At 36.8% G+C, this 72,089-nt stretch overlaps 1 protein-coding gene and 2 pseudogenes across 1 annotated transcript; 1 reads left to right on the top strand and 2 right to left on the bottom strand.

Moving 5' to 3' along the window:
* Positions 1-36,500: 36,500 nt before the first annotated feature.
* LOC124992831 (non-histone chromosomal protein HMG-14-like) lies at positions 36,501-37,040 on the bottom strand. Its single transcript, XM_047564152.1, has one exon. The coding sequence runs from the start codon at positions 37,038-37,040 to the stop codon at positions 36,501-36,503; it is 540 nt and encodes a 179-aa protein (XP_047420108.1).
* Positions 37,041-38,018: 978 nt separating this feature from the next.
* Positions 38,019-52,701, top strand: LOC124992898 (adenylosuccinate synthetase isozyme 2-like; annotated as a pseudogene).
* A 9,124-nt stretch (positions 52,702-61,825) lies between these two features.
* On the bottom strand, positions 61,826-62,234 carry LOC124992955 (FH1/FH2 domain-containing protein 3-like; annotated as a pseudogene).
* Positions 62,235-72,089: the final 9,855 nt, after the last annotated feature.

Raw genomic sequence — 72,089 nt, forward strand, 5'->3', positions numbered from 1 at the left:
GAATACAACCACCTGCATTTGAAAAGTTGCAGAGAATTTGTGCCTTCTAGGGTCTTCCTATCAATAGTTGACCTCATATGATATGTTGTTGTTGTTGTGTAGATGATATTTTTGTTATGGCAGAACAGGTCATGATCTTGGGATAACAGTCCAGAAACAAGTTATTCATATCATTTTCACTTCAGTGCTTACAAAGCAACAAGTGATTTTTTTAAAGGGCATGAAGTCCCCAAGACTCCTTAGATCCCCTTGGGCAGTTTCACTCTACAAGTACCATAAAGAAAATCAATTACCTGGTAAGAGGACTATGTCATCTTTGGTTATGTGAACAATATCATGGAAAACAGTCACTTTATACCTTTGATTATGGAATTCACAGCTCATTTTGATCTCATGATGTGTATTTTAAAACACTCAAGCCCCATTTGGGGGGCTTAAAAGCCCTGATCATTCATTGTTTCATGGAATCTAGTGACTCTTCATCTTCTTCATCCTTCTCATCCTATTCTGCAAAAAAATTGAGATATGTCCAAAGTCATTAAATAACTCTATTTTGCACATTTCCATACAGCAGCCTACCTGAGCCTGCTGGCATAAATTATGTGTTTATGAATTTAGGATGCACACACAGGATTGTACTGAATACTCTCATATGTTGAATTTAAAGAAATGCTCTGTGTTGATGTACTGATCCTTCATGTGCACTCACGAGGTGTCTGGATCATTATGGCAGGCTCTGAGTTCAATGGTAGAGTCTAAATGTACTTTTGTCTCATGGTCACTGGATGCTTGTCAAGGTTCTTCTGGATTCCTACAGTTACATCTCTATTCTTTATACAAAGCTCATTCCCAGGCTTAGGCGTTCTGCATGTCTCCACAGTCCTCAAAACAGAACCTATTCCCTGTTGTGCATTTGTTTCCATATTGAGAGTTTGGTGCTCATCTCCAAGGTGGCTTCCGCAGTGTACTACGGTCAATTTCTCTTCGGAATCTGTTCTAGTATGAACCAACATTTCTACCACCACATTTTTTTTTTGTAACTGAAGCAACCCTAAACACTACCCAGCACAATGTTTATTAAAATGAATCCATGGGAATTCCCTCATTCAACTGCTATAGCTAAATGCAACCCATTATTTGATTCACTTTACAGGAGAGAAAGCAAAAACACCAGAAGGCAGAAGTGAACCATGTGGCTACAGGTATAAAAGTCAGAACTCAGGAAGAGCTGGGGAAACTTTACTAGTCCAGTCTCTCTGCCCTCTAAGAATCTGCCTCCTGTCCTTGAGCACTGGTAGTTGCTACCTCTTGCCCCAGAGGCCACACACCATCGGGGAGGACAGAGAGAGTTGGAATACCATCACCTCCGATATAATGCAGCTGTACTTTTGTTCCCGCCCACACTGTACTCATCCTGCCATGGCCTTGACTGTGATGGAGAAACCAGAACATCTGCTGAAATGTTACTGGTGGAGGGGTGAACTGTCCCGTGAACCAGGGACTTCAGAGCACCTCGGTGTGATCAAGCCCACCCAACGTGCACTGAAACTAAGGACAAAGGCTTTCTGCCAGCCTGCAGCCCTCAGGCAGTTACTTCTGCATGTCCTGCCCCTGGTGACTATCAGAGTCTTCTTGTGTGAGGAATTTCTTTGAGATGCTGACTTACGTAGAAGGAAGAATCTCTCTCTTCTAACTTCTGGTTTAACTGAAGGGGTCCTTACACCTGAACTTGGATCAGGAAATAAGATTTCCTAAGGTGGGGCAGAGACATTTTCAGAATGGGAATGGCATGATGATAGGTGATAAGTACTTTGAGAGATTTCTCTTTCTCTCTCAAACACCTTCCAATTGTGATTATGGCTCATTTCTTGTGAACTGCAACTTTTTCTTCTCTTTCATTACATTTCACAAGATGTGGCCCAGTGAAAATATGCTCCTGAGTCATTTACAGAAGTCCAGAGGTCTTCTGACTCTTAATGGTAGAACAGCATGTGATATTTTTATTTTTGAGTTAGTTTGGTTTTTGCTATAAAGTGACCCATACAGAAAACACATGCCTCTTGCTTGGAGCCAAGAAAACATGGTACCATCTCCAAAAATGGATGTGATTTTGCCATCCTTCTTGGATAGCCATGAATGCTCAAAGAACAATGTTGAGAATTTACATTTAACAGGACAAGTAGAGGAAATATAAGAAGACCCACTGCAAAACAATCATTTGGACCAATGATGAGGCATCTGCATGTTGAAGAACTGAGTTTCCTTGGATACATTCACTCTCCTCACCCCTGCCTGCATCGCTCCATACCCTGCATTTGCCAGTGAGTGCCCAGGTGGGACAGGTGTGGCTGCAAGTAGGAAGAGTGCAAGCTACCTGACTCCTTCCAGTGCCTGTGCTTCAAACCTGGTCCTAGAGTTTTACTCATACCAATGCGTAACCACAGGACCTGCCTGCAAGGAGATCTCCCCACCCGCTCAGAGGGCTGAAATTAAAGAATAGCGAGGCTACCTGGGAAGCCTTCTCCTTCTAAGGGGTGTGTACTCACTTGCCACATCCAGAATAAACCACATGCTCCTCGTCCAGGAGGCTGGACTCTTGGGAGCCAGTGGAGTGAGACAAGCCAAGACAGCTGGAATGAGCTGAAAACACCCCATCTAGTGAGTCCACCAGCACTTCCATTTATGTCCTCCTCTTCTTGCAGTGCCATGCTGAGCCCTGGTATGTAAGGAGAGCAGAATGCTAAACATTCAATAATTGAACTTCACACCTCCTCACCTGGTCTTGACTGAAACATTTAAGGAAGAGCTTCAGAAAGCAGAGTGGCTATCCCTTCAAAGCAGAGGAACAAATCAATCCCCTCTGCTTAGAATGTGAGTTTCAAGGGAGTTTGAGGAGGGTGGAGTGTGAGAGAGGGCAGCAGGTGCTCAGTTCACTAGTTAAGTAACACAGCTGATCACGAAGGAGACTCCTCTTTCCCTGTGCGGTTCAGGCATGCCATGCCACACTGACAGTCATAACAGATGGGACAACCCCAGTGTCCTTTGCTCCACTTTCCTTGCAAGGTTCTGGCAAGTAAGGGTTCCCAAGGCATTACTCATTCCAAAAGATGTTGGGCATTCAGGTCTTGTTCTTTAATACTTTGATTTAATATGACTTTGGTTTGGTTTGGTCACATTTCTTGCTATGGAATCCCAGTCAACAAACTCAGGCCAAGCTCGCAGAAAATGATGTGCGACTCCTAACTACCATGCACAGGAGAATGCAGTGGTTCACTGTGAGTGAAGGAAACCTGACTTTGGTTTAACACCATTGGAAGGACTCTCTCTAAGTTACTATAGGTAAAACTAATGGAAGGTAGAAACCAGGAAAAGAATCACCAGGCGGGGAAAAATTGATCTCCTCCCTGGTTATCAGAATGGTGGAATAAGTACATTCAGCACTTTCTGTTCTTCCCCACACCTGCGATCTCAAGAAGTCACCATTACATCCACTATCCATGATTTTCACATTTACCTGGAGTCCACTGGCACTTTTCCCAAACCTGCAATCTCAAGGTGTCACCATTATATCCACTATCCATGATTTTCACATTTACCTGGAGTCCACTGGTTCTTTTGCTTCAGATTGCCTTGAGTATCTGCAAATATATATAGACAGAAACAGTCCCAAGAAAAACTTAACTTTATACCCCATTACCAAACCTGGGCCAACTTAAACACAGAGTGAGCGTATTCTTTATGTGATAAAAGGAAACTCTGAGGAGGACACTCAAGGAAGTCTTGGGTTGTATCTTCTGAGAAATGGAAAGGTGTTCTTTCCTCAGTCACTGGTCAGATAGCCCTTGTTTGGTCAATTAATAGCATCACATTTTGTTTTCTGAATCTAATGATCAGTTAAAACTATTCATTATCCAAGTGATCAAGAAAAGATTGAAGACTGGTTTCTGGAAAACTTTCTTCAAGACTCATACCTTACTCCAGAAGCTGCTGCTTCTTGGTAGATTTGGAATTATATACTGGGACTGAAATGATGTGTGGAATCTATAGACCTTCCATGAGGAAAGACCTTTTGTGCTAATGAGAAAACAGGATGATTTCTATTAAAGGGAGTGGAGTATGTCAGGATCCAGTTCAGGCATTCTGGAATAATTCTAAAACACTAATGAGAGACCATGCCAACACTATCTCCTGTGATGCAATCAAAGAGTACTAACCTATTTATACAGTCACTAATCTCAAAGACGACTTACTGTTCAGGATCAAAAATTAGCAAGGATATTATAGGAGAGATCAGCTGTTATAGCTTGGAGGAAAGAGAACATGCAGACCTCTGCTACACACATGCATCAGTGATACACACATGCATCAGTGGTGCCTGTGAGGCTATGGTAGTCTCCGCAACCACCCTACTCTGGTTATTCCTGTGTGCATCATTCTGAAGTTTCATTTCACCCTTGAGAAATATGACCGAGAGGAGTACAGTTCTCTTTTAATGGACTACTCCCAAGCTGCATCCAGAGAAGAGACTTCATGTTCACCCTACAGATCAACACCGGAGCACAGAGGTTGGTGGATGTCAGGCAATCCATAGCAACTGGAGGATGTCTTACGGCCCTCATCCAATGAGTCCTTCAGGGCTTCTTCCACTTCCTCCATTTCCTCCTGTCCCTCTTTGCTCAGCCTGGTGTGATAAAGTGTATGATTAAACCAAGAAGGATTAGATGCAAGAGTGTCAGGAGGTCCTGAAAGACACCTAAGGGAGTGGTCACAGAAGGTCAAGGGGTTCTACCTTCTAAGAAAAAGAAAATGATCCACCAAGGATAATGGCAGAGTGCTGCTGCTTTCATGGCAGAACATAGGAGAAGATGCACTGACTAGAAATGAGCTGAGGATAATGGATGAGAATCCCTACTTCATACAACAGTGACCCACAGCACATACACACAACATAACAGTGGCTCAACCTTTTCTATAAATTGTGTCCATTTTTACATACATCAGAAGTTTATGCTCTTGAGACACTGCAGAATCCAAGAGATTTTGTGCATTCTAGGATTCTTTCTCTACGAATTGTGAAGATAATCATTATTTTCTAATTTCTTGATATGAAATCCCTGCCAGTAAGCTACAGTCGACCACACATAAACCAGATATGGATCTCAACCTCAATTTATCCACACAAGAGTGCAGAGGTAGTTTCTGAATTCAAAAACTTTGGTGAAGCTTGATTATTCCTACCCTCATGAACCTAGCAGAGGACAGTTGCCTCAAAGAAATGCTTGTCAAAGAAACGGGTGAATTTAGTGTTTGGGTTACTTCAAAGCTGAGAATAACTTGGGCTGTAGCCATAAGAAAAGACTTGCTACAACCAAGAAGTGCCGGGAAAATATAGCAAATTGTTGGAAATTGGCTCTTATATTAGAAGTAATAATGTGGTATCTTTCCTACATCAACCAATCAATCAACCTGCCTACCTATCTACCTTTATACATATGTGAGAGTGTATATATGCACTCGCAAATATACTGGTATTATATTTTATATGACATTGTATAATCTGATTTTAAACATGAATTGAAGCCAAATTGTTTTATAAATTTTGTTATTAAACATGGAATTGTACTCTTTTGTTTCCCATTTGAAAGAACAAACAGAATTTAAATCATATTAGTTTACATATTATCTTTTAGTTACAATCTGCCAACACCAAGTGAACTGTTAGGACGTAATCAAAATAGCTCTATTATACTTTCTTTATTTTTCAACCATTATAAGAAAGACATTACACAGAACATAGCTACAAAAAGGAAGTTATATAAGTCTAATCTTGATCAATTACATTAAAAATGAGATTTGTCTGCGTATGCAGTTATTCAAAACAATTGTTTAATCATTTCTTCATTTTATATAAGGTTGTCCCTCAATCTGTAGAGATTGGTTTCTGGACTCTTCCTCAGTTACTGAAGTGCACTGATGCTCACATCCCTTAAATAACATAATAGAGTATCTGCATACACACACTTCCTGGTTCTATCAGTCATCTACAGAGTCTACATAATACCTAATACAATGTAAATAGTATCTAAATCCTTTTTATTGTACTATATTGTTTTCAGAATGACAAATCAGCCTGTACATGTTTAGTACAGCTGCAGCCACGGAGAGGCCCGACTACATACATTATGAATGATCTGCAGTTGACTGAATCCACAGATGTGGAAACCACAGATATGAAGGAACAACTGTACTCAAGTTGCTTTAAGACCATTCTATGTATTTACATTTGCTTTTATAACAAAGAAAAGCTTTAGTATAAGATTTCTGTTGTGTTAATATTTAATTGTTTTATATCCAATGAATATGTGAACCTAGTTGCTTGTAAAATATGATTGTTTTCATAATCCTCATTTTAAAATGAAAAGAAACCAATGATTATACCCTAAGATTGCTTAATTATTTTTTTTTATATTTATTTATTTTTTTTAATTGTATACAAATGGGATACATGTTGTTTCTCTATTTGTACATGGAGTCAAGGCATACCATTTGTGTAATCATACGTTTACATAGGGCAATGATGTTTATTTTTTTTTCCCTTCCCCCCCACCCCTCCCACCCCTCTTTTCCCTCTATACAGTCCTTCTTTCCTTCATTCTTACCGCTCTCCTTATCCCTAACCCTAAACCTAACCCTAAACCTAATGCTAACCCCTCCCACCCCCCATTATATGTCCTCATCCGCTTATCAGCGAGATCATTCGTCTTTTAGTTTTTTGAGATTGGCTTATCTCACTTAGCATGATATTCTCCAATTTCGTCCATTTGCCTACAAATGCCATAATTTTATCATTCTTCATTGTGGAGTAATATTCCATTGTATAAATATGCCACAGTTTCTTTATCCATTCATCAACTGAAGGACATCTAGGTTGGTTCCACAATCTGGCTATGGTGAATTGAGCAGCAATGAACATTGATGTGGCTTTGTCTCTGTAGTATGCTGATTTTAAGTCCTTTGGGTATAGGCCAAGGAGTGGGATAGCTGGGTCAAATGGTGTTTCCATTCCAAGCTTTCTGAGGAATCTCCACACTGCTTTCCAGAGTGGCTGCACTAATTTGCAACCCCACCAGCAATGTATGAGTGTTCCTTTTTCACTACATCCTCGCCAACACCTATTGTTGCTTGTATTCTTGAATAATCGCCATTCTAATTGGGGTGAGATGAAATCTTAGGGTAGTTTTGATTTGCATTTCCCTTATTACTAGGGATGTTGAACATTACTTCATATATCTGTTGATTACTTGTACATCTTCTTCTGTGAAGTGTCTGTTCATTTCCTTAGCCCATTTGTTGATTGGATTATTTGTATTCTTCGTGTAGAGTTTTTTGAGTTCTTTATAGATTCTGGAAATTAATGCTCTATCTGAGGTATGGTTGGCAAAGATATTCTCCCACTCCGTAGGCTCTCTCTTCACATTTCTGATAGTTTCCTTTGCTGAGAGAAAGCTTTTTAGTTTGAATCTATCCCAGTTGTTGATTCTTGCTTTTATTTCTTGTGCTATGGGAGTCCTGTTAAGGAAGTCTGATCCTAAGCCAACAAGTTGAAGATTTGGACCTACTTTTTCTTCTATAAGATGCAGGGTCTTTGGTCTGATTCCAAGGTCCTTGATCCATTTTGAGTTGAGTTTTGTGTAGGGTGAGAGATAGGGGTTTAATTTCATTCTATTGCATATGGTTTTCCAGTTTTCCCAGCACCATTTGTTGAAGAGGCTATCTTTCCTACATTGCATATTTTTGGAACCTTTGTCTAGTATGAGAAAATTGTATTTATTTGGGTTTGTGTCCATGTCCTCTATTCTGTACCATTGATCTACCTGTCTATTTTGGTACCAATACCATGCCGTTTTTGTTACTATAGCTTTGTAGTAGAGTTGAAGATCTGGTATTGCAATACCCCCTGCTTCGCTCTTGCTACTGAGGATTGCTTTAGCTATTCTAGGTTTTTTATTCTTCCAGATGAATTTCATAATTGCTTGCTCTATTTCTGCAAGGTACATCATTGGGATTTTAATTGGAATTTCATTGAATCTGTATAGCACTTTAGGTAGTATAGCCATTTTGACAATATTAATTCTGCCTATCCAGGAACATGGGATATCTTTCCATTTTCTAAGGTTTTCTTGAATTTCTTTCTTTAGTGTTCTGTAGTTCTCATTGTAGAGGTCTTTCACCTCTTTTGTGAGATTGATTCCCAAGTATTTCATTTTTTTTGAGGCTATTGTGAATGGGGTAGTTTTCCTAATTTCTCTTTCTGAAGATTCATCACTTATGTATAAAAATGCATTGGATTTATGAGCACTGACTTGTAACCTGCTACTTTACTGAATTCACTTATGAGTTCTAAAAGTTTTCTGGTGGAATTTCCAGGTTCCTCTAAATATATAATCATGTCATCAGCGAACAGGGATAGTTTGAGTTCTTCTTTTCCTATTCGTATCCCTTTAATTTCTTTGGTTTGTCTGATTGCTCTGGCTAGAGTCTCAAGGACGATGTTGAATAGAAGCGGTGAAAGAGGGCATCCCTGCCTTGTTCCAGTTTTTAGGGGGAACGCTTTCAGTTTTTCATCATTTAGAATGATATTAGCCATGGGCTTAGCAGAGATTGCCTTTATAATGTTAAGGAATGTTCCCACTACCCCAATTTTTTCTAGTGTTTTGAGCATGAAGGGATGCTGTATTTTATCAAATGCTTTTTCTGCATCTATCGAAATAATCATGTGATTCTTGACTTTAAGTCTGTTGATATGGTGAATGACATTTATTGATTTCCGAATGTTGAACCAACCTTGCATCCCTGGGATAAAACCCACTTGATCGTGGTGTACTATCTTTTTAATATATATTTGTATGCGATTTGCTAAAATTTTGTTGAGAATTTTTGCGTCGATGTTCATTAAGGATATTGGTCTGAAATTTTCTTTTCTCGATGTGTCTCTGTCTGGTTTAGGTATCAGGGTGATATTGGCTTCATAGAACGAGTTTGGGAGGGTTCCCTCCTCTTCTATTTCATGGAATAGTTTGAGGAGTATTGGAATGAGCTCTTCTTTAAAGGTTTTGTAGAACTCGGCTGAGAACCCATCTGGTCCTGGACTTTTCTTTGTTGGTAGGCTTTTGATGACCTCTTCTATTTCATTGCTTGAAATTGGTTTATTTAAGTTGTGTATGTCCTCCTCGTTCAGTTTAGGTAATTCATATGTCTCTAGAAATTTGTTGATGTCTTCGAGGTTTTCTGTTTTGTTGGAGTATAGATTTTCGAAATAGCTTCTAATCATGTTTTGTATTTCACTCGTGTCTGTTGTGATGTTTCCTTGTTCATTCCGAATTTTAGTAATTTGAGTTTTCTCCCTCTTTCTCTTTGTTAGTGTGGCTAAGGGTTTATCAATTTTATTTATTTTTTCAAAGAACCAACTATTTATTTTGTTAATTTTTCCAATTGTTTCTTTTGTTTCGATTTCGTTGATTCCGGCTCTGATTTTAACTATTTCCTGTCTTCTACTACTTTTGGTATTGGTCTGCTCTTCTTTTTCTAGCGCTTTGAGCTGTAGTGTTAAGTCATTTATTTGTTGATTTCTACTTCTTTTTTTGAATGCACCCCATGAAATAAATCTTCCTCTAAGTACTGCTTTCATAGTGTCCCAGAGATTTTGATATGATGTGTCTTTGTTCTCGTTTACTTCTAAGAATTTTTTTATTTCCCTCCTGATGTCTTCTGTTATCCATTCATCATATAATAGTGTATTATTTAATCTCCAGGTATTGGAGAAGTTTCTGTTTTTTATTCTATCATTTATTTCTAATTTCAATCCATTATGATCTGATAAGAGTACAAGGTAGTATCTCTATGTTCTTGTATTTGCTAACAGTAGCTTTGTGGCATAAAATATGGTCTATTTTAGAGAAGGATCCATGTGCTGCTGAGAAGAAAGTGTATTCGTTCCATTGTTGGATGGTATATTCTATATATGTCCGTTAAGTCTAAATTGTTGATTGTGTTGTTGAGATCTATAGTTTCTTTATTCAATTTTTGTTTGGACGATCTATCCAGTGGTGAGAGAGGTGTGTTAAAATCACCTAGTATTATTGTGTTGTGGTCTATTTGATTTCTGGAATTGAGAAGGATTTGTTTGACGTACGTGGATGAGCCAATGTTCGGGGCATAGATATTTATGATTGTTATGTCTTGCTGATTTATGCTTCCCTTAAGCAGCATGTAATGTCCTTCTTTATCCCTTCTGACTAGTTTTGGTTTGAAGTCCACATTATCTGAGATGAGGATGGATACTCCAGCTTTTTTGCTGTGTCCGTGTGCATGGTATGTTTTTCCCCATCCTTTCACCTTTAGTCTATGGGTGTCTCTTTCTATGAGATGAGTCTCTTGCAGGCAGCATATTGTTGGATTTTTCTTTTTAATCCAATCTGCCAGTCTGTGTCTTTTGATTGATGAATTCAGGCCATTAACATTCAGGGTTATTATTGTGATATGATTTGTATTCCCAGTCAATTGACTCACATTTGTTTTCGACATGATTTGGTTTCTCCTTTATTTGGCTATTCCTTTAGGCTAGCGCCTCCTGTTGCTGATTTGCATCGTTGTTTTTCATCTCTTCCTCATGGAATATTTTGCTGAGAATGTTCTGTAATGCTGGCTTTCTTTTTGTAAATTCCTTTAGCTTTTGTTTATCATGGAAGGATCTTATTTCATCGTCAAATTTGAAGGTAAGTTTTGCTCGGTATAAGATTCTTGGTTGGCATCCGTTTTCTTTCAGGGCTTGGTATATGTTGTTCCAGGCCCTTCTAGCTTTTAGGGTCTGGATTGAAAAATCTGCTGATATCTGTATTGGTTTCCCTCTGAATGTAATTTGATTCTTTTCTCTCACGGCCTTTAAAATTCTGTCTTTATTTTGTATGTTAGGTATTTTCATAATAATGTGCCTTGGTGTGGGTCTGTTGTAATTTTGTATGTTTGGAGTTCTATAAGCCTCTTGTACTTGGTTTTCCATTTCATTCTTCAGATTTGGGAAATTTTCTGTTATTATTTCATTGAATAGATTATTCATTCCTTTGGTTTGTTTCTCTAAGCCTTCCTCAATCCCAATAATTCTTAAATTTGTCCTTTTCATGATATCCCATAATTCTTGTAGATTCTGTTCATGATTTCTTACCATCTTTTCTGTTTGGCCAACTTTGCTTTCAAGGTTAAATAATTTGTCTTCAATGTCTGAGGTTCTGTCTTCCAGGGTTCTATCCTATTGGTTATGCTTTCTATGGAGTTTTTAACTTGGTTTATTGTTTCCTTCATTTCAAGTATTTCAGTTTGTTTTTTTTTCAGTATCTCTAACTCTTTATTGAAATGATCTCTTGCTTCCCGTATTTGCTCTTTTAACTGTTGATTGGTGCGATCATTTAATGCCTGCATTTGCTCTTTCATCTCCTCCTTCAATGCCTGCATTTGCTCTTTCATCTCCTCATTAGCTTCCCTGATCGTTTTAATTACGTACATTCTGAACTCCCTTTCTGACATTTCTTCTGTTGTGCTGTCATTGGGTTTTATTGATGTAGTATCTAGGTTTGTTTGGGACATTTTCTTCCCTTGTTTTCTCATATTGGTCAGCTGTCAGTGGGACCCTGAGATATTGCAGTTTTCCGCTATTGGCTTATAGTGTCCCGGTAGATTTCCAGTGTATCACCTCCCAGCCTTCAGTAGCCTGATGTCTTGGAGGAATCTGATAAAGCAGCACATCCGAAGAAAACTGCCCCTAGCCCCCTACTGGTTCCACGGTTTGGAACTGGTTCTGTGCGGAAATGCTCTCACTGTGGGCCTGCACCGTGCAGCTGGCCGTGTGGGAGGAGCCCACTGCTGGAGTGTGGAAGGCTACCTTGGGAAGACTCTAGCTGCCCTGCCTGGCTCCGATAAGCCACCTCTATCTGGGCCTGCCACCCGGGCCGAGCTTTACCCAGTGGGCAGACTCACCTATGGCTCTATTTCAGTCCTTGTCTCTCAATGCCTCCCCTTCTTAACTCCTGGGTTCTGGAGCGACTGGGGGTGCAGTCACCCTCTAGGCCGCCATCTTGTATCGCCCTGTGAAGAGAGCCTGCAGCCGGAGTGGGCAGAGCCGCCTGAAGACGTCTCTGGCTGCCCTGCCCTGATCCCAGAGGCTGCTTGCAGATGGAAGCTCTCCGTTGGTTCGGGGACTTTTGGCTGGTCCTATGTAGAAAACCTCTCACTGGGCGGTCTGGTCTGAGAAGCTAGACTTGAAAGGCACCTCCCACCGCAGGGGTCCAGGCTACTTGGGGAGGTCTCTGGCTGCCCTATCCTGGTCCCTGAAGCTGCTTGTGTGCTGGAGTACGTTGCGCTGCAGTGGCTCCGGGACTCGGAGCTTGTTCTGGTCAGAAAGGCTCTCACTAGCGGGCCAGTTCCGTTCCGAGAACCTGGAGAAGCTGGCTGTGTGGGTGGGGCCCACCGCTGGAGTGCGCAGGGCTGCCTGTGGATGACTCTAGCTGCCCTGCCCGGCTCCGATAAGCCACCTCTATCTGGGCCTGCCACCCGGGCCGAGCTTTACCCAGTGGGCAGACTCACCTGTGGCTCTATTTCAGCCCGAGTCTCTCAATGCCTCCCCTTCTTAACTCCTGGGTTCTGGAGCGACTGGGGGTGCAGTCTCCCTCTAGGCCGCCATCTTGGATCGCCCTGTCTGCTTAATGTTATTAACTGTGTAAGCTATCCCTATATGCATCCATGAAAAAAAAATGTAAAATATGTTTATGTAGGCTGTTATTTATCAGCTAGATTAAGTCATTCATTATTTCTAATGTTTACAAGGAATAGGAATCTGTATGATTTAGTATAAGTTTTCTATATTTGGTTTCTGGCAGTTTTATAATCTCTCACATTTTTAAATTGAAGGATTCACAGACATATGCTACACAATATTCACACTGAAATACAAGGCACTGAATGCAAAGATTATGGGAGTTTTTAGAGGTGAAAATTAAATTTGTCAACAACACATTGTTCAATGTGTGAACATATTATCTACTTAATATAATTTAATAACACTTAATTTAATAAGTTAATAAATATTTAATATCAAAACATGCCTCAAACTAATTAACCTATTTCAGTACTTCCCTCCAATCTTGCCAAAGTCCTTGTTTAAGCCTATCCTTTTTCCTTGGAAAACTGACTAGACTGATCGGATTCAGCATTCAAAACAATTAACTAATATTATGACAAATCAAATTTTCACAGCAATAGAAAAAGAAATAAATGTGAACTGTATCCATGCCTGGTTGTTCTTTTTGGCTTATTTTTTGTTTTTGGCCTGGACAATGGTGTCTTTGTCTATTATTTAATGACCTTAGTAATCACATTATATCTAGCAAGAAACAGTCTGGGCTTAAGCCACTTCATGAAAGATAAAGATGACATTTCTGACATAGCCTGCTTGAATAAAATGGGTACTGAGATAACTAAAAAATTGTATTAATCCAGGCAGATCTTACACAGAACAATTTTAGAATATTCATAAACTATATGCAAATGAAGTACACATAACCAATGTAACTGGCACAAGATTCAGGCCATGATAAACAGTAAGTAGCAGGATTGCACAGCAAGGGGAAAAAAAGAATGAAGTTTTGCTTCATAATTAGTAACTGACTGCAACATAAAATATTTTTAGAGCTCATAATACTAGTCCCATTATGAAAACAGCATTGAAATATTCTACTGAGGGAGATTAATTAAACATTGTGAAATATACACAGCACCTATACTTAGAGTGTAATTAAGTATTATTGATTTGATGTTTATCTGGGAAACTTCCAAGTAAAAACTCCAGGAAAATGAGGGATTTGCCAATAAAATCTTAAACAACTTAAGGTATACAACGTGGGGGAAATGATGAAACATAGTTGAATGGGCAAATCGAGAATTGTGGTTATAATGTCCATAAAATACATAGGAATTTTTTGGCTCAAAATAATTTGGCAAGTACCAGAGCAGAGGTCAAGACAAGTTGCTTTAGTCGTCCTCCATCAATGCTTGTGACTCTGAGCCAAAAATCAAGGGGATAAATTCTAAATAAATGTCAAAGACAGTAATTATAGGTCAAGTGTCTTGGACAATTTTCCTCAACACAGACAACTGACTAAATATTTTTAACAAACATTTTTCCATGAATGCTTTGGGTGGGGCATTATGCTTCGTAGTCAAAAGAGGAGAATTAATGATGGCAAATTATTTATACTTCAGATATGAAAACTGTCATTTATATTGTTGATAAAAGATAGCATCAAACTTTTAAATTATGAATTCAGAATAGTCATTAAGTTCCCGAAAATTAAGAGAAGTTTAGGTTTAACCTTTGCACATTTTAGGAAACTGCCAAAAATACTATTGCCCCCTCAGAAAAACCCCTCTGAAACACAAACCTTTTTGTAGATATTTCGTTCTGTGAAATTACAAATGTGTAAACTTGATGCTTGATCAAACAGAAAGTTAATCTCATTTAATTTTACTGCCTTTAAAAATCAAAATGAAAACAAACTGTCGATAAATCATAGGTCAGCTCCATTTTGTACAGAACTGTTGTAATATATGATAGGGGTGTGTGTGTGTGTCTCACTACATATATGTATATATATGTATGTACATATGCATATACACATATGTATCTATTTATCACACTAGTAACACATTCACTTATTATATCTGTGAAAGCTCTCTACTGGCTCTGGTCTATCTTCTCTCTTTCATCCACTGTGGTATTGAGATATACAGGAGGTCTGGGCAATTTAGTCCAATGGTTGTCAGGAAGAGAGTAAAAGAAAACTAACTCAAATACAAAGAATGCAATTATCTGACCTTGATGACTTCAGCTTAGTGCTGGATCAGATAAGAACCTTTACAAAAATTTATCAAATACATGATATTTTGCCTTCAGTCCTTTATTGAATTATTTATATCTCCTCTAACAATTTTATCTTTTTTGAAACTACAAAACTCAGAATATCAATTACTCTTCAGTAAAAATTCTGGGAAATCTCAATTAAACTTAGAACAGAAAAAAATGTGCTTACTTGGAAATCCTTACAGAATCTCTAACATTACTCTAATAGCTTTTTTCAACTCTTACATTCTGAGCTTTTAAAGAATCATATGAGGGCTGGGGATACAGCTTGGTTGGTAGAGTGTTTGCCTCACAAACACAAGGCCCTGGGTTCAAATCCCCAGCACCATGACAAAAAAAAAGTTAAAGAATCATATGATATAAAATGTAACACTTTCCAACAATAAGTAGCCTACCTAAGGCATAGAACATTACAAAAATGCATGCCACACACTCTAAACAAAATTTAAGGAATCTGATAAGGATTTTTACCTTTATTTTAAATATAAACTTCTAGATACTACGGAATATCGATAAGAGACTGTAAAGAGCTAGAGTCAATCAATATTAACACATTTGGAAAGTAGCCCTAAGGAAGTAAAGCTGTCAGAGATTCCACAATCAGAATCAAAGTATGATTTCATAAATAATGGTAAAACACTATAGTCACTAGAAAAAGGAAAATGAATCAAAAGGTTATGCCCAGCAAATTACCTTTCTAAACCAAGATGAATGTAACTTACAAGAATTGCTAAAATCACTGCAGTACTCTTCACTTTCCTAAGTCCCAGAAACCTTTCACTGTTTTGGAGGAAAAAAAAAAAAAAAGCATACATGAGGCAAAAACATACATTTATGCATATTTTCTTTGCGTACAAGTATATAAAATTTTGACCAGGATATTTATTTCTGTTTTTATAGGATTCAAAAAATAGGGATATTCATCAACCATCACATTTTGACTTTTAAAGCTCATTTCTTATTTTTCATAGAGACATTTAAATTTGTTTTCCAGCCTAGTCAATATTCACATATTAGTTTAATTTGGAGTGTTTGATTTCTAGAGATCAGATCTCAAAATTAAAAATTGCAGTCACAAATTGCCATGAAATGAAGTCTCACAGATTATTGAATTATTATGTTTGCTTATTGTTGTTATACATATCAGTCATATATAACAAAATCCTTAAACTAGTACATGACATACAATAAGAATTTGATATACGTCATGTTACTTGTGTCATTTATTACTACTAATTCATTTACTATTATCCTATTGTCCATTTGGATTAAAATGATGTTCAAATGATCAAGTTATGTAACATTAGAATTTAAATTTTTATAATAAATATTTTAGATTCAGTGGTGGGTAGACAGCTTCTGGAAAAGTTCCGCTGACCTTCAAATCTTAGGTACAAGGCTCACAGAAGAAATTTAATTCATCTATGTTGACAAGACTTTCCATTTCTTTGTAGGAGACTTAACTTTGTATAATCTAAAGAACAACAACAATAGTCCCTATTTAATTATACATTTTTTATACATCAAGAGGCCATCCTCAAGTTAATTACAAATGCCTTTGACTTTTAATGCTAACCCGTTCTGAACTGATGAGTTTGTGTACATCTGTCCCTCCTTTTCTTGTCTACTGATATTTAGGTAATCATATGAAATCATCATGTTTTTGACTTACAAAAATGGCAATTTCATATGCATCCATCAAATCGATAAGACTTTCCCCAAAACACAATTACGCCACATCATGTTTTTTCAGAAAGTTGCTTTCTGACCTTCCAAAGACAGACACAATAGACCATGAAAAAAGTACCTCCTAACCCAATTTCTATCGATGCTCATGAATGATTACCTTTTCTTATAATCATATCAAAGTACTTAAGTTTATGACAGGATTTCATTTTATTTTTATCTGTTTTACTTTTTAAATGACAAATAAAATTGTCTGTCTTGATAGTGCATACCATGATGCACTGGTATTTGTACACGTTTTGTAATGGCTAACTCAAGCTAATTGAGGTATTTGTTTTCTCACATGTTCATCATGGTTTTGTGGTGAGAATATTTAAAACTGACTCTCAGACAAACCCAAATAATACAGTTTTCTCATACTAGACAAAGGTGCCAAAAACATACAATGGAGAAAAGACAGCCTGTTCAACAAATGGTGCTGGGAAAACTGGAAATCCTAAACCTCTATCTCTCACCCTGCACAAAACTCAACTCAAAATGGATCAAGGACCTCGGAATCAGACCAGAGACCCTGCACCTTATAGAAGAAAAAGTTGGTCCAGATCTTCATCATGTCAGCTTAGGATCAGACTTCCTTAATATGAATCCCATAGCACAAAAAATAAAAGCAGGAATCAACAATTGTTTAGACTCAAACTAAAAAGCTTTCTCTCAGCAAAAGAAAGTATCAGCAATGTGAAGAAAGAGCCTACAGAGTGGGAGAAAATATTTGCCACACATACTTCAGATAGAGCACTAATCTCCAGGATCCATAAAGAACTCAAAAAACTTTACACCAAGAATACAAATAACCCAATCGACAAATGGGCTAAGGAAATGAACAGACACTTCACAGAAGAAGATCTACAAGCAATCAACAGATATATGAAAAAATGTTCAACAGCTAATAAGAAAACGCAAATCAAAACTACCCTAAGATTCCATCTCACCCCAATTAGAATGGCGATTATCAAGAATACAGGTGACAACAGGTGTTGGCAAGGATGTGGGGAGAAAGGTACACTCATACATTGCTGTTGGGGTTGCAAATTAGTGCAGCCACTCTGGAAAGCAGTGTGGAGATTCCTTAGAAAACTTGGAATGGAACCACCATTTGACCCAGCTATCCCACTCCTTGGCCTATATCCAAAGGACTTAAAATCAGCACACTACAGTGATGCAGCCACATCAATGTTCATAGCTGCTCAATTCACAATAGCCAGATTGTGGAACCAACCTACATGCCCCTCAATAGATGAATGGATAAAGAAACTGTGGTATATATACACAATGGAATATTACTCAGCCATAAAGAAGAATAAAATTATGGCATTTGCAGGCAAATGGATGAAGCTGGAGAACATCATGATAAGTGAGATAAGCCATTCCCCCAAAAAAACAAAGGACAAATGATCTCTCTGATAAGCAGATGGTGATACATAGTGGGGGGTGGGAGAGAGGCAAGAATGAAAGAAGGATGGATTATATAGAGGTAAAAGAGGGGTGGGAGGGGTGAGAGCAGTGAGAGTGGTGGGAAGGGTGGGAGGTGTGGGAGGGGTGGTGAGAAGGAAAAATAACAGAATGAGACAAACACCATTACCCTATATAAATGTATGATTACAAAAATGGTATGCCTCTACTTCATGTACAACCAGAGAAACAAGTTGTACCCCATTTGTTTACAATGAATCAAAATAAATGAATAAATAAATAAAAGAATAAAAAATAAAATTGACTCTCAGCAATTTTCAAGCACTCAGCACACTCTTATAGTCACCATGTTCCACAGCAGATACCTGAATTTATTCTTCCTATCTACCAGAAATTTTATATCCCTGACAACATCTTCTCACACCCCCACAGTTTCTGACAGCCACTATTCTACTCTCTGTTTCTGTGAGTTCCACTTTTTGAGATCCCACAAATGACATCATGCAATATTTATCCTTCTGTGCATGATTCTTAGAATAACAGTCTCCAGGTTCATCCACGGAGTCACAAGGACAGCATTTCCTTCTTTATTAATACCGCACAGTACTCCATCATGTACATACACCACATTTTCTTTCTCCATTCATGTGCTGATAGACATTCAGGCTGATTCCATCTTAACTACTGTGAATAACTCTGCAAAGAACAGGGGAGTGCAGAGAACTTTTGGGGAAAGCTCATTTTATTTGCTTTGAGTATATAACCAGAAGGTGAATTGCTGGATCATTTGGCAGTTCTTTTTTATTGTTTCAAGAATCTCCATAGTGGTTTCCACAATGGCTACACCAATTTACAATCCTACAAATAATGTAAAAAGGTAGGTACCCTTTTCTCTATTATCCTTGCCACAATGTGTCACTTTTTGCCTTATTGGTAATTCTCATTTTAACAGATGTAAGGTAGTACCTCAATTTGCATTTCTATGATGATTAGTGATATGTGACATTTTTTATATACCTGTTTGTTACTTTCATGTCTTCTTTTTAGAAATGACTTTTCAGGCCCTTTGTCCATTTTTCAGTTAGATTATTTGTTTTCTTGCTATTGAGCTCTTTGGGTTCTTCATACATTTTGGATTTTAACTGTTATTAAATAGATGGTTCAAAAAACAGACATATATACCAATGGAACAGAGTAGAGAACCCTGAAGTAAATCCACATGTCTATCCAACTGATGTTTGGAAAGGTACCAAGAACACACAATGGGGAAGATAGTCTCTTCAATAAATAGTGTTGAGAAAACTGATGGGCACATGCAGAAGAATGAAATTTAGACCTTTATCTCTCACCACATAAAAAATCAACTCAAATGGACTAAGGATTAAATGTAGATCTGTAATGATTAAAAACACCAGAACAAGGAACAGATTCTCAACAATGGTCTTGGCTAACATTTTTTGAAAATGACCCCAAAAATACAGGTAACAGAAGCAAAATTAGATGGCATTGCACTGAGTTTAAAAAGCTTATACATGGTAAAAGACAAAAAAATCAATAGAAGAGAGAGGCATGGAATGAGAGAAAACATTTCTGAATATGACAGTGTATTAGAAAAAAGACTGAATTCTGCTTTTAACAGTCTTATTTTGCTAAGTGCCTGGTTGTTTCACATGCCTAGTTTGTTTTTCATGAATATAAATGCACTTTTTTTTTTTCCAGTGTTAGGGATTGGACCCAGGGCCTTGACGCTTGTGAGGCAAGCACTCTACCAAATGAGCTACCTCCCCAGCCCTAGATCCACTTAAGTTTTTAGAGGTAATATTCATTGAATAGAAAAATAACATTTGGCAGAGACCATTTACTTGAATACCTGGGGCAGAAGTAATTTTTTTTTTGTTTTTTAATGCAAGTCTGGAGATAAATGTAGCACAGATTCTTGTAAGATAGACTCTAAAGAAGCAAGTGATGCATGACAGTCAAGATGTTTGGGAAAACAGAGATGAGAAAATATACACAAGCTTGCCCTTTATAAAAGGGGACTTTGTGCAGAGCACTGTTAAGGAGAAGAATATAAAGCCTAGATCATCACACAGAGAGACAGAGAGACAGAGAGAGAGAGAGAAAATATGGAATGGGTATTCCTGCAGGCAGAATGAGCTATTGGCTACAGTCTGTAAAAAACTGTGATTAAAGATGTGAAGCAGACTAATAAGTATTTCCACTTAAGGTCAAGCTGTACCAGGGGTGTTATCAATCAGCCTTTGTACATCTCGGCTCCAAAATGACATCTATGGTCACATTGGACATGCTCAATCAGACCATCCTGATGTTATCCATGCAGACATAATTCAATGGAGAAATGTACAGCTAACATTTCTCAATCCAAATCACTCAAAGAATTCATCACATAAACCCAAAGGACTTAAAATCACCATACTATAGTGACACAGCCATCAGTGTTCATAGCAACTCAATTCACAACAGCTAAGCTATGGAACCAACCAAGGTGCCCTTCAATAAACAAATGGATAAAGAAAATGTGGTACATATACACAATGGAATATTACTCAGTCACAAAGAATGATATTATGCATGTATTTGCCAGTAAATGGATGGAACTGAAGCCTATCGTAAGTGAATTAAGCCAATCCCAGGAAACCAAAAGCCCAATGTTCTCTCTGATATGCAGATGCTGACTCACAACAGGTGGGAGGGAGGAAGGAGTGGGGTTTCACTGGATTGGACAGGGAAGAATAGGGGGAAGGGAGAGGGATGGGAATGGGAAAGATGGTAGAATGAATTGGACATAACTTTCCTATGTTCATATATGAATACACAATTAGTGTAATTCCATAGCATGTACAACCACAAGAATGGGAAGTTATAGTCCATGTATGTGTCATATGTCAAAATACATTCTACTGTCATGTATAACAAAAAAGAACAAAAGAAGTTTCATATTAGAATTTTAGAGAAAAAAGACTGAAGGAATTTCAGGTGTCGTATCAGAATTCCCAACAAGCATCAAGAACAAAGAAATCAAGGACTGAATTTAAGAGTGTCCTCTGGAGAGAGCCTTTGTCAACCATGCCTGAAATCAACTTGTTAGTTTAACATTTTTTTTAAAAGTTATTTAAAATCCAGACGACTTTCTAACAGGGTCTATAACAGAAACTAGCAACAATTGAGAAATGAAATGATTTGGAAATTAATAGTTAATGACTTACTTTGCTTCAACAGAGATCACAATATCAATATGAAGATTTGTCTTCATTTGTAGCCGATTTCTATCTTGCTACTTAATTTGAAAGAAACAATTTCAGTAAAAACTTGTCTAAAACACCGGTGCAATATGTTAAAGTTAAAACAACTCATTTTCTAATAATTATAGACCACTAAATCTATTATCCATGCTGACCAATAAGGCAGTAATTCTACTTCAATTGAGACTGGCAACAGCTTTGTCAATGCCAGTGCCTTAAGAAGCCTTATAACAATTCTATCTAACTTCTAATCTATTTCCTCTAATAGATGTTTAAAGACAAATAGATGGTATATCAATAATGCAAGCATTTTATATGAAGATATTTTAGAAAACACTCCTGATTGAATAATATAATTCTGACCCTTGGCACATGCCTGTAATCCCAGTGGCTCTGGAGGCTGAGATAATTCAAGTTCAAAGCAAGCCTCAGTATCAGCAAGGTGCTAAGCAACTCAGTGTCTCTAAATAAAATATAAAAAAGGCTGGGGATGTGGCTCAGTGGTTGAGTGCCACTGATTTCCATCCCTGGTACCAACACACATACACACACACACACACACACACACACACATTTTTCATTTTTCTGACCTTTGGATGACTATAGTTTGATTCTTTTCCAATTGATGACTGGATGCCTTGCCTAGTATGGCTTACTAGTACATAGCTACATGAAGAATGAAATTAGATCTTCAGTGGTGAACAACAATTTAAAAGTCATTCTTTTAACCGTCATGTTAATAAAAATTACAGGAGTCACTTAACGTATGGACAGGAAATCTTAAAAGGCAATAGATTATGCCTGAATTCAGCTGCAAATGAAATGAACTGTTCAATTAAAGTCTATGGAATCTGTTATTCTATTTACCCAATGCTCCTGAGAATTTTTGACATCTTCTCTTTTCATTCAGTCTATCCCCTAAATTCCTTGGTCCTTCGTTTACCCTCATATCCCCAAAGACTTTACTTATGCTGATAATACTTGGAATCATACACAGAAAAAAAGAACTAGCTCCCTCACTCCTTTCAGGTATCTGATCAAATGTCACCTTAATAAGAATGGCTTTTCCTAACTAACCCACAGAAAAGAGAAATAACCCATCCCACCTTCCAAAACTCCTTTCCCCTTTACTTGCTTAATTTTTCTCCATAATACTTAGTATCACTAGCATACCGTGAATCTATTTGTGTGTCACCATCCCATCCCTAACAACATGTTGAGTTCATTGCTACAGCCCTAACATTTAGAGCAGTATCTGGAAAGTAATAGGTGATTAACACAACACATTCTCTCTCTCCCATACACACACTCGGTTGAAAGTATAAGCTTCATTAGACAGTATGGATGGCTTTGGGCCAAGCAATGCATTATGCACTCAGACTGCATCAAACAAGACTTAAAAATACCTCATCTGAAAGACAGTAGTAGGATTAAAAAATAATTTTTAATGTTCAAAAACTTATAAAAAATAAAAATTACAATACACTCTCTGAAAACAGAAAAGACAGCAATTTGGCTTGGATGCTCGGGAGACCTCTATGAAGGATGCAGCATTTGAGTAAAACCTGCAACAAAGAGGATTCCTACATGAAGATGCAGGTGAATGCCATCTATCAACAGGAAGAAGACCAACAGTCAAGGTGTGGAGAAAAGAGAGCGGAGACAATGTGGGGAACGATCCATTGCTTGATAAAGGTTAAAGCTAAGGTAACTTCAAAACAAATTTTACATAAAGAACCACACTAGATCTTTGAGATGTAATGTTAGGTCATTTATTCATTGACTTCATATTCTTTGAATGAATGAGCTCAATGCAATGAACTCTCCTCTTAGCACTGCCTACACAGTGTCCCAGAGATTCTGATATGTTGTATCAGTGTTCCCATTTACCTGAAGTTTTTATTTCATCCCTGATTTCTTCTGCTATCCATTCAACATTGAATAGTATATTATTTAGTCCAGGTGTTGGGGTAGTTTTTATTTTTTATTTTCAAGCAATGAAAGAGAAGAACCATCAAAGGTTACCAATCAAGAACAGCTCAGGACCAGACAGATTCTCAGCCCAGTTCTACAAGACCTTCAAAGAAGAATTAACACCAATATTCCGCAAATTATTCCATGAAACAGAAAAAGAGGGAACCCTTCCAAACTCATCCTATGAGGCTAGTATCACCCCGATACCAAAACCAGACAAAGACACATCAAGGAAAGAAAACTTCAGACCAATATCACTGACAAACACAGATGCAAAAATTGTCAATAAAATTCTGGCAAACCACATACAAAAACAGATTTAAAAGATAATGCACCACAATCAAGTGGGGTTCATCCCAAGGCTGCGAGGATGGTTCAACATATGGAAATCAATAAATGTTATTTACTTATCACATCAACAGACTTAAAGACAACAATGATATGATTGTCTCAATAGATGCAGAGAAAACACTGGACAAAATACAGCACCCCTTCATATTCAAAACACTAGAAAAACTAGGAATGATAAGAACACACCTTAACATTTTAAAAGCTATCTATGCTAAACCCAAGGCCAGCATAATTCTAAACAAAGAAGAATCAAAAGCATTCCCTCTAAAAACTGGAACAAGACAAGGATGCCCTCTTTCAACACTTTTATTCAACAATATCCTTGGAACTCTAGCCAGAACAATTAGAAGAAAGAAATTAAAGGTATACATATAGGTAAAGAAGAACTCAAGCTATCACTATTTGCCAATGATATGATTCGATATTTAGCACATCCAAAAAATTCCACCAGAAAACTTCTAGAATAAATGAATTCAGCAAAGTAGCAGGATATAAAATAACCACCCATAAATCAAACATGTTCCTTTGTATCAGTGAACTGAAAGAGAAATTAGGAAAACTACCTAATTTACAATAGCCTCAAAAAAAACAAAAAACCCAATTGGGAATCAATCTAACAAGAGGTTAAAGACTTCCATAATGAAAACTATAGAACAATAAACAAAGAAATTGAAGAAGACCTTAGAAGACGGAAAGACCTCCCATGTTCTTGGACAGGCAGAATTAATATTGTCAAAATGGCCATACTACCAAAAGCATTATACAGATTTAATGCAATTTCTATGACATTCATAAAGAAATAGAAAAAACAATCATAAAATTCATTTGGAAAAATAAAAGACACAGAATAGCCCAAGCAATCCTTAGTAAGGAAAGTGAAGCAGGCAGCATAACAATACCAGACCTTAAACTATACAAAGAGTCACACTAACAAATAGGCATGGTATTGGCACCAAAACAAAGACCAACGGTACAGAACAGAAGACACAGAGACAAACCCACATAAATACATTTATCTCATACTAGAAAAAGGCACCATAAACCTACATTGGACAAAAGACAGCCTCTTCAACAAATGGCTGGGAAAACTGGAAATCCATATGCAGCAAAATTAAAATAAACCCCTATCTCTCACCCTGCACAAAAACTCAACTCAAAATGGATCAAGGAACTAGAAATTAGACCAGAGACCCTGCACCAAATAGAAAAAGTAAGCCCCAATATTCACCATGTCGGCTTAGGACCAGACTTCCTTACAAGACTCCCAAAGTGCAAGAAATCAAAGCAAGAATCAATAAATGGGATGGATTCAAACTAAAGAGCTTTTTCCACAGCAAAGAAAACAATAACTTGAAGAGACAGCCTACAGAATGGGAGAAAATCTTAATACACCCACTTCAGATAAAGTAGAATTTATAAAGAACACAAAAAACTTAACACCAAAAATACAAATGACCCAATCAATAAATGGGCTAAAGAACTGACACTTCACAGAAGAAGACATACAAGCTATCAACAGACATATGAAAAAATATTCAACATCTCTTGTAATTAGAGAAATGCAAATAGAAGTCCTATGATTTCATCCCACTCCAATTACAATGGCTATTATCAAGAATACAAGGGGGTGGGAGGGGGGCAAGAATGGAGGAAGGAGGGACTATTCAGAAGGATAAGAGGGTTGGGAGGGGTGGGGGGAAGAAAAAAATAACAGAATGAATCAAAAACTATTACCCTAGGTAAATGTATGATTACACAAATGGTATGCCTCTACTTCATGTACAAACAGAGAAACAAGATGTATCCCATTTGTTTACAATAAAAATGAATTAAAAAAATACAAGCATCAATAGGTGTTGGTGAGGATGTGGGGGAAAAGGTACAATGATTCATTGCTGGTGGGATTACATATTGGTGCAATCACTCTGGAAAGCAGTATGGAGATTCCATAGAAAACATGAAATGGATCCATTTCACACAGCTATCCCTCTCCTTGGCCTAAACCCAAAGAATTTAAAATCAGCATCCTACAGTCACACAGTCACATCAATGTTTACAGCAGCTCAATTCACAATAGCAAGATTGTGGAACCAAACTACATGCCCTTTAATAGATGAATGGATAAAGAAACTGGTATATATACATAATAGAATATTACTCAGACATAAAGAAGAATAAAATTATAGCATCTGCAGGTAAATGGATGGAGGTGGAGAATATCATCCTAAATGCAATAAGCCAATCCCCAAAAACCAAAGGCCAAATGTGTTTCTCTGATAAGTGGATGTTAATACTTATGGGGGGGGGGGCTGTTAGAGAAGAATGGAGGAATGTAAAGAAAAATGAGGGTAGGGGGTGGGGAAGGAAAGATGATGGAATGAGACAAACATTATCCCATGTACATGTACATACATGATTACACAAATGGTATGACTCTACATCATGTAAAACCAGAGAAATGCAAAGTTGTACTCCATTTGTGTACAATGAATCAAAATTCACTCCACTATCAGGGGTAACTCAATAGAAATATAGGCAACTATCAAAGACTAATAGAGTTATGCAAAATGACCCAGAAACCATCATCAATATAGTACCAGAATATTTTGGCCATAATTGTGATAACTATAGGGGATTGAAATAAACTGCATTGAATCCTTGAGCTCACAAAATTACTAATATTTTTAAAACCTCAATTTTAGTTTAAAAAATAAGACAGAAGCACTTTACTATTTTGAACACAAGGATAAAGGGGAAGAATCAGTAGTAAGTTATCTTTTTGTTCCCCTAAAAAATCCTAACTCCACGTAACCAAATAGGTAATAAAAGAAGTTTCTCTTCTTAGAATAAATACTTCCAGCAAATATACAAAGAGAAAATGATAGGATTTGATTACCATATTCAGTTGTTGTAGGCATCACAAAGGAAAGGAAATCAGACCTACATCTTCTGAGGAAAGTCACCATGAAGAAATCTTTATAAAATCCCATCTAAACGTGGATAAGTCTGTAGGGATAACTAATGATTTCCAGAGGATACAAGGAACAGAGAAGTATCTCAAATGATGCCATATGCATGCAATCATCAAATTGCACACCTTATGAAACCACATAGGACAAATGCATAGGGCAGGATAAACTGCATCTTCAAGATAAAATGCAAGGGGAAGTTGGGAATATGTTTGGGAGCACTGGTAAATTGGGAGACTTAGGGACATATCAATGAATCTCAATCACTATCTTTTATGAATTCCACTTTAAAGAAATTAACAATAAAAATTATGAGAGGGAATTATGAAAAGAGAAGACACTGACATGATTAATATGTCATGTCTGAAATTTGTTTCAAAACAATCAAGGGACTAGAGAGGAAATGGATTAGGTATAGAAAAATAGGGCTGTCCCCTTATAACTGCTCATCAGGGACATGTGTAGACCTATTTAATTATGCAGTTCTCTTCCATTTTATGTATGCCTAAAAATCTCCAAAATAAAATGTCAAGAAATAAAAGGTCTTCAAAATTAAGTTCATGATAGCTTTAACACCAAAGTTGGGAGGAGGATGAATGAACTGAAGAAGGTTTTGTAAACCTAAGGTCATCTGGAAAGAAGTGTGAAATATAATTTACAACAGGCTAATAAATCAAGGTTACCTGCTATAATATTTAGAATAATAATATAAAAATAATTAAGGGGGTATAACTTACAGAGTGGAAACTGCGATATCATACGGAAAGTTAATCTTAAAAGGGAAAGAGAAAAGTGCAAAATTAGAACAAATAGAAAAATAGCAAACATGTCGATATAAATTCAAATATATCCTTAATTAAAGGTGAAGAGATTATCACGATTAAAGACAAAGACTTTCACAATGTAGTTTGAAAAGATTACATGTTGCACAAAGCATACTAAGTATTAACAAATGGAATCATCAAAATTAAAATTAAAAAAATACCACACAAACACTAATCAACAGGAACTTAGATCAGCAATATTAAGGACAGAAAAAGTTTTTAAGACAAAAATAGTTACTAGTTCTAAAGATATATCATATTCGTTAAAGGATGAATACACAGGAAAACTGCAATAATTCCAAGTTTGTATTTACTAAACACGATTGCTCAAATATGAAAAACAAAAATTTAAATAACTAAAAGGATAAGCAGATGAATCCATAATCATCATTCACCTATCTAAATAACTGTTGAAAATGATAAAAAAAAATGATGCAAAAGATTGGACAAATCAATTAGAAATTTTTGGCTGCTTGATACATAAAGAAAACCACTCTGAACAACAGAATACACCATTTGTCAACTGCCTATAGGAACACTTACAAAAATTGACCAATACAGGCTATTAAAATGTCTCACCACATTTTAATTCATTTAATTATTATAATTGTGTTTATTAAGCTAAAATCAATTTTTAAAACTTGGAAATTCACTAACAAACTTCAAAAAACCAATAGGTCAAAGAACTATCAAAATAAATTAGAAATGTTTATCTGCTACAACCCACACAGCACAAAACAGTTCTCCAAGCACAGGTGGTGAGTCAGATTAGGAAAATCAGAAAATATAATTAGGAAAATAAAAAATAAAGACAAAGAATCAATTAAAAGTGAAAGCAAGAAGTTTGGGGGAGAACTCTGGTCTGAGTCTGTGGAAAACTGAAAGACAGAAACCAATCAAGTCTAATATCACACCTGTTTGTAATGAAGAAAAGAAAGACGTTCCAGCAACTCAGGGGCGCTGAGGTAGGAGGATTACAAGTTCAAAGCCAGTCTCGGCAACTCAGCAAGACTCTCAAAACGTAAAATTTTAAATTTTAAGAGAAAATGGGCTGGGGATGTAAGTCAGTGGCAAAGTATCTCTGGTTTCAGTCCCCAGTGCTTTGGGGAAAAAAAAAAAAAAAAAAAAAGAATAGGACAAATCCTTAACCAAAAAACTTGAACAGTCCCTCCAGACAAATGGGCTGTCTTTAAAGAAGTCAGAGACTGACAAAGAGTCAGCCCCATCCGACCTGGCCGTCATCGGTCTCTCTCAGAGCCCAGTGCTTTGAAGGCTTCCTTTGGGTGGAAAAAAAATTAGAGTGGCCTTTGTTCAAGCCTCCTCACTCTCTTTTAGCTGACAAGTCTTAAAAAGAAAAAAAAAAAAAAGAAAAAATTAGAGGTTTGCCTGTTTTTCCTCAGTCAGAAGCTGTACGGCTTCTAGAATTCATCTTGAAGTCCCAATTTCAATCTCTTTCTCACAGCACAAACATATCAATGACTGTCCCATTATACACACACCTGAACTATATTTACAAAATGTGAGTATAAATTATCCTGCAAATTATATTAACACTGTGAATAAATTTAAAGATGTTTGTGTGAGACAGCAAACCAGCCTGTTTCTAAACACCAAGGCCAACATGATATCAATGCCAAGTTAGTTCAGCCGGGAGCCTGGCACTGTGCTAGGCACTGAGGAAAAGCCAGCCTGACTCTGTGCAACTGCTGCTGCTGCTTTTGGAGGCAGAAAAAGGGCAGATGCTAGCAATTTAATATGGCTCACCTCACACAAAAATGAATCACACAGACCCTGGGTTCAAGGAGTTTACCGTTCAGGAGAGAGGACTAATACGTTAACCAACCAAGGTGAAACAAGGACTTTAAAAGGTACCAGCCATGTGTTGAGGAGGCTAGGGTATTAGGGTCAGATGCTGTAAGGAAGTAGTTTCTGTCTTTTGTTAAAAAACAAAATAAACAATTACAAAAGCAAAAAAATAAAAAATTAAAAGTGAAAGCGAGACTCCATAGGTGACCCAGTTCTGATGGAGTCTGGTTCTAACAGTGAGTGAGGTTCTACATGTTCATTTTATAGATTTTAAACATCAAAGGGATTCACTGTGCAAAGACTTCTTGATGTAAACAGGAGGAAATTGTGAGCAAAACAGCTTAGCTGGGGACTTATCAGTCTATGCCCACCTCTTCTATCTCAGGGCAGTTGTGATTTGATTTCAAGGCTTTTGAACTAGTAGATTCCATGACAAGCATGGAATTCTCTGCCATCTGCCACTGGGCATCCCCTTGAAGCCCTTGCACTGAAGGCTTCTCAGGAGAGATATTCCACTGTCAAGCATTATAGAGTTAAAAGCAATGATTCATTTGCAGCTCCAACGAAATGATCTTAAAAATGTACTAGAACTTGAGGGATGAGGCTGAAGCTGAAGTCAAACAGAGCCACAGACTTAAATTGATTTTAGAAAATATGAATTCTAGAAACTCATTTTTAAAATGCCTCATTCATAAAGTTAGGAAAAGAGTGAAACAAAAAGTAGGGAAATAGTATACAGGTTTGGAGTGGGAAGAAGGTGGAGGTTGATGATAAAAGGATATAGAATCTGTTTTGTGTTCTTTAAAAGACAAAAAAAAAAAAACCTACAGCATAGCAAAGCACATACAGTTAATAACAGAATATTGTACACTGAAAAATTCCTGACAGTAAATTTCAAATATGTCTACCACAACATCACCAAAATTTTAAGTATTTGAGGGGATGGATATTTTAACTAGTTTGATTTGATTCTTCCATGCCACATTCATAAATCACAACATCATTCTGTACCTTATAAATCATATGATTATAAACTGTCAATATATAATGAAAAAAATTACACAGCAATTTTAGAAACAAGAACAAGCACACAAGAGAGAAAATACAGTGCCATAATTTGATTATCAAGTAGAAGGCAAATCTAACTAAAAATTGGGATAAGGAAGAAATATCAACATTTAGACTAAAAATTGGAAAGGCATCACTTAAAGAAAAGGATGACAATGCAATATAAGAAAATACTACAAATAGTTTCATGCCAATACATTTGAAAATGCATATCAAGTGAGCACAATTCTTGGAAAACTTATTTTTCCAAAACTGATGCAAGAAAACTTTTTAAAACCTCAATAGTGCTATGTCTAATGAAACTGAATATATATTGAAGATATTTTTACAATATACTCCAGATTCAAATGTCATCACTGATGAGTTCTCCAAATATCATGAAAGAAATAACACCAATCATATGCAAATTCTTCCTCAGAATAGGAAAAATAAAAAGGAATATTTCCCAGTTTGTTTTAGCAAGCTAGCACTTTCTCAATTCCAATACAGCAATGACATAATAAGAAAAAATTATAGGACAAAGACTTGTCAAGATCACAGATTTTTCTTTAAAGAAACTATTTTGTCAGTTTGATTTCAGGCATGTAAAACTGATTTAACATTCAAAATTCAATCATTGTAGGCCATCACCTTAATAGAATTAAGAGGAAAATAAAAATTACTTCCACATATATGGGGAAAGTATTGAATAAAAGTTAGTGTACTTTCAGGATAAAAAATGGTTTAGCAAAGTAGAATAGAATAAAACTTCCTTAACTAGCATTTCCGAAAAAAAAAAAAGTCCTATGGATAGCTGTTTTAGTAAAATACAGGCAGTTTTCTCATGTGATGAGAAAAAGATACCACTACGACTATGGCTTTTTGATATTACGCTAGAGGTTCTTGGCAAATGAAACAGGGCATGAAAGAATGTGTATGGGCTGGGGATGTGGCTCAAGTGGTAGAGCACTTGCCTGACTTGTGTGAGGCACTGGATTCCATCCTCAGCACCACATAAAAATAAAAAAATAAAGGTAGTGAGTTCATCAACAACTTAAAAAAATTCAAAAGAGAATGTGTATCTAGAAACACAAGAAATACAACAATATTTGCAAGACATACTGTTGTGCACACAGAATATTCAAAATATCTACAATATATTTCTGATATATATACACACACACACACACACACACACATACACACACACTTATTTGAAAATTGAGATATATGCATATATATGTATGTATATGTGTCCTTCTATTTCTCTAACTTGCTGGATCATGGCCAAACTGACATTTCTGGAAGGTGGAAAACAAAAGACAATTTCTTCACAAAAGCGTGTGGAAATAATTGATATTCATACGAAGATGAAGGAATCTTGTTCACTACATGTACCACACAAAAGTCAATTCAAAGAGTATTAAAAACTAAACCTAAGGGGTAAAACAAAGCAAAGCAAACAAGACAGAACAAAAATTCCTGAAGAGACAGAGGCTGTCTTCAAAGGCCACAGAGCAGGTGAAGATTTCTTGAGCAGACAGAAAAAGCACAAACCAAAATAACTGTGAGGTGTCTGGGAACTTAGAGATCACCCATCCCCATTCCCTCCTCATAAATGAGGAGATCAGACTACAAAGGATACTATTCTTATACAGAACGGACACCTCCAGGAAGCTAAACATATACTGCATTATCTCCACTTTGCAGACACTGAGACCTTTAGTAAGTCACCCAGAGTGTCAGGACTGGCACATGGAGAACTGGGACTCTAACAGAAGCCTAAGTCCAGAGCCTGCACTCTAAACCTCCATCATTCAAAAAACACTGGAAGCTAAAATTTCAAGTTCTACATTTTAGTTTAACTTCAAGTAACCGAAGAGTTACAACATCTAAGAATTTTCTCCAAAACCAACATGCAGATTTTTGGCCCTTGCTATTAAGGAATAAACATTTAAATTCAAATCTACACTTTCTAAATAAAGTTCCTCAAACAACTTTATAACATTGTCTCCCTTTTTAAAACCGGTAGCACTCGCTGTTGTGTATTACATGTACTTTATTTTACAATTCCTATTATACGTAGTTTCACAGGTAAACATTTTATTCCAAATTGAATTGCCCTGACAAGTCTTCCTTAAGTAAACTAACAATGCTTTATCATTTGGGGGATACTTGATGTGCATTACACATTTATTAAACAAATCTTATTCATCTTTTGTGACCTTTATCTGCATGTTATTTTCAGGATTTTACTCCAGAATTAGAACAGTCCTCATCATTTTGCTTTATATTTTGTATTGGTGGGGGCAGCGCGTTTCCGTGTCCCTTGTGGAGCTTCATGTGTGTTGGTGAGCAGCGAACACGACTCTACACGTGGTGTTTAAAGAACCAACGTTTGTAGTAGGACAGCGTTGTGATGAAATCAGTTCACAAGTGATTTTCAGACATTTTATCCCAGAATTAAAGGACAGCTTTGGATTTTGCATTTTACTTATTATTTTGCTCAGCTGTTAACAGAGATTAAATAACAAGTAATCAGAGCTACGTAAAAAGACCCTTCCAAATGAGGTTCAGGCGCTGAAGAGATCCGTCTGTGTCCACTGTTTTCACTAAATTACGTTACTGAGTGAAAAAACAAAAAACCTCCCAGGCCTCCTATCCTACGTGGGGCCATGCATTTCCCTAACTGACAGATGGTCAGTTCCACAATCCAGTCCACCCTACGAGTTTGCTACTTAGCACTTGTTTGCGGCACTTTAAGCCGCACTGTCTGATCCCTGAAAACTTGAAATGTGCGCTTTACAGCCCACGGGGTAGTGTTTTTAATGCGCATTAACTGGCGACAGTGGAGGACGAGGATAAAGACGCCTTAATTAATTGCCACATATTACAGGTGCACTCGGGAGAGTGCGACGAAGGGGCACGATTCTGAAACGAGGAGCGGGAATTTCTCAGGCTTGTCGTCATGAAACACGCTCTTTAACACAGTATTTTAGATATGCTCATTTGTAAAATGAGATTAATTAAATCGACCATCTGGCTTCCATGGAGACCGCCGGGAGGACCGTTTATAAAAACGCAGTGAGACCTACCTTAACCTGGGTGGTGCGCCATTCTGGGCGAAGCAAGGTGGGCGCCAGGACCCGAGCGTCTTCCTCGCTCCGGCCTCGACCGCCCCTGAACACGGACGCGGCTGGGGGTCGGTTCCGGAGCCGCCGTGCGGTTTCCACCGGCGCGGAGGAGGCGGTGGCCGTGGTGGCCTCCACGCTTTCCGCTCTCCGCTGCCCGGCCTGGGCCTGGGCCCATGTGACTCTAAGCCGCGGAACCCGCCGCCACCACAGCAGCCGCCCGCCAGAATCCGCAAGGTCGCAGCAGGACTAGTCCAAGCGCGAGGTTCCTCAGGCAGCCAGGCCCCGCTCGCGGAGAAGGCAGCGCCGCCAGCGTCCGGATCGGCCCCGCCCACCAGCTACGGCCACGAAGCCCCCCCCAGGCCCCGCCCCCCGGCGACCCTCCCTCCCCGGCCCCGCCCAGGACACCTCCTCCTGAGCCGCCGAGCCGCGGAGGCAGGATCACACCCCCAAAAGCCGCAAGCTGCTATAATACTTATCTGCAACTTCGCCGTCATGCTTAGATGCACATTAGGTTAGATGTTCCACTTTGAAAGCATGAGAGTGTCAAGGTTTTTGAATGGCATATGCCATTTCTGAAAAATGTATGTGGATGCTAAGTATTGCTTTGTACCAGCAACTGCCCCATTCTTTGAAAAAAAAATTCAAATCGAAGTAGTTGAGGATTTGTTTGGCTTTATAGGAAGCAATCTGGTGCTAAGTAGTTTTAAATGGTTTTGTAAGCAAAGCTGAATTGTAGCTCTTCATTCAGAAATATATATTAAGACTATGGAATAGGAGTTAAGACTTGGCAGGGGGAGAACATGGGTTTGGTTTATAGATCTTTTATAGCCCTATGAGCTATCTTTTTCTTGAAAGTTTTTGAAAAAAGTGGAAAGATCATTTTGTTGCATTTCCCCTATTCTTGTTTTTAAAAGAACGACAAATTCCAAACCCTACATATGGCTTGTATTGAACTTTTATATTTGAATTAAAGATTGTTAAACATGAAAAAAAGTGTACCTTAAACTTCTTTGAGATGATTGATGAGGGAGAGTGACATATAAGTAAAAAATGTTATTACTACAAACTACAGATTTCTAATGGCAAGATTTTACATTAATCATAGAATAAAGATAATGAAGAGAATTGTATTGAATACCATCTTATTGTGAATTCTTGGCACTTCTACCCATTTGTATACTATTCAAGACCCTTCATAGCCTTATGAATAGATTTTTAAATATATGTATGTACGGATATATAGCATACATATATTATAGCATCTTGTACTTTCTATTTTGAATGTCTATATAATGTAAAATCTGTTGGAAGAGTGGATGTTTAAAGCATAGGGTTAGACATTAGACATTCCCTTAGTGGAGAGAGAAAGAATGGTGAATAATTAAAAGGGTATTAAAAATCCAAAGATGTACTAATTAAGATATTTTCTCATGCTTGTTGCTGACTATGTTCAAATTAGCTGAAGGAAGAACTTTTGGTTTACATCCTGGCAAGTGGAAGCTTTTTTAAATTATCAAGTTGAGAAAGTATTTGAACAATATGTTCCCCAAACACTATTTAGATGTTTTCTACAAGATTTTCATGACTTAGAAAGCCCCACTAGGTTTGTGCACATCTTAAGTGGCTCTGCAGTAGAATCCATTGTTGAAAATGATTGTGTGTACTGGCCCTCTATAGATCTGTCCTCATTGGATGTTCAGACTCTGCATCTAATTCATACCTGAGTCATGCCTGAGGACATATGCAGAATAGTAATAGGAACCCAAACCCAATGGGATAGATGGGAGGGAAGATGCACTTGTTAAGCCATTGGCCAGGGACATCACAACTCTTACTTTGTTTTAATGAGCTTTCAGTGCTTTGGTTGAATAGTGTAGATTTGAAGATCCAATGAGTGAGTCATCTCAAAACTCACTGCTTTTCACTTAACTCTTTCACCAGGCTTTCTTTTCCTTCATAACATCCGGGGGTGTTTGGACATGTTTGAATGGAGGGAATTAATGGAAAAAAAATCACACCTCTAAAACACAGTATACTAAATATGTGAAAAGGACTTCTTAAAAATCATTTTGTAATTTACTGTCAGTAAATGCAATAAAAATGTGGGCTGTATAGGGAGATCAATGTTTTGCTTGTTTTTGTGTTTTTAAAAAAAAGATGAAAACAAACTGGTGATACAAATGGTAGGCTGGTTCACAAATACATTATAATTTCTCTGAGATGTTTTTACCAAATTCCATTTTTTTGACAACTGGAGAAGATCTAGCCTTATAAATGGTAAAAATTCTTGTCAAAATAACACAAAGTATTATTTTCTTTTTTTTCATATTTGAGATTTTATTGGCTGTATTGAAAATCAGTACACAGACATTTCACTTTGTACACAATTCTTAACACACATACCGGAAATCTAAAAAACCTTATAATGTGATTCTTTTTCAGGTATTCCAGTGACTTTCCAGCTTTGAATTTGGAGGCAAATTTTTCTTAATAGAATATCGAGTACCAGTATCTTTGAATGCTGTTATTATTTAGGTCCCACTTTCAAAACTTTGTCACACACACTACATACTCAAACTATCAATCTTTCATAGCACATTAAAAAGCATTAGGAAAACTAAGACTTCCACAACCCAAAGTGTTACAGAATACACACGATTCTGACAGCAATGATCCAGTAGTGGTCTTCTTCAGGAAACAATTCTACTAAAAAACACAGGAATAGAAGTAATTTAAAATATTCAAGACATTAAATGCAAGACTGTGACTCCAAACTGCCACTTAATATGCTTTATACTGTAGGATATAAAACTAACCCCCCACCTATGGATGTTAAGCTGACACCCAAGACAGTCCAAGCCTCCCATATTTCAATATCCCACTATTTTCTGATTGTACCCAAAAATAAACAACCAGCAAATGATTTCATTTCTGAAAAAAAAATCATTTACACTTAAAAAATGGGATGAGATGGGACCCCCTCCTTTAAAAAAATGTTTCTAGAGCTACTAAAAACTTGCATTTACAAAATAGTTGATAAAAATATTCCTCTGGATTGTACAAGAAGGGAACCGAGCTTCTTTCTCTTCTGCTTCATCCGAGGCTGGACTTTCTCCATTTTCGGCGGGTAAATCTTCTGTAGTTTCTTGGTTAGCCACTTCAGCCTGTTTTCCCTTTGCTCCCCTTTTCCCTTTTGTTGGAACTTTTTTGTCGGAAGATTTATCCTCCCCCGCCGCCTTCCTGGGCTTGGCATCCGCCTTGGCAGGAGCAGGCTTAGCCGCCAGGCGGCCCGACCTCCGCTTGGGCTCCTCTCTCACTGCGCCTTGGGCCCAACTGACCCTCCTCTTGGGCCGAACTGACCCTCCTCTTGGGCCGAACTGACCCGTCCGGCAGGGCGCTGCGGGCGCTGCGGGTGCTGTGGGCTGCAGCGCGCGGGAGCCTTCCGAAGCCGCGCTCCCTGGGCGCTGGGCTGCTCCCGCCGCGCAAGCTCCATAATTGTCATATAGTTTATCTTCACTAAAACTACTGGAACATTTCTGAAAATACATGAAGTATATTTTATTTTATTTTATTAGTCTAAAATGATGATTCCTCACTGAAGGCAATTCTGTTGCGTGGGTGTCATTTTGTAACACCTAGAAACAGTTCTGCTTGTCACCACTTGGAAGGAATGTTACTGGTGTCTGGCAGGGATGCTGCTAAGCATCCTAAGATGCACAGGACAGACTTCCAAAACAAAGGCCCCAAATGTCAACATTGCCGAAGTTGAGAAATATTGCTCTAAAGACACATATTGTTGTATACAGTTCACCTGAAATTCAAACTACAGGCACCGTGCTCCTTAAGGACAGAAAATTAAATGACAGAAACAAGTAAATGAATATAGAAGATTGAGCAAGTAGCTTAGAACAACTGGGCTAAACATGAGTGTAATCTTTAATCCCACAGATGTTACCTGTACTGATGTACTTCAGGTGAAATAAAAATTTATAATTGATAAATGAATGAATAAGTGAATTTGTATCTCAGCATTCAGAGTAAATACCATACATACAAATGATATGTTACATAATGAAGAACATAACAGTAAGTCAGATGATGTGCAAAAAAATGTCCAGAGTTCCTTTGAAGGCAATCTGTGTTGTTGTGAACATACACAGTATCATAAGTATTCTCCATACCTTGACTCAGCAGAATGACATTCAAGACCCTTCATAGCCTGGCATCAATCTTCCTTCCTTCCACTCCTTTCCATAAGTTGACTTCTTCATCCCCAGAGCATTTTTCATTTCTGTCTGCCTGAATTGGGACTCTAAGAATAAAGTTTCATCCACCTGGATTTACCTTTCCTTTCCCACTCACCCTTAAGCAGTGATTTTAAATCCTTCCTCCTCTGAAGAGTCAGTGCCCATCATCTAATCATCCATACTGATCTCTCATTTCAGCAGATACTGCCTAAACCATCTATTTAAAGTACAGAATGGCACAGTCAAAAAAAAGGGAAGATTTTCTTTGTCATTAAGGTGATGTCTGAGACTGAAATCACCGTGTATAAAGTTTTACGATATGGCATGTATTATATGCAGGTAAGATTTTAATGCTTTATGAGCATATCCGTCTACATTATACTTTATAAAATAAGGCCAATTATTTCAATTTTTTAGATGAAGAAACTGATGCTCAGTGAACATCTTAAAGTTTACTTGACTACATGTAGTAGAGAATCTGTTTAACAAAGACCATACTCCTCCTGTTCACTCAGTTGCTAACAGGGCTGTCTAGCCCTGCTTGCTTCTAGGTGAGGTTCCTGGCATATGAGCAGATGGGATGGGTTTTACTTCCTAGCTTAACCTGCAAGAGTGCCAGAGCATTGTCTTTCCTTGGCCTTAATCCACCTGCTGGTTTGATGTTTTTCTCAGGGAAACTATGGGATCCACCCAATGAAAGATGTTGGAGCTCCGTATGGCCTGGTCCCCAGAAGGACAAGAACTGAGTCTCCACCTCTACTTTGTCTACTCCACTGAGAACTGACTATATTTTATGTGAGGAAGAAATACATTTTTATTTTTTAACTACTGAAATGTTAGGGTTTATCCACTAATGAAGTTGGCATACTTAATATATTGTACAATATTTGTCCTATGAGAAAAAAACAGTGTGACAACTCTTGTTTAAGTATAAGGGAATAGACAATAAAGGTGTCCAGACCTTCCCATTTATCCATGGTAATCATGATTTAAGCCTGTCTCCAATAATAGCAATGCTTTCCACTCTCAAAAGCATCACTATTTGGATGATAAAATGTATGATATGGAATGAATTATTGCCAAGGAAAAATAGCAAAAAAAATTAGGGTTAGTAAAGATGAGTTTGAATTTTTGCACCACCATTTGTGTGATACAGGGCAAGTTCATTTATGCTCCTACCTGGAAAAATGGGTGTAAGTTTTCATGTTAGTTAACTCTCAGCAATGTGAAAATCAAAGAAGATAACATGTGCATGAAACAGCTTTACAGCTATGAAATTCTGTGTAAATATTCAGTTAATATTAAAATTATTAGGGCTGGGGATATAGCTCAGATGGTAGAGTGCTTGCCTTGTAAGCCAAAGCTCTGGGTTCAAACCCCAGCACCTCAAAAAAAAATTAAATTATCAAAGAACAACATTTTAGGGAATGTGTAGGAACTTGTGAATAAAAATCTTTCTTTAAACCAATATGATATTCACTCTAGTCTTTGAATAAAATAAGTATGTGTTAATATTTGATGCACATTTAGGACTCAATTCTACTTAGAAAAAAGAATGAAATGAGGCCTATTGAATATCTACTGCTGGTGTCTGACTTTGGAAGTTCTGAATGACTAGTACTACATCAAGGAGATCACAACCATGTGCCTTCTCGTAGCAACAACCCTAACTGTAGCCTTCCAGGGGACTTGCAAGTGCCCCTTCTCCTTTCTTCTTTTCTTCCTCCTTATCCTCTATTCCTCTTCCTCTTCCTTCTTATTTTTCTTCTTCTTGTGTTGTACATTTCAAAGAGGGGCAAACCATTTTATTCTAGTCTATTCATTACAACAATAACCCCCTACACAACCAGTCATCCAGCTTTCACTTATTGAACATGTAGCATGGATGTGTTAACACTTTCAAGAAGATGAGTTTAAAAATATACATGTATGTGTATATATATAGCAAGAGACAGAGATAGATATAGATATAGATATAGATATATAGTAAAGCCTCACAGAATATACAACCTAGAGGGAAAGGGATAACAATATTAGTTACAAAAGTGTAACTATAAAACACAACAGAAAAGAAGATACCTGCTGGAAAGGGAAATAAAACATTTCAACAAGATTTGAACATGTGAAATAGATTTCCCCAAAGTGATGAATGTTTGTTTTAGATCTGAAGAATGAACAGCCAGGTAAAGGGAATGAAGAGTGGGGAAGTGAAGTGAGGTGGTCTGAAGCTTGGCAGGGAAGGACATTCCAGGCAGTCAAAACAGAGTGTGTAAAGACTCTGTTGAGGATAACAACTTGCATTCTTCAAAAAACAGAAACAGATCAATTTATATGTGATACTGAGCAAGGCTGTGAGATCTGCAATGTGAGTCTACAGGTGACCAAGAGACAGATGCTGTGGAAACTTGTAGGCCACAACAAAGGTCTCTGTCTTTTTTTCTGAGGACAATGAGAAGTCCCTGAAAGTTTTAATCATAGGGTGACATGATAGGATGTATGTCATGAGAAGATCACTGGATGCAAATGGTAGTTTGTGATAATGATACATCTCACATTCCTTACTCTGAGAACATGCCTGACAGATTTTTACAAGTGTTTGTTACGAAAGATGCTGAGTATCTCTCCTCACCATTTTCCTTTACTAAATCATTTCTCTTACTTCCTTCAGCATCAGGGTTAAGTAGAATATTCACCACATTTACTTTAAAATTAACAGTTCCTATTAACTTTTCTCTTACTTGGAATTCCATCCACATTTGCAAGACTTTTAAAATGTGGATGAAGTCAATTCATTCTGTATTTTCTGCATTCTTTTTCTTAACCAGACTTGGCTAAGTAAAGACAGGGACCTGTTCACATATTATAGAATAAGAATGCTTTCTACAGATAAATCGTTTAGTGTTTTGTTCCTTCTACTATTAATAGGTAACTTCAAAAGTTCATAAACTCTGTCTTTTGCAAACTTACACTTGCAGCAGTGAAATAATCTGAAAATAAAGACATTATGAATGTTTATTTCTAGACAAGTGCAATCAAGCCCTTGTAATCAGGGGATACATAAAATTGGCAAGGATCTAAACTGAGTCTGTAATCTCTACATGAAGTTTTCCTTTAAAACAATACTTTGTGTGACCTCTCCTACAAAATATAGTCAGCACAAATCATTTTAAAATTTTGTTTTGCCTTTGGCTTGTGGACAGCAGACACTAGTTGGAAGCAGCAGCAGGAAGACAAGGAGGACAACAGGCTGGGACTGACCCTGGGAGGAGTCCCTGGAAAGTATGCACATAAACCCAGAAAAAAGATTTGATTGAGATCTTTTCAGAGGGTTTATTAGAAAAATTCTTCTTCTTCTTTAGTTTTTATTTGTTCTTTTTAGATATACATGATAGTAGAGTGTAGTTCAACATATTATTCATACATGGAGTATAACTTATTCTAATTAGGTTCAAATTCTTGTCATTGCACATGATATGGAGTTTCACCAGTGGTGTATTCATATATGAACATAGGAAACTTGGGTCAGATTCATTCTTTTTAAGGACCCAAAGATTTCTCCACAGATTCATTATAAGTTTTTCATCTCCAGAGATTTAACGCTACTTGTGTTAACTCATAATCTATACCCTTAGTTCAAATCTGCCCACTTCGCTTTATTTCCATGAATATAAGACTCTGCTAACACATAAAAGCTTGCCCATCAAACTTGTGAGTGTGTATTCACTCATAAGCTCATTGTTTTGCACTAAACTCCTTTCCCTTAAAAATCATTCTCTTTCTCATCATTGTGCCAACTACCTACTATTGTTTTATGGATCTTACCTCCTTTTCCTCACTTGTCCCCTCTTTTATCTTCTTAATTTGAAACTTGATGTTATGGTTGGGATATGAGGTGTCCCCCAAAAGCTCATGTGTGACACAGTGCAAGAAAGTTTGAAATGACATGGTTGGGTCATTAGGCCTTAACCTGATCAGTGAATTAATCCCTAATGGGATTAACCAAGTGATAACTGGAGGCAGGTGGACTGTGGCTGGATGAAGGGGCCCACTGTGGCGTGGCTATGGGGTATATATTTTGTATATGAGAAGGGAGACCCTTCCTGGTCATCGTGTGAGTTGCTTCCCTCTGCTACACTCTTCCTCCATAATGTTCTGCCTCCCCTCTAGCATTGAGGAATGGAGCCTGCTGTCTGTGGATTGAGAACTCTGAAGCCATGGGCCCTCAAATAAACCTTTCCTCCTCTTCTGTTGTTCTGGCCAGGTGCTTTAATCACAGCAGCAAAAAAGTCGGCTAAAACACTTGAGCTCTTTTGAGTAAACAACCAACACACATGCGAGTTTCTACTTTTTATCAATCACAATCATCTGCCCAATGAACTTCTGGGTTATTCTTATACTAAAAGATATTTCCACAAACCACTCACCAGCTGATGACCTATCAGTGGTTCCTTTATTTACAGAATCAAATAGTTACTAATAACATTTACCATTTAATAAATCTTGGGCAAAACCAATTGTTGATTTAAGGATATATCTATAGTTTCCACAAAGCTTTAAGAACTCACCTTAATATTTTGAATTTTTTCTAGTACTAATGAAATTTGCTATTTAAGTTACATAAAAATATTTTAAATACATAGTGATAGTAAAAAGATTTTCCTAGTCAGCAGATGATATATATGATTGAAAATCAAATAAAAGAAATAAAGTCAACTGAACCAGTGTATGGTTTAATCAATATTAGTTCCTTCCCACTCTAAAGAGAAAAGAGAATGCTTAGATAAGGTGTGATACATGAAGCTAACATCAATTTTATGACATAACAATCTATTATTTTATTCAGAATTGATTCGCTTCACATCAAAGACACACATGGTTTCAAGGGGGCTGAAAATCATAAAGGGTTTATCTGAGAGTAAAAAAAAAATTCGAGAACAATTGATTGGGATTTACTTGGACTTAAGTTTTGCCCAAGTCACCAAAACAAATGTGCAGTCCTTCAGGCCCGATGTAGGTACACCAGCTAGAAATTGAGGCTCTACTTCAGGACTTGATTGAGGACATAACTTCCTATAGGGAACAACTAGGAGATGAGACTTTGCCTGAACTACTAGTTACATGGTTTAAGAAAAAGAGGGCATATGTCAACATTAAATCTGAAAAGAATAGCTATTAGTTAAATTGTCAAGCATTTGCTTTGTATGAAAAGTCATTCAGCTTAGATAACAGAAATGATAAACTGGATTTCAGGTAAAAGAATAAAGTATATAGCTGGGTATGGTGGCACACATCTGTAATCCCAGTATCTCAGGAGGGTGAGACTGGAGGCTCTCAAGCTCAAAGAGCCTCAGAAATTGTGAGGTGCTAAGCAACTCAGTGATACCCTGTCTCTAAGTAAAATACAAAAGAGAGCTGATATGTGGCTCAGTGTTTGAGTTCTCCTGAGTTCAATCTGCACTACTCCCCACCAAAAAGAGGATAAATTACTTAACTTGTATTTGGGTACAAAATGTGATTATGGCTGATTTAGAGATATGCTCCAGAGACTAGTCTGAGGACAGAATTAAGAGGATCCAAAAGGAATGAGGGAGTATAAGAAATGGCATTTTATTAATGGTGCAGTTAAACTTGGTGCCTCCCAAAGCACAGTGATCTGGTGTTAGCTTTTTTTCCAGGAGCTAAATTAAGGAACTAAATTTTTTGATGTGGATATTTCTCTTTATCCACTGCATTATTCTAGAAAAAGATAATGATCAGTTTAGTAGTATAGCAAATGCAACTCTAGAAAGATAGCTATTATTCATTTAAAAGTGTCCCAGACTTTTAATTGAATTTAAACTTATGATTAAAATAAGAAAGAGTTAAACACATTTCCACAATGATCTACTACTTCATAACAATCAGGGTACAGGCAGTAAGTGGTTTGAATGTGGGTTTGAAATAAGAATTTCAGGACTTGCCTCACACATGTGAGGCACTGGGTTCAATCCTCAGCACCACATGAAAAAATTGATGAATAAATAAAGATATTTTAAAAAATAAATAAAAAATAAAAGAAAGAATTTCAACTTAGAAAAAACAAAAGACCAGAATATCAAGGTAAATAAACAAAGGGGATTAGAGAAAACAGGGAAAAATGGAAAACTAACTAATGGAAAGCATTATCTTTCTTTAAGATATGAAAAACTGAACAAGATTAAGGTAAATAAAAAGTAAATTCTTGCAATGATTACTTTTGGGCTCACGATAGCAGCCACTTATATAAAATACATTTAGTATTTTATCTCAAAAACTACTTCTGAGACTTAATACACATTTTTATGAGTTCCATGCCTTCTGAAACATTTTTCTTAAGTATCTTAAAAAATTGGATATTGCTCACAATGTCCTTTAACACTCCGCATGCTTGATAGCTCAATACTTTTGTTTGTTTTATATGGTCCTTTTTCTTTATGTTTTTGAACAGGACAGAGGTCACATAAACACTAAAGCTTATAATCATATGTGAATAAGAGCTACAAAGGACAAGGAGTTGAATCACAGCATACACAGTGAAGACGATGGGGCAGAGTCAAGTTTACTTAGATAGATACCTCCTTTGGTGGTAAATATTGAGCACAGCATTCAGTAAATCAGGTAGCAAACAACCAACAGAGAACTAGCAAGTCCAAAGCCACTGAAGTAGGAACAATCTGAAAGGCCTGAGGCACACCCTGGTGGACAACCTTACCAGAATGGCACAGGAAGGCAGAGAGGAGACTGAGGATGTGATGGTAGGGCATTTTAGGTATACTACAAAACACCCTTCTTATTCTGTGAGATAAGGTCTAGAACCAAGCATAATCTAATTCATGTTTTTAAAAGGCACTGGCAAGAGTGGAAAGAGAAAAGTGAGGGGATTCTTCCAGTAGTCCACCAATATGAGATGGAGGCCTACATGAGCTGGCCTTCATTGCAGACTTAGAAGGTGGCTGGGTTTGGGATCTACTGGCAAACACACTTGATTATGGATTATATTTGGAATGTAGGGGGAAGGGAAGAATCCAGATTGAAAGCTAGGTTTTTATTTGAATTAGAGAATTCATAGGGATTCCATTTATTGTGAGAGAGAAGTTTGGGGTTAAACAGGGTGGGGTGTCAAAAATGGAGGGTTTTGTTCTGAGATGCCAGTTAGATAGCAAGAGTAGATGTTGTGTAATAATCAGTTTGAGATATGAATCTGGACAGGAAGAGATGTAAGTTAAGGAATCATTGATGTATTGATGATATTTTTTCACATGGGGGAAAACATCTAAAGATTATCTAATTTTTACTTTTTACCTGTACATTAATTACAAAATATTTTCTCCTGACCTGGAATTTTACTTCATACTATATTATTCTGTCTAAAAAAATACAATATTATTCCTTGGACATCAGGCACATATCTGATTGTTGTGCATGATTGAACAGCTGTGATATATAAAGTTTCTAAATATATAATAATGAATGCATTACAAGCCTTTTTCAGTTCTACAAAGTTTGCTTCCTTTTACTATATTTTACTTTTCCTTCCCAAAAATAAAAATTGGAAATAAGGAAAATAAGTAATCACTCTGAGCAAATAATATAATAAGAAAGTTGTTTTACTTAGTCTACTATTTCCTGGAAAATATGTACCATTTCAAGGAAAATAAAGTTACATGTGATGCAAATTTATTATTGGCCTGGTTCCCTTAAGACTGGTAGAAGTAACACATATTTCAAAGCGACCTTGATCTCAAGTTGATAAATTTGCACAGAAAATATGATACCTATATGCAAAACAATGAGAGCAAGGAAACAACATGGCTATAAATACTCAAGCTCTATGATTGGTTAAAGAAGTAAAAGATATTATGGTGTTTCTGGCTTTTCAAAGATGAAACCATATGCAGATGTGAGCAGAGAGGACCTACTGTGCAATCTGAAAGTGAACACGGCTTACTGAGAGGTTGACCTGAGATGATCCTGGCATTTTCCACTGCAGCCACTGCAGCTTCCACATGCGGCTCACTCATGTACTGTACAAAAGCATAACCTTTGTGAACCAAGCATCCAACTATTTTCCCATACTTTGAAAAAAAATGGTTCACTGTCAACTATCTTGACAATGGCTCTGGTTTAACTTGACAATGAAAACCCAGGAATTGATGGACTTGGGGTCATTCTTGTTGATGACATTGCTGGACTGTGTGTTGCCAGTCTTAGCTGGCTCAGCTTTTTTAAACCCTTAAACAAAGAAACAAAATAACACAGACATAACTTAAACAATTAGGTCCACTGTATTTTTTAGCTTTTCAATATTATACTCAGGAAAGCTCAAATCCCAAAGTATTACTGATTTTCTTGTGAAAAAAATTAGTAATATACAAGGTATATAGGGCATGACTAAATGCAATAAAAATTACTCAACATATAATTTTGAACAAATTCCTGATTCATTTATCCAAAAAAATCATTCCTGAATAATGACCGAATATTTAGTCGAAGTTTTTCTTTTATAAGTAAGCCCATTTTTGCAAAACAAAGTTAGTGGAATAAACTGCCTTTATATGTGAACAACAACAACAACAACAAAAAAAATCCAACGTGGATAAAGACTGGTGAAATATGGACCATAGCAATGTAACCTCCAATTACTCTTTGAGAACATTTATTTGTATTTTTCCATTTTCTATAACAGGTATACATGTTATCTAGTTTAATATCAAAACCCTAATGTTAGAAAACAACAGTTGATTTCATTAAAGGCCATGGAAGAGAAAAAAAGGTATTAAAATCAGAAGTTCAATTAGAAAATTTAACGTGAAAAAGCATAACATTGAGAATGAGATTTAATTACAAATAATTCTGTACATGTTAATTAAACCAATAGCATATGTCAATTTTTTTTAAAAAGCATATGTAATCAGTGATCATGATAATTAGCAAATTAATAGACTTGGTAATGTTGAAATTTTATTTTCAACCTCACTTTTTTTCCTTTGATACAAGGCCCCTATGTTACCTAAGGACTGTTACTATTTTAAAAAATTGTTTCCTGAAATTGGGAGAATGCTTCATAATTAGCAACAAATACATATTTGTTTGAGGATTCTTAAAATATCATAGCTACCAAGATAATAAGTGCATTTGATTTTTAAGAACCATTTTAAATTATATTTCTAAATTAAGCATTAAGGTGCTGGAAGTCTTAAAGGTATGTAAATTGGATATGGCTGAAAATTCATCCACTTTGCATTTAAACCAGGTACCTCTAAATCAAAAGCAACTAAGTAACATAAAAATGTTTTGAATAAAACTGTTAATTATTAGTTTTGTGGTTTTAAAAGCTTTACTTCAAACTGAACCCACAACATTATACTTTTGTCTTTAAAATGAAGGTCAATTTAATAAACAAAACATTAAGTCATTTACATAAAAAATAGGAGTAAGACATCATTAGAAACAATGTACTGTGGCCTTGTGTCAGTTTAGCTACATTTAAATGACTCTTTCATAAATTATTTACTAAAATTAAAGAAAGGAAAAGCCGTAATTTTTCTTTAAATCTTGTAGTTTGAGCTATTGTGTACCTTAAGACAAATGATCAAAGAATCGACTGAAACAAAAGAAATCAAAGTATGTGCATTTAACAATTGTAGCTTTTTCAGATAGTCTAATATTAGGTTCCATTTCTTACAAATAGAGAACAGTGTCAGTAATACAATCCATGGATATCACATTACTTTCTTTTTGCTGACATGTGACAAATATTTTATATCATAGTCTGTGGGGGTGTCTGGAATTCCATCCAGTGCTTGACAAAGATCCTCTGGAGGATGATTGCAAAGGCTCATCCTAAAAGGAATTGCCGGATGTTTTGCTCCAAAGCATGGTGTTTTCTCTGCTGTGTTTTTCTGATAATATATTACTCATTTCAGTCTGAACGGATTGCTTAAGGGATGAGGGGAATGCAACAAAAATTCCAGAAAATATTACCTACAATCTGAAAAACAATGGGTCTTTACCACTAACAAAATTAAAAATAATTTTGCAACCATGCAATGAGTCCCTGAAAGCCTCTGGAGAAAATAGTTATAGATCTGCCTTTGTCTCCAACAGGCTGGTTAAATTTTAACGATGGTTTTGTTTATGTGTGGTGGTGAGGTAAGAGAATAAGGTTCCAAAACATTCCTTCCTTCCTACAAAGAATATGTCACCCCTATAATGAATGTTGGTACACAATAACATTGGGACCGCTGCCCTCCTGTAGCCCTTAACTCAGCAATTTAGATATTAACCAGATGGACCTAGTAGAGATGGTCACATGAGATTACTTGTCTATCACTTTAACTGTGAGAATAATAAGAATAGTCTTAGGTCACATAGAGTTTAGATATTAAGGAAATAAACATTGTATTAGCTCATCGACGTAGTTAGATATTCTTAAAACAATTGTGATTAGGGAAGGATAATCTGTAAGGTTGTTGTTTTTTGCCTATGCTTTGGAAACTTCTTTAATATTAACCACAAGACTGTCATTATAGCCTGAAAAAAAAAATGTATATAAACCCAGCCTTCCCCAGAATAAAGTGGGATTGATTGCACCAAAACTAGAGTCTGTGTCTTTCATTCTCCATCCATCGCCAACGTTGTCTCCCCGCGCCCTGTTTACCAGTGTGGAACCCTTGGACTCCTGATAGGGCTGGACCCCGGCAATAGTCATTTTCTAGAGTAAATATTTTTTACAGTTGCCATTTTATTTCCTGAACAGTAATATATTGGATAAAACACAAACATAAGAAATGTTGGATTAGATTAGACCCATGGTTTAGAGAGCCCAGTGGTCTGCACTGAATAGTGATCTCCAGGCACATTTAATAGGAAGGTATATTTGTACTCTATGTTCTTACTGTAAATGTCGACATGCAATCTTTGATGCCATCCTTTTACTAGATGTGGATGACCCTCGTGGCAAATTCCCAACTGTTGACTGTGTAATTGTAATTAATGACTCCCAAGTACCCTAAAATCTATATGCATCTAATTTCTCTCACAAAGACTCACTTGCCAGCATTTATGATAATGAAGAAATTTTTTGTGGGGTTGTGATGTCACTTCAACATTCTCTAAAATCAAACCTCAAGTTGGTTACTAATATACTAATACTTGATTACTAGTCTATCAGTTAGCTCGTGTATTTCTATTACATGAATTTTTAATTAATTGAGGAAGGACTTCCACTTTCAGTCATGATAAAATAACAGGGACTAAATTAGCCCACCTGACTCAAACAACTAGAAAAACAGGCAAACACAGATGAAGCAACTGTTTTACAGACATTAAACCACAAGCAATGCAAAGCCAAGACATGTGAGAGAAAACAAATTAAGTCCTAGGGTAGCCCCCGCTTTCTGCCTGGAAAGCACATTTCAGGTCATGGAAAATAAACAGAGGCAGGGGGAAGTTTTGCAGATAGAGACAGTGACTTGAGTTGAGGAGCTGGAGACCACAGCTGAGAGTGTCTGAGAAGGCAGGACTTTGTGAGGCAGTTTGTGTGTGTGTGTGTGAGAGCAAGCACATTAGGGTTAAGATAATATCCAGCTGAGAAGACCACAGAAACCTTCTTAAAACAGGTAATATTTGAATTAGTTATTGAAAGACAGAGGAATTCAATAGACATAAGTTAATTTCTAAGCATGAATAAGTAGATATAGTTTTCGAAGTATTTTGAACTCACCTCCATGTACCAGAATAAACTTAAACATGTTATTGACATATTCATAATTAGAAAAAGGGGAAAACAGAAGACAAACTAATGTATTTAAACATCTCTCTTGGACAAAGTAAATCAAAAGAATGCCATAAAATGTCTGAACTTATTCCTCAAAAAACATCCCCAATTTAGAAAAACATAACTTACAAAATACACACCAGTGATAATTTTTCAATGAATTTTAAGAAAAACTGCCTGTCCAAATTTTAAAAAATCTATTAGCAAAACGATTTTGTGAGAAAGGTGATTTTCATTTCGCAAAGACGAAATCACCATAGCATGTTTGTTATTATCGTCTTATTTACAATTATGCTGAAGATTCCACTCTTGAGCATTGAACTGCTTTCAGAAATAAACCAAATATAAGCTTTGAAAGTAAAAATTTGGGAAATAAGAAAATCTGAAAAATGTGCATGGTCATATATTCATATGAAAGGGAAAACTTAACCCCAACTTGAAGACGTTTTGCCGCTAAGATTTTTTCTGGTGTCTCCTTCTTCCTCCGCAGGTGGCTGGCGGCCGCCCAGCAGCTCAGTGCGCGCTCCTCCCGCCCCTTCTCTTTGGGGCCGCTTCGCCTCACCGGAGCCAGGTCGTTGTCCAGACCAGCCCGGCGGCTCCCGCTCTGCCCAGTGATGACTGCGGCGGCCGTCCCGCGACGCGGCCAGGAGGGAACCGGTGACTGCAGTGCTGGGCGCGCAGTGGGGCGACGACGAAGGCAGAGGAAAGAGGGGGGACCTGCTGGCGCGGGACGCAGACCTCGTGTGCCGCTGCCAGGGGGGAGATAATGCTGGCCTTGCAGCTGTTGGAGGTTTGGTGGAATATGATTTTCATCTTTTACCCAGTGGAATAATTGATACAAATGTTACTGCATTCCTTGGAAATGGTGTGGGGATTCATTTACCTGGCTTGTTTGAAGAAGCAGAGAAAATGTTGAAAAAGTCGAAGGTGTGGAAGGCTGAGAAAAGAGGCTTCTCATACCTGACAGAGCTCATGTTGTATTTGATTTTCATCAAGCAGCTGATGGTATCCAGGAACAACAGAGTCAAGAACAGACAGGGAATATTGGGGTCCACACAAAAGGGCCTTGGCCCAGTTTATTCTTCCAAAGTTCCTCCCAGGGGACTTCCGATATGCGATCTTGTTTCTGACTTTGATGGCTTCTCTGAGAGGTTCAAAGTTCTAGCTACAAATCCATACATCCTACTTTGGAAATAGACATTGAAGGTGAATTGCAGAACCTCAAGGGTTATATGGAAAGGAGTAAACCAATGGTGAGAGATGGAATTTATTTCCTGTATGAGGGCCTCCGTGGACCACCAAAGAAAATCTTCATAGAAGGTGCAAATGCAGAAGTGTTAGATATTGATTTGGAGACTTACCCTTCTGTAACTTCTTCAAACTGTACTGTTGGAGGTGTTTGTACCGGTTTGGGTATACCACCTCCAAATGTTGGTGAAGTGTTCAGAGCTGTGAAAGCTTACACCACTGGAGTCGGTATAGGTGCATTTCCAACAGAGCAAAACAATGAAATTGGATGCGGGGGCATCCGGAATTCCATCCAGTGCTTGACAAAGATCCTCTGGAGGATGATTGCAAAGGCTCATCCTAAAAGGAATTGCCGGATGTTTTGCTCCAAAGCATGGTGTTTTCTCTGCTGTGTTTCTCTGATAATATATTACTCATTTCAGTCTGAATGGATTGCTTAAGGGGATGAAGGGAATACAACAAAAATTCCAGAAAATATTACCTACAATCTGAAAAACAATGGGTCTTTACCACTAACAAAATTAAAAATAATTTTGCAACCGTACAATGAGTCCCTGAAAGCCTCTGGAGAAAATAGTTGTAGATCTGCCTTTGTCTCCAACAGGCTGGTTAAATTTTAACGATGGTTTTGTTCATGTGTGATGGTGAGGTACGAGAATAAGGTTTCATAACATTCCTTCCTTCCTACTAAGAATATGTCACCCCTATAATAAACGTTGGTACACAATTACAATTGGGACCGCTGCCCTCCTGTACCCCTTAACTCAGTAATTCAGATATTAACCAGATGGACCTAGTAGAGATAGTCACATGAGATTACTTGTCTATTGTTTTAACCACGAGAATATTAAGAATAGTTTTAGGTCACATAGAGTTTAGATATTAAGAAAGTAAATATTGTATTAGTTCACTGAGGTAGTTAGATATTCTTAAAACAATTGTGAATAGGTAAGGATAATCTGTAAGGTTACTGTTTTCTCATAATTTTCTGTTCCTTGTTAAAAACAATTTCTGCCTATGCTTTGAAAACTTCTTTAATATTAACCACAAGACTGCCATTATAGCCTGAAGAAAATGTATATAAACCCAGCCTTCCCCAGAATAAAGTGGGATTGATTGCACCAGAACTAGAGTCTGTGTCTTTCATTCTCCATCCATCGCCGACGCTGTCTCCCCGTGCCCCGTTTACCGGTGTGGAACCCATGGACTCCTGCTAGGGCTGGACCCCGGCAATTGGAGAATTATTACAAACAAGGGGTAGGGAGTTTGGTGTGACTACCAGAAGGAAAAGAGGATGGGTCTGGTTGGAACTTATTTAATCAAATATGCTCCTAATGATCAATGGATTTAGTACATTGGCCCTTACCAAGTTGGGTATTTTGGACAGAGTTGGAGTTGCTTACAAGTTAGATGGTGAAATCATACCTCATTTCCCAGCAAACCAATAAGTCTTAAATAAATTTGAAGTTTAATATAAAACTTTCCCTCCATGGGTTACAGACATATCAAATGCAAGAACATTTAAAGAACTACCTGTTAATGCACAAAATTATGTTTGAATTATTGAAGATGAGCTTCAAATTCCAGTTAAATGAATTGGAGTAGGTAAATCCAGAGAATCCATGACTCAACTGTATTAAGGATTTCCAGAAACACTCCTTGAGAGAGAGGAGACAAACTTTCTTAAATATTTCTTTATGACCTACAACTTCAAGAACAGACATTGGTGTGAGTTTGCAGCCCTACAGTTGTTTCCAGTCTTTTAGGACAAATGGCTATTGTGGAGACAGACTTTAGCATATTCCAGTGTCAACTCTTCTCAGCTGGAATAATGGCCAAATCATTTGTGGCTCCTGCTGTTCATGGTGCCACATTTTCTTTCAATTTTTAGTAATAGTAAATCCATGTTGTCTGAAATCTAAAATAGTTACTTTCAATGAAGTTTTTCTTCATTATTGACATTGTGTGTTCTTGGTTTTACCATGGTAAGAACAATTATTGCAGTTTGGCACAAATATTTTTATATCTGATCATTCAGTTCTGTCATTGGAATCTTTGCTGTTAGAAAAAAGGATGAAGAGATAGGGTTCTGTAAACTTTTGTAATGATATAAATTCAGTTTAAGTTGTGAACTGTTTATTTTCTGCTGAAACCATTGCAAAATTGAGCTTTTGGTTGGGGGGAGAGGAGGAGCTTATTCATGGATCCTTTAATTTGTATAGAATACAACTTATTTCTCTCTATAAATTATTCAATACATTGAACATCTAATTAAATGTTAAAGAAAAAATGTTTTCCCAAAACAAGCTTAATGTTAAGAAAAAGTAGTCATGAAAAAATATGTTGTGATATTTGGTGAACATTTTTTCTGGAGTGTGAGACATTAACTGAAATGTATCTTTCCTTTTTTTTAACATATCATTATTTCTAAGTCTAGTGGATTGATTTTTCAACATTGTGCCTATAAATATATTTACAAAATCATCTACAAGTGTGTAAATGAACCCAAATTGTTGGCCATAATTTTGATCATGTATTCATATCTCCTTTCTTGAAAAAAAAAAGATTATTTTGACAATTAGATTTAACATATTATATTGTAGATTATCCTTCAACGAACTATTATATGTTTAAATTATGTGCCACTTTATTTTATTATACTATCAATAGCTGATTAAAAAGAACCAAATAATTCTAGTAAAAAAATTTGTCTTCATACTTTTTAAATACATGCAAACCAAGTTATAAATTAGAATAAACATTTTGTCACTATATACCAATTATCATTACTTATTATTTGAACATCCATTTCATTATGTTGTTAAATAACTTACTACATACAATGTTAGTTCTTTCATAGTAATAAAGTTATACCATCATATTCTTTGTGTGCTTGATAGACATTTGTCTTATTTCCAGTTTTCTTAGGTCACAAAAATATCTTGAGATAAACTTTGAAAATTTATCAATGGCAAGTCCTAGCATTGAAATTCCTTAGGAATCCCTGGAAATAAACACACAGTTATACCAGGTTAGCTGAAAAATGAATCATCCCACTGCTGAAAAAATTTTGATTTTCAAATATTTCCCAAAATATGCACAATGATGCAATACAGTTATTCAAATTCACATTTTCCTAGATCACATTAAATATGAATTTCTAGGGAAAATCATTTTGTACATTGGTTACCTTTTAAATCTTCATACTAAAACTGATACTAGTGAGAGGAAACAAAAGAAGAGGACAAATTTGTTCTTATAAACAATGAACTCTTCAGAAATAATTTGGCTATGAATGACAAGATAGTTGGATATTGGGAAAGTGTTCAACCATTCAGGAATGTAGTTGAGAATTGATAATTAATATTTCCCATCCAGTTGTCCAAGGAATTTCAATGCTAGGGTAATATTGTTTGATTCATTCTGTTATTTTTTCCCTCCCCCGACCCCTCCCACCCCTCTTTTCCCTCTATACTGTCCTTCCTTCCTCCATTCTTGCCACCCTCCTTAACCCTAACCCTAACCCTAACCCTAACCCTAACCCTAACGCTAACCCCTCCCATGCCCCATTACATGTCATCATCCGCTTATTAGCGAGATCATTTGTCCTTTGGTTTTTTGAGATTGGCTTATCTCACTTAGCATGATATTCTCCAATTTCATCCATTTGCCTGCAAATGCCATAATAAGAATTCTTTAATAGGACACTTGATACAGACTTAGAATTGAAAACCACAAAAATAAAAAGGCTGACTTTAATGTTCTGCTCACATGTTTCAAAAAATATCACAGTTAAGCTAAAAAGGGCTATCAAGAGTACTGACTTTTTATCATGGCAAAAAAACTTGGACAAAAGCTTTAGTTTCCTCCTTGAATAAAATTAACATGTCTACCAGCAAAGAAAAAGAAACCCAAGGAAGTAAATAGATATTAACAATGCTGAAAAGGAGATGCTTATCAAAACATGAACTCTAATGATTACTTTACACAGTTATCATCACTTTGATATCCTCTAAATAACGATTTCATCTCTTCAAATAAGACCATGAATTTCAATATGAAGGATCAGACAATTAGTGCATCCAAACTAAAACCTGGACGTGGTATCTGCCAGTGGGCTGCTTGAGGGGAAAGGCTAAACAAATTGCACCTGTGCACTATGATATCCAGCATGTGATACTATTCCTGACTCAAGCACATGATGTGCAAATGCCTAGCAGCTCTTCATGATCTTATCTGCCATAGCTAAAACAGAGTAGCCATTTAAAGGTTTAACAGAGAGACGTGCTTCATAATCTTATGGCTGAGAACATTTCTATGAATATCTAAGTTTCCTTTCATATATATATGTATATATAAGTTATTGTGAATCTATCACTAAATTGTTTGAGAACAGGAGGGTATTTCAGGAGCACAGAGACAAAAATTGCAGTTATAAAATTAGTTATAGACTAATGATCATATCATAATTCTACCAGACCCAATATTTTAGCTTTGTTTCTCTTAGTCTCCTAAATAACCAAAATATGCAAATAAGCAAGCAATAAAGAATTTACAGTTTAACTATTTTGAAGAAAATATTAGTAAGTTCTGCTTAAACATGAAATTGTCAACTAAAAGATGTTATATTTTCATACGTTTATTTCTGTTAGATGCCTCAAGGTTAATGTCTGTTATTTTTAACACATATTCTGAGATTTATTTATATTCACTGCACTGTTAAACTACTATTCTTATGAATTAGTAGTTAAAATTATGAATCTCTTAAAATTGTGATTTGTAGAGAAAGACGAAATTTGATAATAATTTGAAACACAGTATAAAATCATCTTATACTTTATATCTGCACTTTCTAAAAATTTTCTGAATATCTTCCAATAATGATATTTTATATTTGATTAGTGTCTAAATCTGGATAAAGTAAAAAACTTCACATGCATTATTAATCATCATAAAATGCCCATGAAGGCAAGAATATTAGCCTTGTTTTCAGATTTTGATACTTGACAACCTTTAGAACCTGGTTTAAAGTTAAAATACTTTATGAGACACTTATGGATATATTTGCCTCTTTATCCACCAAAGTATTTGCCTTATTAAAACATTAATATAAAATACAATAATTACACTTTCCCTTTGTATTAAAATTTATTATTTTATATGAGGTAAAAGTAAAAGTTGATAATCAAGATAAATTTATATATTATTACAGCTATCTTTCTGCCACATAAGCCTTTGCAATGTGTGATTAATGAAATAAAAGGAACAAAATGATAAATTAAATTTTTTATTTATATTGTTTATTGACATTACAAATAATATTTTAATCAGAAAGAGAATTGTCTCATTATATATCTTCATGTGGTTTTAATGAAATGCAATACTATACTACTTTATAAAATTTTCTTAAAAAGTGCCTAATAATTTCAAATTTATTGGATGAAAATACTTATATTAATCTTTGCGAGGATGCTGAATAATTTGCCCTTGAATAGAGAGACAAATAGCCTCAGCCATGATTTTAGAAACCCAGTCTGTCTAGCTTCATGGTTTCTTGCCACAAGTAACAACAGTATTCAAATAAAATAACTACAAAAATTTTAGTATATTCTTGCTTCTATTATAAATCTTTATACTTTTGTTGAATTTAAAAAGTTGAGAATAATTTGGAGGTGTTATTCTTTTGTTAATTCAACCAGATAATTCCTATACATCATTCTGAGGGGGAAAATGATGAAAGGTGCTAGCCTAAGTGCTTTGGAAGTGAGTCTTTCAGAATAAAAACAAAAGAAACTGTATATATGGTCTGTACTATAAAAGATAAAATTGGTTCCCATAAAAGTATCAAGTAATTCTGAAAGCATTTTTCATCCATGCTGGAATAAAACAAATGGACAGAATACGGTTTTGAAAATAACTTTCTCACTGTGGGAGTGGAAGGTTACACATAAGCAGGCAAGAGGCCCAAATGATCCTTGTAGTAATGGATTAATATTGGAGATATCATTATGAGCTTGTCTTTACCTAATTCAGATACACATGATCACATACTTTAATATTATATTATTAATATTAATAATATAATAATATTATATTATTAATGCAATAATATTATATTATCTTCTGATGCTCACTAAAGTTTGAGAAACACTACTGTATGCAAACAGATAAGTAAAACATTTGCATTATCTTTATCACTCACCTGGATCCCTCCCACAGTAGGACATTACATTCATTCTTGCTCTGCTCCAATTCATACTGTGAAGAGCAGTTACTGCTCCTCTAAAATTGTATCATATGAATTTCAGATGAATTGTATCAGATGAATGTATCAGATGTATCAGATAAAATTGTATCAGATGAATCTTTGTTTCCTGCTCTAATAAGACCCAGAAACAATGATGTTTGAGTAGCAACAAGTAGTCCAAGCATCCAGATCTTGGCTTCTTCAATATCATCTCGCTTCCTGGCTAATGCCAGGACTGTGGTAGACCATTAACAACATACTTGTGCAGTCTATTGCAATACCCAAAATTAAGGAAGTTCTCTCTCTGTCAAACTCCATGTCACACTACACACACACACACACACACACACACACACACACTGATAGGAAATATGTCAAAGGAACACAGCAGCCAAATGAAAGAGTGACTGATAGCCACAGCTGCACAATTACAGCAACAAAATGAAAACAAAAAACAAACAAACAAACAAAAAAACTTTAATTGTAGACCAATGCATAAAATGTATATTCATGAGTACAAACCAAGATAAATAAAACTTTTAATTAAAGTAGTAATATTGAAGAATAGACAGCTCTCTTATTCAGAATAATCTGAAGCATTTTATGTAGGTACTCTGCTCTCTAGAATGTAGGATGTAACTATATAGTTGAATATGGTATGGACACAGCAACTATCTTCTTAAAAGCACACAATGATAGAATTTTAAGTATTGGGTAGATCTCCTTCAAGTTGTCAACTGTAAGCTGAAATTGAGAGTTAGCAAGACAGAACAAGGAAATAAATGGAAGGGAAGATATTCCAGATGGAAGACAGCTATATCTTTGTATCAGTTGAAAAAAGAACCAAAGTTCAAGAGCTCAGTACTTGAAGGAATCAAACAAATCAGAAGTTTGGATCTTTAAAAAACAAGTTCAAGAAGGTGCAGAAAGCTGAGCTGAGAAAATTCCTGCAAGTGCAATGGACATTGAATTTGTTTTACAGTAGCAATATAAGACCATAAGTGAGTTTTGCACAGGAGAATTCATCTGATACAACTTTAGAGGAGCAGTAACTGCTCTTCACAGTATGAATTGGAGCAGAGCAAGAATGAATGTAATGTCCTACTGTGGGAGGGATCCAGGTGAGTGATAAGGATAATGCAAATGTTTTACTTATCTGTTTGCATACAGCAGTGTTTCTCAAACTTTAGTGAGCATCAGAAGATGAGCAGAAGCACAAATCACCAGGTACAAGGTCCAGAGTTTTTGATTCAATATATCTGGAATGAGGTCTAAGAGTTTGCATGTCTCACAATTTCCCTGGGGATGCTGCAAATATTGTTACTCCGAATGCCCCATTTTGAGAACCACTGGCCAAGAGAATAAAAGTGAACTTGCCTTCAATTCACAGGTAACTGAATGATATATGTTGACCCTTTGTGTTTCTGCTAGTCTTCTGATGCCTACTAAAGTTTGAGAAACACCACTGTATGAGAACAGATAAGTAAAACATCTGAGATATCAGCATCACTCACTTGGATCAGTGCCACAGTGTTACATTGCATTCACCCTTGCTCCACTCTAGTCCATGCTGTGCAGGGCAGCTAGAGTGTTCCTTTAAAATTACATCAGATGAATTCTGGGTAAAGCCCTATAGTGTGATGTTGCTACGATAGTAAAAATTCAATGCTCATTACACTTGTGAGACTTCTCAGCCCAGCTTCCTGCAAATTCTTGAACTATTCTTAGTGTCTTTTCTTTTTGTAATCCAAACTTCTACTTTTTTTTTGTTCAATTAGGAAAAAAAAGTACTGCCAGCTATCTTTGAATTTTGGATAAACAAGCAGTATGTTTTTAGTCTTTGTCTCATGTATCATATGTATATTCTTGTGCTGAAACAATTCTTGCTGCTTATTCCATCTTTGAATTTCATTTGGTCCTGTGTTTTATTTGGTTACCCTGCAGTCCTGAGGGACCCATGGCCAAGTCTTCTGAAAAGTATACTCGGAGGTGTATTTCACTAAGAACTGCTAGACTGCTTTCCAAACAAATGAATTTATTCCTCCCAGATCAATATGCAAGTATTCTTTTCTGTTATAATCTCAGTGATTCTTTATATCACAAGGTTGGTATTCCTACTCTTGTTTGCTTTTATCAGGCTTTGGCATTTTTTCATCCCAAACATTTAAATCTATAATTTACATTAGACATCAATTCAACATTTTTATAAGATAAGAACCTTTAATTATGAAGATACTGGTTATATTTTTAAAAGCAAATGACACATTTCATCCTGTAATATTTAATAAATCATTCTCCTAAGCACTCATGTGCCCATGATTAAATTTAGAAAAGTAAGCCTAAGGTACAATTGGTTGACTCTATGCATTCTCTCCCTGGAACAGGACATGCTGTTTGCAGAGTACAAGCATTATGGAATCAACATATTTGCACTGAGCTCATTTATTCCCAAGTCCCACAGGGTAATATGAGAGCCCAATACCAAAAGAAGACCTTCATCTTTATAGGGTTTAATTTTTCATTTAATTTCTCATATCTTTACAGATGAGTATATATTTTCCCATTGTGACAAAGTCTTAAATATATTTATCTACTCAATCTCTTTCATTGACTCAATTTTAGTTTAAAATATAAATTTCTAGTAATATGTGTAGTTTTCTCATCATTCATTTACTATCCTTATATAACTTTGCATGTACTGTTGAATAATTGATTGATTTTAATTGTGAAACTTTGAGGACATTTCAATTTTTTTTTTTTTTTTTTGTACCGGGTATTGAACCCAGGGGTACTTGGACACTGAACCACATCCCCAGCCCTACCTTTTAAAAATTTTTTTGCAGCCATATCATGTTTATAGCAGCTCAATTCATAACAGTTAAGCTATGGAACCAAACGAGACGCCATTCAACAGATGAATGGATAAGAAAAATGTAAAATAATGACTTCATGACTTTTACCAATAAATAGATGGATCTGGAGACTATTATGCTAAGTGAAATAAATCAATCCCCAAAAAACAAAGGCCAGGTGTTCTGATATGCAGATGCTAATATGAAACAAGTGGGGAGCAGTGGGAGGGAAGAACAGAAGTTCAGTGGATTAGACAAAAGGGGAATAATGGGAATAGAAAAGACAGTAGATTGAATCACACATACCTTTCCTATGTTCATATATGAATACATGACCAGAGAAACTCCACATCGTGTACAACCACAAGAACAGGATCTTAAGTTATGCTTCATGTATATATAATATGTCAAAATACACTCTACTGTCATGTATATCTGAAAAGAACAAATAAAAAACAAACAAGGAAAGGAACCTCAACATGGAACTTGCACGTTGCATGCCACTCTCAGGCCATGTCCTTCTTCTACTCTCTGGGCAGCGGGTACTCAAAGGCATGGCCTGGTACATGCTCCATGTGACTCTATGAGAGCCAGGCCAAGCTGTGCTACCTCTTGGTAATGGAGATGGTGGAGTATTCCCTCAGAGATGGAGGGGGTCACTCCTTCATGGTTGACTTTCAGAAGTTCATGCAACTCTTCTGAGTTATTTTCTTCTTCACTTTGCTGCTGGGTGACCTGAAGTTGGTTCCCAGGAATGTCTCCACGGTGGGGGAAAATGCTCTAGTCAAATGACATAAGCATGCTCCCACTCACCAGCAGCAGGAAGTGAATGGGTCAGTCAGTCCTGCAGACTGGTCCACAAAGCCCATCATCCCAGTGAGCGGACAGCAGCTACTTGGGGGTACACAACTCACCCAGATCCCAGGGATGTGACCATCCTTTCCTACACCCAAGTTTTTCAGAATCACTCTGGGCTTCCACAGATTTGATCAAACTTCAAGTTTTGAACTATGTAATTTCTCACTGGATTTTCAAACTTTTTATTTCTTCCTCCACCTTTCTTGTTCTTTCTCCCAGACCAGATGTGAGGTTCATAAAGACACAGATCACATCACTTCTAGTTATGTATCTGCATGCTTTCAATAGTCTTGACCTGCAGTGGACACTCTATGAAAATGTTTCACTGAATGACAGACTAAATAGAATTAGTGTTTAGTTCATTTACTGAAATATAAAGAAATAGATTTTTTAAACTTACACAGATTTATTCTACTTAAGTAAAACCAATTTTGTGTATTGCCACAGGTCTTTCTCGAGTCTATCATTTTACACTTCTGTGGTGGCCTACTGTCTATTTCTAGTCCAAAGTTTAGTGTTTTGTATTCTTTTCCATTTTATAAAACATCTTTTCTGAATGGATATTATCTGAGATATTAAATAATATAAAAACACAGGTGGCTGAAGACAAGGTCACCAAATCTGCACACCACCAGGGCTTGCCTTGCAGGGGGAGTTTCCTGGTGATGGTGGTTTAATGGTAGAGAAAAGGCAGGAGGTGGACAGGAGCTCTTCTGCCTGGTGAGGGCAATGGTGGGCATCTGTGATTCATGGCCTCCCTCCCTCTTTTCTGCGGTACCACTCACCTCTCCCCACCACTGGGTTTAGCTTACTTTTCACAGAGGTCTCGCACTTGGTTAGGCTTGAAGGCAGCAGCTGACTGGGCACAGGGACTGGTGGGAGAGGACAGTGGGCTCTTGAGGCTCTGTACTGAGTGCCTGCGGCTCTTCTGAGGTCGATGCCCTGGTGCTTGTGTCTCGCCCCCGGTTACCACCAGAACACACGGTGGCCCTCCTGTCATCCTGGAGCCCACTGGGGGGCGGCTCTGCTGTGTCATCACCTTCCTCGTGCCTGAGTGCCACCTCATGAATGTTAAATTGCTCCACTAAGTCCAGGTCAGTTCCAGTCTTGTTCGAGTGCGTCTGGGACACAGCAGCAATGCCCAGCTCCTCCATGCAGTCCACCACCTCGTAGACGGAGTTTTGGTCTGGCAATCCTGACAACGTCTCATTCACTAGAGTCACTGCATAAACCAACAGCTCCGTGTCAGCTCCATCTTTTTCTTCCAGGATTTCTGTGATATTTGACCAGAGCTTGATGCCTCTTTTTGTGTTAACAGCAGAGACAGCCCGAGTGAGAAGAGGTGGATTGGACTCTGTGTACTCCACAAAGACCAGCAGCAGTTTCAGGGCAGTCCTCACCACCAGGCGGAACTTTGAGCCAACAAGAGTGTCCAGCCACTGAATGGTTTCATTGTGGTTTTTAACTCCGTTCATCCCATCCACACGCAACATAATCTGGCCCAAATCCCTCGGGATGCAGTTCTGATAGTTCTGACCGGCCTCAGCTCCCGCCTTGATCAAACACGTCAGACCTTCAGCCACGACAAATTCATGCCCCATATCCTTGTCATCCTGAAATATCTTCTTCAAGGATAAAAGGGCCCTTCTGAAATCTCGTCAGTAGAGTTGTATACTTTTTCGATGCAGGCGTGGAACCTCAGGACAGCTGTGTCCTCCAGATGACGCTGTGCTTCTTGCCCCGCCCAGCGTCATCCTGGAAGCCTTCCAACGCATCCAGCTGCTCTGCCAGTGTGGCCTCCAGGTCCAGGTAGGTGCCCTTGTGGGAGAGCTGCAGCGTACAGTCGTTCAACTTGTGTGGCGCCCGCAGCAGCCCATGGACCTCAGCCTGCTGGGTGCCGAACGGGAGGTCCTCGCGGAACGTGAAAAGCAGCGGCCGGCTGGGCTCAGGGAAGTTGGTGCTGTTAAAAGGGTCCGTGTTGTCCAAGAACTGCACCCGGCAAGCCAGCGTGGCCATGATGCATCCCTGCCGCGGGGGAACACTGGGGCCGGGGTCAGTGGGGGCGCGGCCTAGGACGCCTGGTCGCTTGACTTAGGGGAGGTCGCAGCTGCCGATGGCCGACTAGTGGGCTCGCAGGCTACAGCGCGCAGGGCTGCAGCCCGGGCTCTGGTTACTGGGGCCCCTGCCCTATTTTGTAACTTATTTAGAGACAGGGCCTCACCGAGTTGCTTAGCACCTCGCCTACTGAGGCTGGCTTTGAACTCCTGAGATCCTCCTACCCCGGCCTCCTGAGCCACTAGGATTACAGGCCTGCGCCACTACACCTGACCTGTTTCAGTTTTTTTACTCTGACAACACAGTCAGAAGAATTTTTATAAATGTTGCATTTTAAGTAATGTCTCTAAAATATGTGCCAAGAAATGTCATTGCTTGGTGATAAGGATTGTTATTTCATTGTTTCCAAATTGTTCTCCAAAGAAAGGTAAAACATTCTTAAAGTCCAGAGTCACATATTTTCTCTCATATGTGAAAGCTAGAACAAAATAAGCAGGAAAAGATAGTAGGGGTGGGGAGGTTGAATTTCGTGAAAATAGAAGGGAAATCAGTGGAGCAAAGGAAGGAGATTAATGAAGAGGGAAGAGGGATGGGAAAGGAGAGGAACTGTAAAATGAATTGACCTAATTATGCTGTGAACATATATGAGTATCAAAAAGTGAAGTTCACCTTTATGTATTTCTAAAAAGAACTAATAAAAAAATAAATAAATAGAAGGAAGACCAGTAGAGTAAAGAAAGGGGAATGGGAGAGGGAGGAAGGAAGGGCAAGGGGAAGTTCAGGTGACAGAGGTGAACAAATTATATTCCATGCATGTATAATTATGTCAGAATGAACTCCAATTTTATGTAGAACTATAATGCAATAATAAAACATTTTTTAAAAACAGAAGAGTAAAACATTCTTCCTGTTATTAATTTCTGGTCAGATTCTATCATATAGAACATATTTTGCATAATTTCAATTATTTGACATTTGTTTAACTGTCAGATGTGTTCTACTTTAGGGACAAATACTGCGTGCACTTGAAAAGAGTGAGTATCATGCTCATTTGGTGTTGAGTGTTCTATTCATGCCATTGCATACAGTTGGTAAATAAACTTTTATACTTGTGAAAATTATTTTTCTTTCTCCTTGTGTTGAAATCTATGGCTATCCAGCCAAAATTAAACTGTAAAATTAATTGTTATTAATAGTTAAGCTCTAAAACCTTACCACATATTAGTCCCTTTTTCCTTCCCGCTTTCAGTGGTCATTGTCAGATATGTGTCCATGTTTGCTTAAAGTGCATCAGACAATGTTTCAATTATTCTTTCCCTTTCAATAATTACACATATTTTAAAGAACTTAAATAGGAAAAATATATTTACCCGGAGGTTTACTGTTTCTTCAAACATTTTAAATGTATTTTACTTTACTGTTGTATCATTAGACTCAACAATTTTTTTTTTTTTTAAGATCTAGAAGGATTTTTTGCCTTCAAGAGATTCTTACATTGTTGTCTTTATCTTGAATGTTTAGTTTACCTGTAATATGTAGGTCTACAAATTCTGGAATATTATGATTAATATAATCTTCAAATTAATTTTTGTGCATAGCATCAGTTAAAGATCTAATGTGACCTTCATGTATGTTCAAATATGTTAGAAAATATTGATGATTCACCTTTACCAATTGTACTAAAATTGTCATCTTCATCATACTTAAGCATCTTACAAATGAACATTTATATGCTTTTCCTTTGTCCATTGATGAAATCATCTTCTAACCCCATACTAGAATTATTCATTACATTTTAATAATCAATCCTGATATTAAATGGAAAGTCTCCAAACTTTCCTACACACTTTTCCTCACACTTCATAATTTCTCAGAATCACATCAAAATTTATTCTAAGAACTTTGAAAATTTGGTAAATGTAATTGAATTTGGAGATACATTTTAAGTGCATTCATATTTTACATTATTATCTCTTCTTTTCTAAGACCATAATATATATCTTCACTCATTTAGATATTTTTACTTTCAATATTTTTTAATTTTCTGAATGAAAATTTTTCATATATTGGTATTTTTGCAGCAGTTGATGACAAAATTTGGATATTTATTCCAACAATTAGGTCATTTAAAAAATATTTATCTTCTTGGATCTTACACTTTCCACCTATTTTTTTTCTTACTGACACTTATTATAACACCTGCTGTAATGCTGACTAGAAATTCTGATAGCTGGTATGCATGTCTTATTTTTTAATTCAATGGGAATATTTCTCTAAAAATACAGTTATAAATTATCTAGATAGGATTTATTAGATTAAAAAAATTCCTCTTTCTTGCTAAGAACTATTGATCTATGGACAATCATTGAATATTACCAATTTTTTGGTCACTACTGAAATGACATGTGCGTGTGTGTGTATGAGTGTATGTGTGTATTTGTGTGTGTGTGTAAGTTATTTAGTTAGATAATATTGGATTTATGTTGATAAGATTTTTGAAAGGTCTCAGATTTTTGCCCTACTTACTTGTTACTGATGCAGAGGTGATGGTCAAAGACCATTCTAAGGGTACAGCAAGCCTTATGAAAACCATTATGAAAAATCAGTGTATTTGCACTAATCTCACTTGCTCCCAAGTCCCACAAGGTAATATGAGAGATCCAGATAATTTTAACTATGCAAAAGGTTTGTGTCACAAATTTAAAGGCAGAGAGAGGGCCCAGTCCTTTTTGATAAAGGAGCAAACATGATGGTAAGTAGAATACAAGCCACTCCTGCCCCCATGGAGGGAGCATTCACATGGTGGCCATGCTGTAATTGCCTTGAACTTATATTGTCTTTGTGTCAGGATAGAACCATTTCTCACTGTCAGTAATTAGAAAAGACTTGGATCCTGCTACATTCAGCAAAATATGTAGAGACACTAGGAAAGTATGGTGAATTCTCTTATGTATAGCTTGAACTGCTTATAATGACAAATGCTCTTGGGTGTATTTTGCTAATATGCTGTTCAGATTTTTGCAACTCTATTAATCACTGAGATTAGCTTTGAATCCCTATTTTACTATTTCATATGGCATAGGTATTAAAATTAAATGATCTGATTATCCTCATAAAGTGAGTTGAGTTTTAATTTCCCTACTTATATTTCCCAGTAGAAATGACATGAAATTGTAACAGCTCTTCTGATTGAAATTCTACATGACAATTTGCTCTTTCTTCTTCCTGTACATTTATTATATTTTAATATTGATCAATTATAAATAATTTTTGTTAAGAAACATTCATCCTGTTCTTTGTTTAAAAATATCAATCTGAAAGCACAATATATATGTACAAGTAGGGAAAATATTAATTTATAATACAGAAAATATTTTACAAGTTTAAAATTTTTTGATAGTGGCTCCCCTAACAAAGTTTACTTTTATTATCTACCTTATTTAGATAATTATTAGAAGGAGCTTTCTTTCAGTTGGATAAATAAAAACTTTATATGTAGATTATGTGAAGACTTAATATAATAGAAAACATAATAATACAATTATTTTACCTTTTAAGTTATCAATATTCCACAAAGACAAGGAATGCTCTCTTTGGAAGAGGAAGCCATTTTCAAGAATTATTCCTAAGTTTTCAGAAGTTCATCACAATCATTGGAATATGTTTCATCTGTGCAACTTCTTGATTATCTTGAGAGTTTCTACACTGGCTTACCTGAGCATAGCTAAAAATAAAATGAAAAATCAAAATTATAAAAACAACTTGTGTTCATTTTATCTTTCTGGATGAAAAAACACTTTTAATAATACTTTGAGGAAATAATGGCCTATAATTATCAGGCCCATTTTATTTAGATATTCATAATAGTAACTTCAAAAGCACATTGATATCAGTTACACAGAACAGAAAATCAACTAGATTATTGAATTTCTCCAGATATGTAGATAGTTTTCCCTCTGGACAATTACTAACACAGTTTCTGAACCATAAATTCTCATAGAGTGCCAAACAGCATAAGATTTATGGTTAAGATTTACTTCTAATAGTCCTCCATGATACTTATCATATGAGGTAAATATCTTGGGAAGTACTGTATTTTTTCATTTGTTTTCAGCAAAACACACACCTGTGCACACACACCTGTGCATACACACACACACACACATGCACAGTATGGAGGGAGGAGAACATTATGGTCAGTTTAAAAGTGACCCAGAGCTTGAGAATTACCATAACAATAAATTGATCCCCTGGATTATGCACCCAACCCTCATAAAACACACAGTAATTATAAACTTCATTTTTACAGCTTTCATAGGACTGTTTTAGGTTGTACTTGCTAAAGACAACCCTCTAGTTGTATATTCAGATGTGCTGTTAAGGTCGTGTACTAATCTCTCTTCATGACAACTTTCCCAAAGACCACGTGTTTGCACTTCTTGTTGCCATTCTGTTTATGGTGCAGAGGAAGAAATGGCAAGGAGGGTAGGAACAGCTCACCACAGGCAGGGAGGAAGTAGATGGAGGCAATGGCAATCAGAGCAGGAGCAGTGAAGTGACCACAACCTCAACATTTAGTGTGAAATTGTCCCACATCAGCCTCCCCAATCAAAAAAAAACCATGATCTTAGCCAGATTTGAACTTGTCTCAAGATATCTTTCTTCTTAGAATACAGATTTGGCACACAGTGCCAAAATCTGGAATAGTCATACAACACCACTACTTTAAGCATACGCTTTTATATTACCAAATACATTGACTCTTCAAAGCCATGCTTAAAGGCCAGGCATAGTGGTAGATGCCTGTTATCCCAGACACTTGGGAGGCTGAGGCTGGAGGGTGGAGAGTTCCACTTTAAGGCCAGACTTGGCAAATTATCAAGACAATGGCTTAAAAATAAACAAATAAATAAATAAAAGTACTAGTGTATTGGTCAATGGTAATCACCCCTAGGTTCAATCCCCACTATCATAAACAAAAATAAAAACAATTTATTTTTTATAAATGTCTTCTAATATTGCTTGTGTCCAAGAAAGTTATTTTATATTATCTTTTCCTCCCAATTTGTAGAAATCTGTTTGATTACCCACTATGTGGTGAGGTTTTAAAACATTCCATATATGCTAGTAAAGAATACGCATTCCATAACTGTTCAACAGAATAATCTAGATGTACCCTTCAAAACATACTATTGAATGTATGGTCCCAGAGTCTTATAGTTTTTCTGATTTTACTTGCAGGATTTTTAGTTACTGTGAGGTAGTAAAAGACACATCAGTTTCTCCATGAAGGCATCTCAAATATAGATGATGATAGATAGAGATAGATGGAAAGATAGATGATAGATGAGAGAGAGATACATATGTAGATGTATGTATGCATGTATAGATAGATTCTTTAACTGTTCCATATACTACAGCTGCCTATAAAAAGAAATTTATGCTTAGAATTATTTTTTGGCAGGAATCTAGGATCCTGAAAACTCAAATGTGCAATAATTGACCTCCAGTAGTAACAAATTACAAGGAAATTTATACCAATATGCATGTCTTCTCCATTCTGTGTTTAAAATTTAATGCAATTTCCTTGTGTACCAGGCTGATCTCTGCAGGGCAGCAAAGACTCATTTTACTGAAACTAGGCAGACAAACTCTCGCAACTAAATAGGGCAAGATAGCTATTTAGGCTCTTTTTCCCTGAACTTATTTTCAGATCACAACCCTGAGAACATTATCACTCCAATGAGAAAACCAGAACAAAAATGTAAGGATAATAAAGTAAAAGAAAAACGTTTATATTTTTCTTTTGAAAAATAATAGAAGTTGATGAATCCAATCATCTAGGTCTTCTCAGAGAGGTGCCCCTTTGTATTTGAGTAGGTCCTCTTTTTGAACTAATTACTTGGGAGCCCAAGGCTCTAGTGTAATGAATCCCAAGAGTCTGCCTCAGAAGAGAATGAGAGGCATAAGAAATACAAACCGAGTGGGAGAAAATCTTTTCCATACGCACTTCAGATAGAGCACTTATCTCCAAAATTTATAAAGAACTCACAAAACTTTACACCAAAAATACAAAGAACCCAATCAATAAATGGGCCTAAGAACTGGACAGACATTTTACAGAAGAAGACATACAGGCGATTAATAAATATATGAAAAAGTGTTCAACATCTCTAGTAATTGGAGAAATGCAAATTAAAACAAATCTAAGGTTTCATTTTACTCCAATTAGGATGGCTATTATCAAGAACACAAACAATAATAGATGTTGGTGTGGATGCAGGGAAAAAGGCACACTTCTACATTGCTGATGGAGTTGCAAATTGGTGCAGCCACTCTGGAAAGCAGTGTGGAGAATCCTCAGAAAACTTGCAATGGACCCACATTTTGACCCAGTTATCCCACTCCTCAGTTTATACCCAAAGGACTTAAAATCAGCATACTATAGTAACACAGTCACATCCATGTTTATAGCAGCTCAGTTCACAATAGCTAGATTGTGGAACCAATCTAGATGCCCTTCAACAGATGAATGGATAAAGAAACTGTGGTATACATAATGGAATATTATTCAGCCATAAAGAATAATAATATTATGGCATTTGCAAATAACTGGATGGAATTGGAGAATATCATGCTAAGTGAAATAAGCCAATCCCAAAAAACCAATGACTCAATTTTCCCTGATAAGTGCATGATGATATATAATGGGGGTGAGGGTGTAGGAGGCAAGAGAAGAAAGGAGGAATTTTAGATTATGTAGAGGTAAATGAGAAGGAGGATGGGTGGAGGTATGAAAAATGGAATGAGACAGACATCATTACCCTATCTACATGTATGATTACACGAATGGTATGAATCTACATCATGTACAATCATAGAAATGAAATGATGTACCCATTTGTGTACGATGAATCAAAATGAAGTCTGTAAAAAAATTAAAAGATTTAAAAAAAAAAAAAAAAAAAAGAAATACAAACTTGTTCCTGGACCCCGGGCCTGCCCTGTTCTGCTACGTCACCCATCCTAGAAGACACAGGATGGAGGAAGCTGGAGCTCCTCCTTGTGGTGGATGTCTGCCACGAAGGAATCGTCTTCAAGTTTATAAGGAAATCCGTAAGTAAAGAAAGGGTTTGAATTTCTTTGACTTAGACAATTGTGTCTTGAGGAAACTAAGCATTCAGACTGTGAAATGAAAGTCAAAGTAGCCTTATCCACCTATGAACAGTTTATCTAAATTCAAGCATCTAGCAGAAAGTAATACTCTCAGGAAATCCAAATTTATAAACCCAAATCTATAATTAGCACTTGATATAACAGTTATCCTGTCTTTCAATTATCATACATATTATTTCTGATTTCTATACTCAACAGTAGAGGAACTAATTGTAAAGGTATTTAAACAACCATTTGGAGGTCACACAAAACAATAAGGATCATAATCAGAATTTAAACTGTGGCATATCTGATTCCAAAGCCCTATGCTCTTTTCTACTATGTCATATGGCTTCCACTAAATTATGACAAATGTCTCAATGTTGAAAATACTGAAAATATATCACTGGTGTTTCATATTTCCACATAGTTATCATTGTTGATGCTGTTATTATTTATGTGAGGATGGTTGAAAAGGGGAAAGATACAAATCACAGTACATACTTCATATTGCTAATGTAGTCACTGTCTCCAAAGTCTGCCACTGTTTGTAACTCTGCCACTTTCTTTCACTAGCTGTCCAGAGTTTTGCACAAAATGATCTATTCCATATCTGATTGTAAAATTCCCAAGTTCCTTGTCTGCTCTTTCCCTTCAAGATTCTGCAGTTTCTACTCAGTGCTTCAGGGTGCCCACTGCATGACTGTAAATCTGTTTTGCATAGCCAGCACTATTTCAGAGGCCACTGTTTGGTGCATTTAAACAGCACTTTGGGCAGAAGAATCAAGACTACCTCAAAGACTTAATGTTCTTCCAAAAGTGCCTGAAATTATTTGCACAAAAAAAATTTGGCTTGTTCTACAAGAAATCAATCCACATATTATGGTACAGAAATAAATGCTCTATATATTTAAAACTAATCCTTTAATTCTTAAAAAGTATTTTCCTCCAGAGTGAGTTCAACAAATAGTGGGAGAGTCACAAATACAGCATGTATGACATGACAATTGAATGCTGCATTGAAGGCTTGAGTAATTATACTTGGTCATGTTCAAAGGTCATTCATTTGATTCTTAGAGGGTGAGAGGAGAGGTAATGTGCCATGTGACAGTGCTGCAGGTGGGAGGAGGATTGTTTCTCCCAAATGACCCAGCTCTGTGATTTCTTGAAATTTAAGAGCAAACTCAAGAAAATTGATTCATTTGCATCATTGCACACTGTTTCAACAAGGCACAGCTTGTCCTGTTCACTTGCAGTCTCTTGAACTGGAGGTCACATGTTGTCCTTTCCTTTTGCATGCCATGCTCAAGTGAGGACAGGGAGCGGCAGGGCAAAGAGACGTCAGAGAACTTGGCAAGCCATGCCACACCTGTGTGCCTCTGGTGGCAGTTGGTGTTCATCTGAAGCATCTGAGCTGGAAGGGAATTAAAGCAGCAGCACTGCTGGGCCTGGGAAACTTGTAATACTTGCTGTGAGATAGCTCAAACTGTTGAACTCCACTGTTGGTGGCAAAGGCTGCACTTTGCCTGAGTTATAAAAAGAATTGTATTGAGCCTTTTCAAATGCCGGTTTTTATGTGGATTCCTAAGCATTAGGATTTTGTCAGTCTATCACAGAGTTCATCAAATGCTTCCTTTCTGGGACTTGCTTTGCCCAGTGCTGGATGGAAAGATGTGGAGGTTAATTTAATTTGAACTCTAATGAAAATTAGCTGTGCTGTTTTGTTTCCTGTTGTGATTGTCATCATGGAGGTCAGTGCTAATGATGTGTCAGGCTCTCTTTGACAGTGTGCATACAATCAGTTTACTCAGAGCTCAGGAATGCCATTCTCAGAAGATGAGGAGGTATTGAACTGTCACACTAGGACTGCACAGGTGACAGCTGATGCATTATAGATCACCTCCCTAGCAAAGTGAGCAGGATTTTCCTTCTCTCCTCTTCTAAGAGTAAAAGAATTTATTTCATCAAAGTCACTGTCTGTTTATGGTAAACATTGTCACACCAGATTTTTAAAAAATCTTTATGAAAAAAGAAAATATAATCATTGAAGAATCTTTTAGAAATTTTGTTTAATAAATGATGAAATGCATTACTACATTGCAGCTTAATTTTATTAATGCTGCTTGTGAATATAATTC

This window comes from Sciurus carolinensis, chromosome 1, assembly GCF_902686445.1.
Source record: "Sciurus carolinensis chromosome 1, mSciCar1.2, whole genome shotgun sequence".
Taxonomy (NCBI): domain Eukaryota; kingdom Metazoa; phylum Chordata; class Mammalia; order Rodentia; family Sciuridae; genus Sciurus; species Sciurus carolinensis.

Coding starts and splice junctions, on each gene's coding strand:
- LOC124992831 (XM_047564152.1), bottom strand. CDS start 37,040: ATGTATTTTCAGAAATGTTCCAGTAGTTTTAGTGAAGATAAACTATAT.